Source organism: Podarcis melisellensis (genome assembly GCF_964234715.1).
Source record: "Podarcis melisellensis genome assembly, chromosome: Z".
NCBI classification, from domain to species: Eukaryota; Metazoa; Chordata; class Lepidosauria; order Squamata; family Lacertidae; genus Podarcis; species Podarcis melisellensis.
Genome location: NC_138547.1, coordinates 29,261,572 through 29,333,660, shown reverse-complemented (window position 1 = coordinate 29,333,660; position 72,089 = coordinate 29,261,572). Strand labels below are relative to the sequence as shown.

Here is a 72,089-nt window from a genome sequence, read left to right as displayed (position 1 = left end):
ATGTTTCTAACATAGAAATAAATAATTATAGTGAAGTTTACCCTTAACTCCTAAAACAGCATTTGTCCTACATGCTACTTCCTACACCTTTTTGAAGACAAAAGCCTAGAGAAACCTGAAGTATGGAAAGGAAGAGTCCACCCAGGCATGCTCATATCAGTGGGGACGCAGGTGGCGCTGTGGGTTAAACCACAAAGACTAGGACTTGCCAATCAGAAGGCTGGTGGTTCGAATGCCCGTGACCAGGTGAGCTCCCGTTGCTCGGTCCCAGCTCCTGCCAACCTAGCAGTTCGAAAGCACGTCAAGTGCAAGTAGATAAATAGGTACCGCTCCGACGAGAAGGTAAACGGCATTTCTATGCGCTGCTCTGGTTCGCCAGAAGCGGCTTAGTCATGCTGGCCACATGACCTGGAAGCTGTACGCCGGCTCCCTCGGCCAATAAAGCGAGATGAGCGCCGCAACCCCAGAGTTGTCCGTGACTAGACCTAATGGTCAGGGGTCCCTTTACCTATCAGTGGTGCAGTAGCATACCCTCCAACATTTCTCTGATGAAAATAGGGATGTCCCATTCCACAATGATAATTTTATTATTTATACCCCACACATCTTACTGGGCCACTCTGGAAAGCTTCCAACATATATAAAAACATAATAAAACATTAAACATTTTTAAAAGAAAACTTCTCTATACAATATTGCCTTCAGACGGCTTGGGGGGTGTGTGTCAGATAACTTCACACCATCCAACATTTCTCCAATGAAAATAGGGACATCCTAAGGAAAAGTGGCACATTCTGTGATCAAATCAGAAATTGGGGCAGCTTCTCTAAATCATGGATGTCCCTGGAAAATAGGGAAACTTGGAGGGTCTGCAGTAGTAACATCTGAAATGCAGGACTTATGATGACAGAGGCCCCCAACATATGCCCCTAAGCAGTGTCCCTGCTTATGGGGGTTCAGTGCAGGATCCAATTAAGAGACACTAACAAGGAGGGTTCTTGTAGGAATGAAAATCACGGGAGACGAGTTCATGTGGTCTGTTTACCACCCCAGTTTGCCATGCAGAATAGAACTATTACTATTTGAAATGGCATTCTTATGCATCTACATATTTTTAAAGCTTGGAGTCGGTATTTAACAAATGCATGGTAGGGATTGTGTGGCCAGTGAAATGAAGAATATTTTACTAATGCTCAAAGTAGGAATGGATTCACCTGTTAATTTCAGTTTCTCATTTTTCCAATCTAATATATGAATCTTTATAAACATTGTTGGCTGGAAAACTGCATCACAAGATTTGGAGAAGTAAGAATTTTGAAAGCTAGTCATGAATATTCACTAGCAGAGTCTGATCCAAACCTGGAAACATTATGGTTGAATAGAATTTTATTGCAACTGCTGTCAATATTTTACATCATAAAATATGCGTTCAGCTTTGGGGCACATTTCATGTTGTTTGCCATGTGTGTCAAAATAGTTGGTTCCTGCCCTGCAAAGGGATTAATAATGGACTGGAACTAGCAGTTATGAATATGTGACACACTTCTCAACAATGCTGTAGCTTAGATATGAAACTGGAGAAGAATAGCAATAACAGTTCCTTTTTGTGAAAGATAAAACATCCAGGCTTGCATGGATTCTGCTATATATATATTTTTAGAAAGGTGACATGGTTATTGCATTAGGAAAATAATGTGATAAGACATCATGAATACCTCAACTTTATAGCTGTTGCAAAGGTATTAATGTAATATCAGAAACTTACGTTCACGAGCAGAAATGTTTTACTACAATGAGCATCCAGCAATAGAAGTAGCAGGTTTTGATAAAGGGTGATATTTTGGCAAAGAGGTGTATGCACTATGTTGAGGGACTAAGAGCTGTCAACTAAAGAGGATGAGGGCCCGGAAACTGTCAGCTAAAGATAATATTCAATCGAGATCTATTTCCCGGTAACTTAAGCCTATTAGATCTTATTCCTCCCTCTGAGACAGCAGAGAACAAGTATTTGTCTTCTACATGATAGCCCTTCAAATGTTTGAAAAGGCTACCATGCCCCCTCTTTCCTTTGCTTCTCCAGGCTAAACATGCTTAATTCGCTCGTTCTATATCCCAGACTGCCTTTTCCCCTTCCTTGGAATCTCTTCCAATTTGTCTACATCCTTCTTAAAATATGGTGCCCAGGACGGAACTGGACACCATAGTCCAAATGGAGTCTAACTAGAGGAACTATTATGTCTTGTGACTTGGAAGCTATGGTTTGATTAATGGAACCTAAATTTGCATTCACCTCTTTTGCAGCTGCATCACACTGCTGACCCCCATTAATGTTTTGATCAACACCAATCCTGATATCCTTTTAATGTTTACTACTTTCATACTAAACATCCCTATCTGATGTCTGTGCATTTTTTAATTTACCCAAATGAATAACTTTGCATTTATGTTTTTTGAATTTTATTTTGATGGGATATTTAGTATTTAGTATACCAAATTTCTCTTCTACCAAGGACATTTTGAATATTATTCCTGTCTTCTGTTAGCATTCCCTCCCAATTTTATTTTTTGTCATCTGCAATTTTGATACAGAGCCCCATCACTCCTTAATCTAATCCGATTGGGCAAAGCTTTGTCCCTCCAGATGTTGCTGAACTACACTGGCTATTTACAATGGCCATTGCTGCCATGGCTGATGGCCAAATATCTGCAGAGCCAGAGGTTCCTGTCAACAGAACTAGATAATTGATAAAACTGTTGACATGCACCATGCCCAGAACAGAGACCTGCGACACCCCACACAAAGCCTCTCTACAGTTTGATGGGAAGCAGTTAGTGAGTTTTCTTTGAGAATGGTTTCTCAGACACACCACTAGAAATCCAATTAAAACAAACATTTTGGCAGGATTTATTCTTTACAAACACATGCTGGTTTCTACTAATTATTGCATTGTTATAAAAATGCTTACAAAGTGACTCGTTTATAATGATCGGTTTCAGTGTGTTCCCTGGTATCAAAGTCAGACAGACCAGTCTCTAAATTCCCGAGTCTTCCTTCTCTTCCCATGGTGAGCTTTAACTGGATATGTGTTTTATTTTAAAGTATATTTTGCTCACTTTTCCATTAATGCAATGGTCCAGAACTGGAGGTTCCAGGGCTGGCTCACCCATGAGGCAAGGTGAGGGGACTGCCTCAAGTGGCAGGATCCACTGAGACACCAAATCCCAGTGTCAATCTTTCTTCTCCCTTGTTCCTGATGTTCCTGATGTAGATCTTCTCTTTTGATTTACAATGTGATGGTAAAACATGTGTATTATTATTATCATTATTATTAAATTATAATGTAATGTATTGTTTGTTTGCTACATAAAGTCTCTAGAAAACATAAAATCGGAAAAAGTAACAATATGTTACGATAAAAACTACCCAATAGGACAGACCCAGTATAACAGCAGTCCCCTGAAATAAAAATAATTTTAAAATGGTGGCAAACCATATCATTCAGCAATACTCTAAAACCCAAAGAATGTGGAACCCAAAGGATATTTCACTTTTTCACTTTAAATATTTATATAACACGCAATAACAAAGGTTTTTGCCCTGTTTGCTAATAGCAATTGAAACCAAAAAAATGCAATATAAGTGAGAACATTAATGGAGCATAACTAGAGGAATTCACAGATGCCTCATTTGGGGAGTGGGCAGCTAAATATATGAAGAACTGTTCCCACAATGCACAGACAAAACAAGTTGGTTGTAGCTATTTTGGAACAATACAAAACAAGAAGGTATGTTGGTGATTTGGTTGTGCTAAGCTGCATTGAATAAATAGCGCCCTTATGTTATTCTGCAGCAGATATGATAGAACATAATCCAGCCGAAGTTTGTATTTAAGTATTTAAGTCCAACTGAACACAGTAGGAGAGATCCATACACACGCTTAACAGTGCAATGCAAATGGTATCCTCTCAGAAGTCATTGGTTTTTTTGTTTTGTTCACTGGTAACAGTACCAGGTAACTGTATTTTAGAATTTCAGACTCCCCCCCCCCCATATAAGTCAATGAGGCTTAAATGTGCTTAACACTGTAAATGATTTTAAATAAGAAATGTTTGCAATGTAAGTAAGATAAAGAAATGGACAAGTGAATAAAATGCAAAATTTAAATACTTGGTAGTGGCATTTTTACCAGCAGATGTCATCTTACTATATCAATATAAGATGTTTTAATTGTTCCATTGTATGTGTGTGTGTATATATATATATATATATATATATATATATATATATATATATGCTTTCGTAGATTTTCACGGGTACAGGAATGCAGGTTTTGGTGTCCTCGGGTGTCTTCCCGTGTAAAAGTTGGGGTGTCTAGGCGACGTTTCGACGAGGTCTCACTCGTCATCTTCAGGCTGGTGCTTTCGGCTTCTTGTTACTGGAACAGAGCAGGATCTCAGTGTTTGAGTTCCTATAAATACTGTTGAGGGGGTGTGGTGTATAGCCTCCAATGTTCTGGGCAGAGAGGAAGTTCCCAGGCTAGTGTGCCTTTTCTTCTTTTGTTCCTTAATTACTTGAGGGATGTCCTGAGTGATTTCTTGAGTGATATCCTGAGTACCACTTAGGTGGGTCATTAGGTGTGGATTAGTTGCTAAAGTCTTTGTGTCTTGACCTCTTGAACTTTGTGAAGAGTTTTTCTGAGAAGATGGCTGTACTGCACTTAGTTGTGCTCTGGCTTGGCTTCGTGTATAGGGGCGAGCTGTGGTTTTGTGGCTTGTGTCAGCCAGATCTGTGTAGGGATTGCAGGGGGGTGCAGCATCCGGAGGTGCCTCCATGGTTTGGCTACTGGATGGTGTCTGTAATTTATCTGTGGAGAGGGTCTGGGTTTGGGTCTGGTGTGGTTGATTGGTGATGGCGTTCTGTGTGCCTCTGGATCTGGTGTCAGTTTTTGTGGGGAGGGCTAATTTCCAGATGTCTGGCAAGCGGGATGTGTCGTCACGCTTGTTCATGTTGTGAGGGTGTTTCTCTATCTCGATGGCTTCCATGATTATTCTCTTGTGGTGATGTTCCATGTTAAAGAGCAATTTGGAATCTGCAAAATTAATTTCGTGTCCTGTTTCTTTCATGTGTTGGAAAAGAGAGGAAGTTTTTTCTTCTTTTTTGACGGCATTCTTGTGTTCTGCGATACGTGCATTTATTCGTCTGTTTGTTTGTCCAATGTACGTGGCTGGGCAGACTTTGCAGGGTATTTCATAGACCCCTTGGTTTTCCAACTGGATTTTATCCTTGGGGTTTCTGAGGATATTGGCTATTTTTTGGTTGGTGCAAAAGGCTGTTTTGATATTGTGTTTATGGAGGATTTTGCTAATTTTATCTGTAGTGCCCTTGATATAAGGAAGGAGGGCCATGCCATTGTTTTCTTCTGTGTCTTGGTTTTTGGGGGGTGTTTCTTTTTGGATTAGCTTCGTAACCCTGTTTTGCTGGTATCCATTGGCAATTAACACATTTGAGAGATTCTGTAACTCAGTTGTCAAGTGGTCTTTGTCAGCCAGGCGTTTGGTTCTGGAGATGAGAGTCTTGGCTACGGAGTTTATTTGTGCAGGGTGGTGGTGTGATTGTGCATGTAAGTAGCGGTTGGTGTGTGTTTTTTTCCGGTAGATAGTGTGTCCTATCAGACACCATCCAGTAGCCAAACCATGGAGGCACCTCCGGATGCTGCACCCCCCTGCAATCCCTACACAGATCTGGCTGACACAAGCCACAAAACCACAGCTCGCCCCTATACACGAAGCCAAGCCAGAGCACAACTAAGTGCAGTACAGCCATCTTCTCAGAAAAACTCTTCACAAAGTTCAAGAGGTCAAGACACAAAGACTTTAGCAACTAATCCACACCTAATGACCCACCTAAGTGGTACTCAGGATATCACTCAAGAAATCACTCAGGACATCCCTCAAGTAATTAAGGAACAAAAGAAGAAAAGGCACACTAGCCTGGGAACTTCCTCTCTGCCCAGAACATTGGAGGCTATACACCACACCCCCTCAACAGTATTTATAGGAACTCAAACACTGAGATCCTGCTCTGTTCCAGTAACAAGAAGCCGAAAGCACCAGCCTGAAGATGACGAGTGAGACCTCGTCGAAACGTCGCCTAGACACCCCAACTTTTACACGGGAAGACACCCGAGGACACCAAAACCTGCATATATATATATATATATACACACACGCACACACATTTATATCTGTAGGAGGAAACAGAATATTCTAAATGTTATTCTAATGTTTGTGAGGGGCACCATGACACCCTCAGACACACTCCAAGACCACCTACTACAGCATCCAATTTTTATTTTTAAAACGAGATTTCTATTTTGTCATTTGGCTGAGTTTATTTATTTATTTTTACCAGACATCTTTATTGAAAGTTAAAAAGTATATAATTATATGTGCACTCAACATGGTGAGATGTAAATAAAAGAAATAAAAAGAAGTAGAGAAACAGCACCCGTGTAGAAGGGAAAGTAAAGGGGGAAGGAGGGAAAAAAAACACCAAAATTGTATACTTTACAAAGTTATTATTGTACTTCACCAGATCTTAACCTATTACAGTATTTGTAAGAATGGATTCCAAATATCATTAAATTTGTCCATGGCAAGTCTGCATTTAATGCAAGGTTTTGAGTTTGTATAAGTCTTCAATCCAATCGTAGAAGGGAGCTGCATTTTCATTTTTCCAGTCATTTTGCTGTGGTAAAGGCACAGAGAGTCCACTCATATTGTCCTTTTGTAAGGTTCCATGTGCTGGACATATAATTCAAAAGGATATTTTGCACTGTAAATGTAAAATTATTCCGTACAGTTCTTTGATAGTTTCAATTACCTTCTGCCAAAAATCTTTCAATATAGGACAATAAAAAAGCATGTTTTAGAGAAGCATTATCCCTATTGCATCTCCAACAGTTAGATACCTTAGATAGCCCTTTTAAAAATAAACATAATGGGGTCCAGTGGAAATCAGATTGATTATATTCTCTGCAGCCAAAGATGGAGAAGTTCTATACAGTCAGCAAAAGCAAGACCTGGAGCTGACTGTGGCTCAGATCATCAGTTTCTTATAGCAAAATTCAAGCTTAAACTGAAGAAAGTAGGAAAAACCACTGGGCTGGTAAGATACAATCTAAATCAAATCCGTTATGAATACACAGTGGAAGTGAGGAACATGTTTAAAGATTCAGATTTGTTGAACAGAGTGCCTGAAGAACTATGGATGGAGGCTCGTAACATTACACAGGAGGCAGCAGCAAAAACCACCCTAATGAAAAGGAAATGCAAGAAAGCAAAGTGACTGTCCAATGAGGCCTTACAAATAGCGGGGGAGAGAAGGCAAGCAAAATGCCGGGGAGATAGTGAAAGATACGGAAACTTGAATTTCCAAAAAATAGCAAGGAGAGACAAGAGGGCCTTCTTAAATGAGCAATGCAAATAGAGGAAAACAACAAAATGAGAAAAATCAGAGATCTGTTCAAGAAAATTGGAGATATGAAAGGAACATTTTGTACAAAAATTACCATAATAAAGGACAAAAGTGGAAAGGACCTAACAGAAGCAGAAGACATCAAGAAGAGGTGGCAAGACTACACAGAGGAATTATACCAGAAAGATATGGATGGCTCGTACACCCCAGGCAGTGTGATTGCTGACCTTGAGCCAGAGTGAAATCAAATGGGCCTTGGAAAGCACTGTGAATAACAAGGCCAGGGGAAGTGATGATATTCCAGATAAACTATTAATTTTTTTTAAAGATGATGCTGTTAAGGTGCTACACTCAATATGCCAGCAAGTTTGGAAAACTCAGCAGTGGCCAGAGGATTGGAGAAGATCAGTATACATCCCAATCCCAAAGAAGGGCAGTGCCAAAGAATGCTCCAACTACCACACAACTGCAATCATTTCACACGCTAGCAAGGTTTTGCTTAAAATTCTACAAGGCAGGCATAAGCAGTATGTGGACCAAGAACACCCAGAAGTTCAAGCTGGATTTTGAAGCGGCAGAGGAACCAGAGACCAAATTGCAAACATGCGCTGGATTATGGAGAAAGCTAGAGAGTTCCAGAAAAACATCTACTTCTGCTTCATTGACTACGCAAAAGCATTTAACTGTGTTGACCACAGCAAACTATGGCAAGTTCTTAAAGAAATGGGAGTGCCTGATCACCTTATCTGCCTCCTGAGAAATCTCTATGTGGGACAAGAAGCTACAGTTAGAACTAGATATGGAACAACTGACTGGTTCAAAATTGGGATAGGAGTACGACAAAGCTGTATATTGTCTCCCTGCTTATTTAACTTATATGCAAAATTCATCATGCGAAATGCTGGACTGGATGAATCCCAAACCGGAATTAAGATTGCCAGCCTTAGATTTGCAGATGACGCAATCTTGATGGAGGCTGGAATTAAAGAACCTTTTAATGAGGGTGAAAGAAAAGAGTGCAAAATATAGTCTGAAGCTCAACATCAAAAAAACCCCAAGAATATGGCCACTGGTCCCATCACCTCCTGGCAAATAGAAGCGAAAGAAATGGAGGCAGTGAGAGATTTTACTTTTTTGGGTTCCATGATCACTGCAGATGGTGACAGGAGTCACGAAATTAAAAGACGCCTACTTCTTGGGAGAAAAGCAATGACAAACCTAGACAGCATCTTAAAAAGCAGAGATATCACCTTGCTTACAAAGGTCCGTATAGTTAAAGCTATGGTTTTCCCTGTAGTGATGTATGGAAGTGAGAGCTGGACCATAAAGAAGGCTGATCGCCGAAGAATTGATGCTTTTGAATTATGGTGCTGGAAGAGACTCTTGAGAGTCCCATGGACTGCAAGAAGATCAAACCTATCCATTCTGAAGAAAATCAGAAGGGGACGACAGAGGACAAGATAGTTGGACAGTGTTCTCGAAGCTACCAACATTAGTTTCACCAAACTGCGGGAGGCAGTGGAAGACAGGAGTGCCTGGTGTGCTCTGGTCCATGGGGTCACAAAGAGTTGGACACGACTAAACGACTAAATAACAACAAATGGGGTCCAGTATATTCTAAATATTTTTGTTGTTGTATGAGCCTAAGGTCCAGAGACACCCTTATTATAGCACTTAAAACAGTTTCTCACTGTATGGTCGAAATTGAGATCTCTAATTCTTTATTTCATTCTTGCCTCAGTACCTGTTTATCATATTGGTTTGCTAGTAAAAAAGTTTTATATACGTTAATGGCCAGTTTTTTTGTTGCGTAAGAATTAATCATCTGCTTCAATATCTCTGGGGTCTCTGAGACTGTAAAAGCTGTTGGTCCGTAGATGGTGGTTAGCAAATGTTTTATCTGGAGATACTGCCATTGAGCATTTGTATGTAATCTGTATTTGTCTCTTAAGACGGAATAAGTATAAAATTTATCCTCTTTGTTTATCAGCTGGTCTAATACACCCAAATTCATTGAATTTATTTATATGTTGCTTTTCCACAATAAGCTGTGCCCTAAACAGCTTACAGCAAACATTCAAAATATCGAAATACAAAGCATTAGAAATGCAAACATATAAAATACAGAACATGTAAGTAAATTTAAAAATGACAAAAGCCAACAATTTGGCAAACACAGAATAAATTCAGTATTACCCCCCCACCCCCAACTAATCTAGGTTTTCGTAGATAAATACAAACTAAAACAAGAGTTAACCAACCATTTCTGGTATGGGTCTCCAAGGAGCCTGGTTTTAATACAGTTCAGAACGGAGGAGGAGATTGCATACAACTGGCTCCTTACTCCAGAGAAGGCTGATAGGAGCAAAAAGCATATATTAGTTGCAAGTACCAACTGCTTGTACTCATTGCAATTGGGAGGTATTGCCTTTTGGTGGGGCTGTTTTGGTCTCTGTTTCCTTTGTCTTGGCGTGTAAGCATTTTGCCCGTTTTGGATGGTGGGAGGAATCTGAGCACTGATTAGTTTTCTTCTGTGATATGGCTATTTTGTGGTGCTGATTACTTTTTTAAAAAAAAAATTAAAAATGCTTTTCAAGTGTGCCCCTGGACTCCTAAATGTTTGTGGCTCCTATACCATTGCCATGCTTGATTTCTTAAAATATCTTGCACTTAAGCTTAGTAATTTTACCGTGGTGGGTGAATTAAACTGTTAAAGCAACACACAGTAAATAGATGGTAACAGAACAAGCATTGCAGCAATTTACAATAAATAAAACGTAGCAGTGCTATTTCTAGATCACAATTCCCTGTAATTGTGGAAGTGTCTCCCCTAAGCAAAGCTCTTTATGTTTTAGGGAATTATTATCATGTGCTCAGCTCAGGCCATCTAGAATGTTGAGTACTGATTATGGACTATTACAGCTCTTTGAAATTTTATTAAAATAATAAGCTCATTGCCAGCTAAAGGTATGTAATTATATACTTGAAAATAACTATCATTTAGGCTCTGCAGTAAAAAGCACCATGTAGCCTCTATAAATTCCCACTTGTGCTGTTCAAAAATGACCCCCTTCTCAATTATTCTGATAAACTCATGCAGACTAGGAGTTAACTTTGGATTGTGGGGCTGTATCTAGTGGAGAAGCATTTATTCAATTGAAGGCACCATTATAGTCAGTATCTGCTAAATAATGTAGACATGCTGACCCTTCGAGCTTTGAGTTTTCCCTTTTAAAGAGAGGGATTGATTTATGCAGTTTGTAACTGGTGAGTGTAGCGTTTAGGAAGAAAGCATGAATTTGGCTAGTTTGTTCAAATCAATATCTCAAATCCAGCTTTTCTATTTATTTGTTTATTTATTTGGCTTTGTTGGTACCCAGACCCACACATACCCCTTGCCTGTCCTCACCTGCCACACCTCTTGTCCCTAGTTTTTCACCATCCATACATTGATTCCTTTCTTCAATTACTGTATATGCTTCTTTCACTCACTGTTCCCTCAGGTCCGAACTTACCAACTCTGTAGTTGCTCCACTAACATGGTTACACCCCACCCCCAAATACAATTAAATCACAGGGACTGTAGCTTACCCATCACAGAGCTACAATTCCCAGCATGTTTAACAAACTATAGTTTCCAGGATTCTTTTGAGGGAAGACCTGTGCTTTAAATATATGGTGTATTTGCAGCCTAAGACTCTAGACTGGGTTTGCCCAACAGGATGCCCAGGGTCAATCAGAGGGGGGGTTGGGAGGGCCATTTAAGCTCAAATGCATGGGTGTAGCCGGGAGGAGGGGACAGCTGCCCCTCTAAATTAAATAAAACAATAGAAATTCTTAACTAACTAACTGACCAATCACATCAGTTCCGCTCCCCTAACAAAAGTCCTGCCCCCCCCCAAAAAAATCCTGGCTACGCCCATGCAAAGGGTATCTCAAATTTAACACACTGTTTTTAAGCACATGGCATCAAATTGTGAAACACTCTAACAGCTTGGAGCTACAGATTCAAGCGAGCAAGAGATATGATTTGGTAAAAGACAGTATGTTTTTTGGTAACAGATGCATATTTTGCCATTCGCTCAATGTTAAAAGTGAATGGCATCAAGATTTTCCCTCAATAATTAGTGCATTTGCACATATAACGGCTAGAAAAGCATTTGTTAAATTAGGCATTTATTAACCCCCCTGCTAAAAAAAACCACTTGACATCTCTGCTTATTTGCCTGATCTGGAGGCTGTGGACCTCGCTGATGTTGCTTAAAGGGGGGCCCAGGCATAAAAGAGTAAAGAATGAGGGAAAGCCTTCCTAAGTTTGTCTATTTTTCTTGTTGTGCCTGTACTCTCCTAGGATAGGGCCCACAAAGGGGAGCTACTCTTTTCTTATGTAACTTTATTATGCTATTGGACAAAAGGGTCTTTTGTGGCTGTATATTAAAATATTGGAATAAATAATATATTTGGACCTAATGGTGTGGATATTGGGGGACCTGCTTGGATCTAGTATTTCACCCATCTACCTATGTGGGAGTACCCACGTGGTGCCTCATTTCTTGGATACAGGGCAAATATTGGCCCACCTAGAAATCTCTAGTAAAAGATGACAGCCCTCCCATGACACCGAGACATAGGAATTGTGGCAGCATTTATTTGTCTCTGTGTGTGCAAAGTTTAGCAGTGCTTTTTTTTCTAGAAAAAAAGGTGTCAGGACTCACTGTCCAAAAATGGCCAGAGGAGGGACAGCCAAGTGGACAAAAGGGAGAAGCACTTTGCACATGCTCATGGAAGGAGGCAGCAGGGCTGCTCCCCAAAGCAGGGCAGGCAGGAGGCAATGATGCTCTGGTTGGAGAGCCCTGCCCTTCCTCAGTGGGAGAGGAAGGGACTGTGGTACTGTGGAAGGAGGCAGGGAAGCCTTGGGCAAAAATGAGGTTCGTACCCCCTCAAAAAAAGCACTGAAGTTTAGTATTATTATTTCATTTTATAATGTATGTAAAACAGAGAGAACAATTAACAGAAGATAAAAATGAAAAGATGAAAAGCAAAACTATAAAATAGGCACAAAGAATGAGTATGCGCACATGAGTTTAAAAAACCAAGTCCAATTAAATACTATAAATGCTATCAGATTGTCAAAGATAGTTCCAGATTTGCCAGGCTTGTGATTGGGGTTGTTATGAAAATGATGGTTCCAATGTTTATGTCATTAAAAATTGCCAACTCAAATAAAAAGTGTCTGGAGGTTCTAGACCTTGTCAAAATCTCAAATTGTGTGTGATTTTCTTCATTATTACAGTACTTTTCCGTGTATAAGACAAGGTTTTTTTTACTTTAAAATAAGGTTAAAAATCTGGGGGCATCTTATAAATGGATAGTGCATATGGCCATTTTCTAAACTTGGAGTCCTCAAAAGTAGGGGGAGTCTTATACATGGGGGCGTCTTACACACCGAAATATATGGCAATTCCAGAGTGGTACCAAGTATATAGTGTAAGATTGTGGACCATTTCCCATTGAGTTGCAATTACTATTCATGCGGCCAATATCATACTGTATATAAAACCAAGTCTTTTGGCAATATATTTACATTAAATTTTTAAAAAAATATTCAGCAACAGTAATTTTGGACTGCAGGCAGAAGTTTCTTTAGTAATATTTATCATTTCTCTCCAAATTAAATTCCAAAAATCTTGCACCAACCGCCATTCCCACCATAAATGATAGTAAGTACCAAGTTCATATCAATCCTTCCCATGATTAGGAGATATAGAAGAAAACATTTTTGACATTTGCAAAGTAGTGTGATACCACCTGTGTAATATATTTAAGGGGTTTTCCCTAAGAAAACTGGAAAAAGATTTTAAGGGTTGCAATTCCCAAATCTGATTCCAATCCTTGAGAAGAGTTTGTGTGCCAGCATCTAGTCCCCATACCCTTTTTTAAGGGGTTCCATACAACCCTATGTTATGTTAAGCAATTTAGTGTACAATTTACAAACTATCGTATTTTTCGCCCTATAGGACACACTTTTTCCCCTCCAAAAATGAAGGGGAAATCTGTGTGCGTCCTATGGGGCGAATACAGGCTTTCGCTGAAGCTTGGAGAGCGAGAGGGGTCCAGGCTTCAGGAAGCTATCAGCAAGCCTGGGGAGCCCGCGGGAGTTCCCACAGGGCTCCCTAGGCTGTGGATAGCAGCCTGAAGCAGAGCACCCCACGCGCCGGGCAGACATCCGCAGCGTGGAGAGCCCTGGGGAGTTCCCGCAGGGCTCCCCACGCTGCGGATAGCAGCCTGCCGCCCGGCGTGCAGGGCGCCCTGAAGCAGAGCACCCCGCATGCCGGGCAGACATCGGCCAGCCCCACAAGCTCGGGGGACAGCGACCTGGTTTTTTTTGGGGGGGAGGGAATAAAGGAAAAACTTTTTTCCTTTATTTCCCCCCCAAACAACTAGGTGCGTCCTATGGGATGAAAAATACGGTAATCCTTTTCCTCCGCTAGCATGTGTACTTAATTAATTTTCAGAATGTGTTAAGGGTCTCAAGAGCTCTTTTTTTTACATATTATTTTATAATTAATCTATGACTTTTATTAAAATAAATGCAGTTTGTGTTAAGATTAGATAAAATTCATTCAATCAATCAATCTCCTTTATCGGCATAGAAAAAGTGCATCGTATACATGGATCAGAATACAACACAGTTAACGAAACATAGTAGGAAATACTTTAGGATAAAACTGTCCAAAAAGGATAAAAAGGAAAATGATTGTTTTAATCATGCATTTTCTGTTTTTTTAATTCTATTTTTATGCTGTGAACTGCCCCGAGATCTACGGATGAAGTGTGGTATACAAAATTAATAAAATATAAAAATGTAACTTATCATCTTCAGCTATTGCCCATGCTTGCTAGGATGGGAGGATTCCATTGCTGAATTAGCTAGGCAAGTTACACTTCTTTTCCTCCTTCTGGTTTATGTTTTTATTTAGATTCTTTTTTTCTTCTTCGATGAAAAGATATCAGATATCTGATATTAACCTTTGTATATTTTCTTTCTAACCTTAATAAACTTTATTGGGAAAAGCATAACAAAGGACATTGCTCTGTAACACAGTGCAAATAGGTGGACCCCCTTCCTCACCTGGCAAGTAGTAAGAAAGACAAAAGCCAAAGTGTGTGTAAGCTAGGCTGGAAGCAAGCAGAAGCCAGAGAATGTGAGCCATGCTTGATTGCTTCTGGAATCCAAAGCTGTGACTTTGGGAGAAGCAAGACCTTCCAGGGGGTGGATGCTGTGAGCCCCTCCATCATAGGCTCAGGTTGTACATATGTGTAAGTAAACCATATATCTTAAAGACAACATAGTCTCTGCTGTCCCTCATTCCAAGGAAATCAAACCCATGTTAAGTGCCTGGAACTGCAACAATATTTTAGCGTTTCAAACATCTCCCATGCTGAATAGCAGTGACTTCAGCACCTGCACTGAATGAAGAGCTCAGGATTCACACTCAGTAGGGACAGCTCCAGGGGATGGCAGATGCTGTATCTCACCTTCTCTCAATGCATATGTTACTTATGAAAATGCGTTGAGACCATAATGGTTCAGGAAATATAGACTTTTATATTTTATATTACAGAAGGAATGTGCTTTGTTTATGGCTAGCTTGGCTTCCTTATTGCTTTTTAACAATGAAGTCCTGTGCTGCTTAGAAGCATGCATGCTCTTTCTCTTGACAGAAGGGACACAGCAAGCCCAGTCAGCTATTCTGGGAATCCGATCCTTATCCACAGGGTTTAGGATCCAGCAGATCACAAGTCTCAGCTCTTGCTCCCAAATGCCTCCCTGGGTTTTTGTTTTTTTGCTGGTTAGTGCTGATGATAGCTTAGTGCTTGTTTGGGCAGAGCTAGGACCTCCACTGAAGAGAGCCTCTCCAACAATCAGCATTTAGGTGGATAGATTAGAATTGCAGCCTGAAAAAGACAACAACCATTTAACCATTTAAACATGAATAGAACACAAGAGGTGCCTGGCATTCTCTGGTCCATGGGGTCACGAAGAGTCGGACACGACTAAACGACTAAACAACAACAAAGAACACAACTATCAAAGTGAATAGCACTTCAGTAACTTATGTGAGGGTTACATTCCGAGGATCATGCCTAAAGTCAAAACCCATTGAGTTGTAGTCAAGATGCTGATGAAATTCTAATGAATATATTTTCTTTTAAAAAAATAAATAAATAGCGAATTGCTGCAGAAATGTGGAGCTAACAAAACTGCAATTGATAAGACTTGCCCATCGCTACATCGGAATCAGGCTACAAACCAAAACCCATATATGAAGCTAAGTTCCATTGAATTCAACAGGATTTACTCAGAGTAGATATGGCTTAAGTTTGCTGCTGTAGGCACAGTACCATGAGAAAATATTTCAAATTTTGCCTAGGATGGCAGTCTTAATCGTATTAGCTGCTTTGGGAACAGCATTTGGGGTTGAAGGTGTGGGATACAAATCTGAGAAATGTGATTGTGCTTACTTCTGAGTAGAGCTGGCCCATCCATGAGGCAAAGTGAGGCAACTGCCTCAGGAGGCAGGATCCACAGAGGCAACAGATCCTGGGGTAGATCTCTATTCCCCCCTTGTTCCTGGTGTAGATCTACTCACCCCTTCTTCCTTGGAAGGTTGCCTCAGGCGTCAAAATTTCTTAGGTCCGGCCCTGGAGGCCGTGCTGTTAATTAGCCATTATGATGTGTAGAGAAGTTACCACAACTTGATGTCACTGTCAATAGCAGCGGTGTTCCAGATCTGCTACTCTTGAGAGCACCAGTGCCTGTCTTTAAATCTGATTTATTTATTCACCAAAAAACAGCTTTTAAAGCCATGGTTGAAAAGTGCCTCACAACTATTGCAAACTATGTTACAGCAACTTTTGTCACATTTTAGATCGTTTTGAGATGCAATGGCAATTCAGAATTTTGTAGTTCATTTCAGTTATGTGTGTATAATGAAAAAGTGAGGTCTTTTTAGCAAACAAAACCTAACAGGCGGGTGTTTGGTGTTCTATGCTTGTGGTGACTTCAAATCTTGACCAGGGAAGCAGGAATCACTATCCTCTGCGTTTTGTCCCCTCAGGTGTTGTGTTTGTCTGAACGCTTGACACGCGGGCAGCGCCGCCTACTACCTCAGCCCCCGCCCGCTCCCGTTTTCCAGGTCTTTCTCCCATCAGACAGAATCCCGGTGAATATCTCTTCAATCTCAAACGCCGCCGTTCCCCGAACCGGCCAGCCCTCCCTCCGTCCCTTGGGCAAGCTGGTTCATCAAGAGAATCGCCACGGACGCTCCTCCTCTCCGTTATCCCCCATACACGGCCGCCCTCCACTCTCCCGCCTTCCAAGCGGGGGCTGTTCCTTAGATCAGGCTCTACCCCCCCGGGGGGGAGATTGAGAGGCGGGGGCACAGAGACTGTCCCGGCCAGCGCTGATCTCGAGCTCCGATTGGCCGCTGTCTACGCTGACGTCACGATCATGATGAGAATTAATGATCGGAGGCGCTGATTTCATTGTGTGACGCCGGGACCGACCCAGCCGAAACCGGCTGAATTCGGAGCCCTGGGCCCCCCCGGACCAGCCCCGCCTGCCCCACAGAGCACGGTGGGTTCGGCGGCAGGGGATCGGGCGCAGGGAGGGGGGAGGGGCGCGATCGGCGCGCGGACCCTGAGGGGGGGCCGAGTGAGGAAGATCGTGGGGAGGGGGAGAAGGGCGGCGGTGAGAGGACTTGACGGGCGGCCTCTTCGATGGCCTGTGGGGGCTGCGATCGAGGAAGACGCTGCCCCCTCCCCCGCGCTATCACTTCTTGGCTGAAGGCTTTGAGGTGAGGGGGGAGGAGCCGGGGAATCGAGATCGAGGGAAGGGAAGGAAATGAACGGGGGGGGGGGACACACACAAAAAAAACTCCCGAGCCTCGGCTTCAACCTGGAGCTCGCGGACCATAACTCGGGGGCGCATGCGCACCTGAGCATTCGGTTGATCTGCGGCAGGAGACGTCAGCGTGATCAGCCCCCTTGCGCGAACTTGGAGGCGCTTACGCGCTGTGCGCGAGTATAAAACGAGGCGCTTGTGCGCATGCCCTTGGGCGGAGAGCGAGGCGGGACTGAGAAGACGAAGTCGTGCCAGCGGTAGCCCAGGGTTTGGGAAAGCAGCGTCTTGGGCGGTGCTGTTTCTGCCGCCAAAGGGCAGCACTGCTCAGCTTTTAGCACGCTGCTTGCTGTTGGGGTTTGCGGCGCACCTCGAGAATGTCTCGGGTTTCTCAATCCAAAAACGGGAGGGGGCGTCGCGCCTCGAGATTGACTCGAATTTGTGAATCCATAGCGGTCGACGGAGTTATCGATTTCTACAGCCCCAATCCTCCAATATTTGAAAAAGTACGCATGCGTAGTGGCAGGTTTAGTTGCTAAAACTACGAGTTACAGAAGTTGCACAAGGAGTAGGCAGAGAAGCAAAGTTTGTGCAAGTTGTAGGGAAAAGGAATAGGCGTTTATGCCTGCTTGGCTTGCCTGTGCGTCTGCCGTTTAAAAAGTCGAACCTGGCGGTGGTGTATAATTGGTGGTGGTGTGCCTCCTGTAACGCTAGTCTAACTTTTTTGTTGGTAAGAATGCGAGTTTTCATCTTCATTAATATGTATATGTGTTTTGAAAATTGCAACTTATGGGGGAGAGTGCAGGACAATAGTTGCATTTGGCAGGTGTTGGCAACGAAGAAAAGAAAATGGGGAGTTGCTAATGGTTTGTCTGTGAACACAGTCAAGTGCTCTTATGTCACGTGTGTCCGGCATTTCCCAAAGTAAATGTTCATGAAGGCAAATGTAATGGGTTAAGAACTGAATTTGTTCTGGAGGTCCGTTCTTAACCTGAAACTGTTCTTAACCTGAAGCACCACTTTAGCAAATGGGGCCTCCTGCTGCCGCCGCACCGCTGCTGCACGATTTCTGTTCTCATCCTGAAGCAAAGTTCTTAACCCGAGGTACTATTTCTGGGTTAGCGGAGTCTGTAACCTGAAGCGGCTGTAACCTGAAGTGGCTTTAACCCGAGGTACCACTATATTTGCTTCATAATGTGGTATACAGTGGTACCTCTAGTTACCGTATTTTTTGCTCTATCGGACGCACATTTCCCCCTCCAAAAATGAAGGGGAAATGTGTGTGCGTCCTATGGAGTGAATGCAGGCTCCTTGGCTTCAGCGCTAGGAACTCGAAGCCTCCGAAGCGCAGAGGGAGAGCTCCCCCTGCGCTCCGGAGGCTTCACATTGTTCTTACTGAAGCCGCCTGAAACCCCCCCCCCCCGGAGCGCAGGGAATTCCCGCTGTGCTCCGGGGGCTTCAGGCAGCTATCCGCAAGCCTTCGGAGCGCAGCAAGAGTTCCCGCTGCGCTCCGAAGGCTTGCGGATAGCCGTCTGAATCCTGGAGAGCAAGTTTTCCCTCTCTGTGCAGCGCCCCTTCAGTGAAGCGGGAGGAGAAATGGAAGGGGCTCCGTTTCTCCTGCCGCTTCGCTGAAGGAGCGCTGAGCAGAGAGGGGGAGATTTCCCCCCCCCTGTTCTCCCCCTCCTGTGATCCTGTGCGTCCTATAGAGCGAAAAATACGGTACATACGCTTCAGGTTACAGACTACGCTAACCCAGAAATAGTACCTCGGGTTAAGAACTTTGCTTTAGGTTGAGAACAGAAATTGTGCAGTGGCAGCGCAGCGGCAGTGGGAGACCCCATTAGCTAAAGTTGTGCTTCAGGTTAAGAACAGTTTCAGGTTAAGAACGGACCTCCAGAACGAATTAAGTACATAACCAGAGGTACCACTGTATAGTGATCTTTGTGGTGGTGAGGTGGTATTTTTGCAAAAAAGGTTATCAGTTGTGATATTGAGACAGGTGCATCTTAGGGCTGATGAGATAAATGCCTAGGAATATTCTTCATGCAGTGTCTAAGGGAGCATATTGTTGCTTGTCAGGAAAAAACAAAATGTACATGGTGGTGTGGTATGTTATGAGTATCTACATTGCATTCACCATCTGTGTTGGCTTCTGGTCTTCAGTGGCATCAGCATAGCAGTAATAGAAAGCACCCAGTTTATTATTTATTTATCGTATTTATAGCTTACCTCTTTTTTTTTCCAGGAGAAAAAGCAATTTGGTTCCAGAAATTCATTCAGATAGTGCATATAAAATATAACTGATAGAATTCTACAGGACGCGGCATTATTGTGCGACAACAGTCCAAATCCAGTGATCTCCAGGTGGTGGAGATGTTAGATGTCTAGGCATTTTCACTTGGTTGCAAGGGGTCGAAAGCCAGGCGCAAAGTGCCCCTGGCTAATTTTGAATACTGCTCACCACTCCTTTCATCTTCACAACAACCCTGCGAAGTAGGTTGGTTAGGATGACTGTCCCAAGGTCACCCAGTGAGCTTTATTACTGAGTGGGGATTTCAATCCTGGTCTCCCTAGTCCAACATTTAACCACCAGACTCTGTTTTTGTCCCATGGAAATTGCAAGTGGATATTCAATTTCCCAGTTAAACCAGAACTTCAGATATGGAAGGACTTCTGTATGGCCATACCTGGTGTTAAGGTGTGACGGTTAAGAAAATCCCCCAGCACTGTTCATGCAAGGTCAGGTATTTTGTGTGATCATGCGTTTGGTATTCCTATTCTCAGTGCTGGATAAGAAGTACCAGAGTTTGATCAAACACATATATCTGCTGTAACATCATACAGTCTTTGTTGTTGTTGTTTAGTCGTGTCCGACTCTTTGTGACCCCATGGACCAGAGCATGCCAGGCACTCCTGTCTTCCACTGCCTCCCACAGTTTGGTCAAACTCATGTTGGTAGCTTCGAGAACACCGTCCAACCATCTCATCCTCTGTCCTTCTTGTCTTTACCCATTTATAATGGCATTAAGTTTTGTGCACCAGATTTAATCTTTTCAGGTGCAGTAAGTAGTATCTGAAATTCATATCCATATATCATTTCAATCATAGGTGACTAACCTCCAGACACTGAATTTCGACTCCCAATATTTATTAGTAAAAATAGCTACATGTAGCAATTTCATTAGAAATGCAAATATGTTGCACAACAAATATATAAATTCTAGAAACCAAATCACAGATCACTAACCATAATAGTTCCCCTCCCTTTCTCTTTTATTGTCTACATAAGCCTAGTGATATACAAAAAAAAATAAAAATCAGTAAACTGATGGTGTCTACTGCATTCCACAAGACTGGGCTGATGACACTGAAAGCTTGTGTTGACATCAGATGAGTCTTACCTACTTGCAGTGCAACCATAGACACTCTTGGCAGATGATTTCAGTAGTCAAGTTGCAATTAATATAAGAGCCACAAACCTGGTAGCAGGTGGCAAGCAGTGCAGATGTTTTCATTATGTCATCTATTGTCAGCTTTCTACCACATTCTGTACCAGCTAGAGCTTTTGGACCAAACCCAAGGGTAGCCCCACATAGAACGCAATGCAGTAATCCAGCCTCTGGGTTAACCATGCCTCTGGCTTAGCCATTCTGACTGGTGCTGATGAGAATTGTTGAGTCCAATAACACCTTGAGGTCCATAGGTTAGTCACCCCTTGATTCTAAGCTGTGCATTTAAAGAAAATGATGGTCTCTAAAGAATCCTGGGGACTATAGTGTTTGAATGGTGCTAAGGTGTTCTAGTTGTGAGTGGTAAACTACAGTTCCCAGGATTATTTGGTCATGCACTTTAAATGTGTGTTGCGTATTTAGGTGATGTAAGCAACCAGCTTTTCTGAAAAAGAAAAGCACACACTAATCTGAGGATCTGCAACATGCACATCTTTGCAAATGACAATGGTCCTTTTTCAGCAATAGTAGCCATACAAATAGCTATTGCTGATATCCTTCTTTGAGCCTCCAAATAATTTGTGGACTTGCATCCACTGATGAATTATATCTTGCATCCCATATTAGAGAGATAAGCCAACTAGCATTCTTCTGGGGTCTTTATCAGCAAGGTGGCATTTTTTTGTTATTGATTTTTCCCTGCATTACTTTGTTCTCTGGCTGTAGTTGGAAGTCTCTTTAATGAGTGTTCACTTCATATGCAGTTATTGACTTTTCATTCAAAAGTAGTACATTTCTCTATGGGGAAAAATGGAGCCAACAAGTACTTCCAATGTCCAGGTTGATGGTACCAATGGATTGATAAAGGCTTCTAAAAAGGAACTTGCCATTCTTTTGGGCTTACAAGTATAGGTTTTGCTAACCCATTAATTGTTAGAAAATGTACACGTTACCATGGAGGTAGCTACGAAGATGGCAGCAACCACTGCTCAAAGTTACGTCTGCTGTAGGCCTAAATACCATTGAAACAAATGAGATTTACTCTGGTGCATATTTGATTAGACTTTGTTTGCTGGTCCCTCTGCCTTTTCCAAGTCAACTGTTTTGGTATGAAACGTGTAGCACAATTGCTTTTAACTCATTTCTGTAGCCAACATTACTCTTGCTATCAGGTTAAATCTAAGCTGTTGTATATGTTGTTAAATCTAACACATAATGAAGTATTGTCTCAAGTTAGACTGCTGTGTCCATTTATTTGGAAATAACCTTGTTGAAGGCCTTTAGTTCAGTGGTAGAGCACAGGATTCACTTGCAAAAGGTCCAAGGTTCAATCCCTGGCGACCTGCATTTAAAAGGACCAGGTTGGACAGGTGTGGGAAACATTTGGTCCTACACATTTTGCTGAACAACTCCACCCATCTGACCAATCACCAGAGATGATGGGAGTTGTTGTTCAGTAGCATCTGAAAGGACAGAGGTTCCCCAGACCTGAAGTAGGAGGTGGTAAGAAACATCTCTGCCCAAAACTTTGGAGAGTTGATGCCAGACAGAGTACACAATGTTAGGGATGATAGAATCCTGCTTCCTATATTTCTGTTTAGGAAAGTGAGTAGACCTGTTAAGAACGCTTTAGTTTTAGATCTATGCTTACTGCGGGCTAGGAGCTGTTATAGTGTGTGTGAGGATACAGTTTATGGTTAAATATGTGGCAGTTTTTCCTCTTTGGTATTTAATTTTAATTTTTAATTTTTTTGCATTTGAGCCACATATAAATGGTTTGTGAGAAATAATAATTCACCTAGCAATCATTTTTTAAAAAAATAATATTTATTAAGTTTTCCATTTTAATAATCCAATAAAAACACATTAAAACATTCTAAATTACAATACAATAAAAAAGCCAAATATAAATGCCAAATTATGTATCTTTGGGTGTCTTCCCATGCTCTGAATTTCACGAAATGCTGATCATCTAAATATCACATAGCATTTCTTTCTTAGTCAATAAACCATTCCGATTTTAATCCTTCATTTAATTTTCATTTATTTTTGCAACCACTGGTCTGTTCAACTTTTGCCTTCGTAATTCTGGATGAAATATTTTCCCTGTTGTTATCCCCACTCCAGCAGTTTCAGTTTCTGCTCACAGGAGCCATAATATTCCACATCCCAAACCCTGGGCAGAAATCTGAAATTCCCCTCTGTAATCTCGCTCCATCTCCCAACATGCTGGTACCTCTGCAGAAACACATTAACTCCAGTCCAGAATTCTTTCCATCTTCCACTGAGGGTAGCTGCCAGAATCTTCACCCAGTCAGTATTACAGTGGAACCTCGGGTTGCGAAAGTGATCTGTGTGGGAGGCACATTCGCAACCCGCAGCACCGCGTCTGCGTACGCGTGGATCACGATTTGGCGCTTCTGCGCATGCACGAGCGCCAAAACCCGGAAGTAACCCGTTCTGGTACTTCCGGGTTTGGCGCGGTGCGCAACCCAAAATCATATAACCTGAAGCATCTGTAACCCGAGCTACCACTGTATATTTAAACCACAACGGCAGCAAAATGCTCTTTCAGGCCCGCTTGCGTATTTCAAACAGTTGCCCTTCGGGGGAGGTTTATCAGGTAAAACTTGTATAGTCCCCCTGGGGCTATACAAAAATTGTATAGTCCCCCTGGGGCTATACAATTAATCCATCAGTTAATTCAACAAGCGGGTTAGTCCTTTGTGATGTTATTCTTGCTCCTCATTGGCGCTACTTTCGTTTTCTGCTCACAGGGATAATTTTAACTGTGTCACAGACCACCATTAGTCCTGGGCAGATATCTAGAATTCTCCTCTTTGGTCTCCTGCTAATGAGATGGTGCCTCCCCGCTAACTCATTCACCATGGCAGCCAAACAGGAAGTCCAATAATTCACCTACCAATCTTATTTCCTAACACATAGTAGCCTTCATATCCTTTTCTATGTTTGAATAGATTAGCACTATTATAGCAGATGTGGTTGTTAAAGTAAATGTTCTATCCATGGAGCAGAAGGTTTGGGCAATATTTCGTTTTTAGCTAAATATTCTTATATATCAATATATCACAATGTCTGAAATGGGAATGTAACTATGTAGAGGTGAACGGAGCAATGTCCTGGCAACTGCTATTAATTAGGAGTCTAAAACTGGTAATTTTTTACTTACCTTTAACATACTGTTACTTTACAGTATAGATATTTTTTTTATTAGCATATTTTCTCTAAAATTAGAGGTATAGAAGTACAGCAAGAAGCAGTTAGAAACTCAGGTATACATCTTTCATACAAGATACTATTTCCATTTGAGTATCCATTTTAGACACTCTGTACAGAGCCCAGAACAGACTCTTCCTGCAGGAACTTCACATGACTTAATCTGCTTTTCTTGAGCTGGATGATATACATTAATTTCAACAACCTTAATATGCTCCATGCTTTTTCAGAGCCATTATTTTTACTGTTTGGGTAACTCATTCTTGCATTTATATGACCATAAAATGTGATCTGTATATCAGTTCTACTTGTGCTGTAAGTTGTTATACAGTGGTACCTCTGGTTGCGAATGGGATCCGTTCGGGAGGCTCGTTTGCAACATGAAAAGAGTGCAACCCGCAGTGGTGTGTCTGCACATGCACGGGTTGCGATTCGCCACTTCTGCACATGCTCATGACGTCATTTTGCGCTTCTGTGCATGCGCGAGTGGCGAAACCTGGAAGTAACCTTTTCTGGTACTTCCAGGTTGCCGTGGGACGTAACCTGAAAGAAAGTAACATGAAGCGGACGTAACATGAGGTATGACTGTACAAGCTTTGTAATATATGCACCACTTTAGTAGAAACTTTGGGTTTAGCTTTTTCTATGTTTGCTTAAATTTGCACAAAAATAATAGTTTCTGAGGAACCTCTTGTAGTTTTTCCTGCACTTTGTTAGATTTATGTGGGATTCCCAAGCAGTCACCCATCCAGATACTTTGCAGAATCAGAACTGCTCGGCTTCAGAAATGGCAAGTTTTTAGTCACTTTCAGGTGTTGGAAAGGGAAATCAAGATACCTCCACAGTGCTGCTTTATAACTAGGCAAGTCCATGTGACTGAAGAGAAGGCTGAAACATTTGAGAAGGGTCCTTATGCTTCTGGTCCTGGGCTCTGAGGACAACATTTTTTGCCCTTACACATACATAGATGTGTATAGAAGGACTGTAGCTCAGTGATAAAGCACCTGCTCTTCGTGCAAAATATCCCAGGTTCAATCCCTGGCATCTCCAGGTAGATCTAGAAAAGCACCCTAGGGCCACCGCTGTCCAGAGTTGTTCCTGGTGTAGCATAATGTGGCTTTGTACATTCTCATATACTTACAAGTTCAGTGATAGCAAGCCAGCTATATCATATCAGATAAGCTGTGGCTCTTTCATTGAAGTATATTACAGAGATCCCTTGCTGCAATGTCTGCAAGATGGAACAAATCTCCCCCCTGTTCCCAGTCTGTGCAGTCAAGTATGCCCCAGATTGTAAGCAATCCCCCCCCCCCCCCGCAATAGAACTCAGTGGAAGCTATTAAGAACCAAGACCGCCTCAGCTTCATAGCCTTGTTTGGTGTCCCACTTCTTGGACATTCTTGAATGTGGCTGAGAGACAGAATCCATTCCTGAATGCCTACAAACATGATTCTATCAACAACCCTCCTAGTTATTTAAAAAATGTGGCAGTTCTCTGATTCTTGTATGTATTAATATTTTTGTATGATTAAGAAAACTGATAGCAGATAAACCAGAATATAATAGAGCTCAGTCCACTGTAGTTTTCTATTTGCTTGGATAAGTGAGCACCTGCTTTAAAAAATAATAATAATCTGCAAGTCTTAAATTATTCCAATTTTCATAGTATCTTCTTTTATTTTTAGATGAATCTGCGTTCTGTATTTACTGCAGAACAACAAAGGATATTGCAGCGTTATTATGAAAATGGAATGACAAATCAGAGTAAAAATTGCTTTCAGCTCATATTACAATGTGCACAAGAAACTAAGCTGGACTTCAGTGTAGTCAGGGTAAGTACTCAGGTCTTCCATGCTAAAATTTGCATAACAGTTTATCAAATGCACTTGTTTTGCTTCTTTATCTGCAGGGGACATGGAGCTATTAAGAAACCAAAAAGCTTCTTTCCCCAACATAACTTGTGCTTTGTCCCACCCCACCCCCCCATGACAGCTCGTTATAGTCTTGCCTGTTGTTTGAGATAGTGCTATGAAGTGCTTTCATCTTGTCCAAACAACTTAAGTCTCTTTAGCATCTGAAGTTAGGGCTTTTGTTGAAATTCTGGCTTTTGTAGATGTTTGAAAATTTTCTTTCATCTTTTTAACTTGGATGTTTGATTATTATTATTTCAAAGAAGATTGTGTGAAGTATGTAAGGGACACTTCACACATTACATTGGGGTGCAGTTACATTGATGCTTTGTAGATTTATGCCTACAAATTAAGTGTAACAAATATGCCTTTGTAAGCACCTGTATCATACAGCTATGCTTGTCAGGAGATCATTATTGGCTACAGTTCCCTGTTGAGTGTATGCTTGGTGGCTTTGCCTCCTCCTAATGGGTGCCTTGGTAGAAAGATGGTATATAAATGCAGTAAATAAAAGAAATAAAGGCTCTGAAACAGTGTGAAATGAATCTGAAAGTAGTTTAATTGCATTAGTTTGCACTACATTAGTAAAATGTTGTGGTTTAATTTAGTTTCTGCTAAAACAGGAGTGGGTGGGCAATTAAGTTCATTCTATGGTAAGACAACACCCCCCCCCCAACTGATGAGGAAGACGCTGGGGACATTTTAGCCATTTTATGAAATTCTTGATCTGATTTGGATATTAGGAAGATTCCTGGTATATGTGTTGTTGCTCTTACAATTTGTGATTCCTGGTATATGTGTTGTTGCTCTTACAATTTGTGATAATCTTCTTTAAGAATTTATTTTGAGTTGACCTCACTTGTTCTTATGAGTGGTGGGGTAAATGCTAAGTCCTTGTAGTTCTAGGTGAAGACAGTACCAGGAAAGTACTAGCTGCCTTGGAATATTTTTTTCAGCCATGTACATTGCAGTGCGTTGTTCAGGGGCCTTGCTTGGAACTATTATGTATCTATTATGCTGAAGAAATGATAGAATATACTCTGATAGCAGGACCAGCATGTTCTTCACGCCCCAACTGTTCAATAGCAAAAGTTCGATCTTCAGAAATGGGTAGGTGGAGATCTTTGCAGCATAGTTGTAAACATTAGGAGGTGGTGATGTGTGCACATCAAGCTGCTATTAAAGGTCCAGTCACATAGGACAGTTCAAAGGTTTACTGCTCAGTGTCCAGAAATATTAGAGTTCGGTATTGATCCTTCCTCCTCCTTGGAGAAGGAAAAGATAAAGAGACAGAAAGTTATGGTGGAAAGGGCCTCGGTGCGGGAAGATGAATCTTGCACTCTGGTGGCTTGTTTATGGGCAAGGGCATGTGGTATATAAGCAACAGCTGGAAAATTGCAAGTGGTAGTTAATAGTAAAGTCACTCGTGTCTCATTCATTCACTTTTTTAGTCTTTGTACTGTGATACTCTGGACTGAATGAAATGAATTTGAGTTGGATCCTTTGCTGATGAACCCTTTTGTGTTTGCAGACCTGGGTTGGCAACAAAAGAAGAAAGATGAGCAGCAAGAATGTTGTGGATTCTGGAGGCACCCCATCAGGGACTGTTGCCAGCACATTGAACGTACCTACAGTAACGAATGTCCGAAGCCTAGCCAACCTTCCTTCCCCCCAAACCCAACAGGCATCTTGGACGTCCTCCAACAACGATGTCATGGTAACCGGTGTATACACCCCAGCCAGATCTTCTCACAGGCTGGTGTCCACTAAGCAGTCCAGTGCATCGGTGAGTGATCTGCATAAAAATTCTCTTCCAAGGCCTCAAACAAAAAGTGAACCTGAGTTTCAGCGGCAGCAGATTGCAGTGGCGCAGCAAGCCCCCCACTGTAAAAATGCTTCTCTGTTCCTGGGAGAAAAGACTATTATCCTGTCAAGGCAAACAAGTGTGTTAAATGCAGCAAATTCTATTTATGACCATGCTAAGAAAAGCTATGGTGGTTCTTCGGTTCAGACTGCAGAGTTGGTTTTACCTCAGAAGCCCATGTTGTGCCACAGACCAAGCAAAGTGGAACAGATGGGATGTCAAAGGTTACCGAAACCGGAGCATCCGATCCTAGCCTCACATGTGCCATCTGGACAAAGGGCCAGCATTAGAGATCCTTCCTGCAGCACGCACAATGTGGAAATTCGAGAGGTTTTTTCCTTGGCTGTTACCGATCAACCTCAGAGAATCCTGGGAGGAAATGCTCAGAAGCCATCGTCCTCTTCTTCTGCAGATGGCAGTTATTTGTCCATTGCCATGGAAACGGGGGATGTCGACGATGAGTATGCTAGAGAGGAAGAATTGGCATCAATGGGTGCCCAGATACAGAATAACCCCCGACTAAGGGGCACATCCCTCATGGTGGAGAACCCAGGCACAGGCCTACCAGGGTCAGGCAGAAGTGTTGGCTGCAGTTCACACTTGGTTAATTCCAGGGACTTGCACAACAGTACCCCGTATCATAACAGAGACTACCACTTGCCTCCACGTACCTCCTTGCATACTATGTCCAGCACACTATATAGCAGTTCTTATCCATCAAGAGGTAATCTGTCTTCTCATTCTGCAGCTTCCAATCAACGAAGGCTGTCTCAAAACCAAAATAATTACCAGGTAATTGGAGTTCCTCCTACGTTTTAATGCTTGTGCTTTGACATCGTCTTCTGTTTTGTTGATGTTGTTGTAAACCGGGAGTTCCAGCAAGTTAACTTCTGTGCAGTGAATTGCAGCTGCTTTATGCATTTCTTGCCAAGAAAACACCTTGAATCATTACGCATTCTATTCCATGATTTTGGACACCTTATCCTCTGCACCAATACATGAAGCTGCAGAGTCTTGCTGTATAGTGGAGCCATAGGTGTGACGGCCATAATGTTCTCCTGCATGTGCGAATCACATCTGCCTTTTGTTTCCTTTTCATTGCTACTTGGGCCTAAAGCCTCTATCCATGAATGGTAAAGGTAACTCCAGTGTGCCTTTGCTGAGTCTGTCTCACCATTCCTGCGCTCTTCATTTGCCTTGAAAGAGGTATCATGCCTGGACTTTTCACTCATTCAGTGTTCAAAACTCCCATTTTTCTATGTGCATTTTGTGAATTTCATTAGCACAAGCAGTTTCTGAGCTCTGGGTGCAGTACTGTGCTGAAGATTTCAGACTTCAGAGTGGAACAAAAGGAGGAGTTTTTTCTGCCTCCCCACTTCCAGCTACTCTCTGAAGAATATTAGGGAGATGGGCAGGGAAAGGACTAGACCATGTGAAAAATGAACATAATGTTTTAGCTGCAGTTCATTCATTTTCAGCTTTGTATTCTTGTTATTAAAAAGATTGCCTAGACATTCTGTTGTTGCACCCATAACCTAGGCTTTCATATCTCAATTTCTAACCCTGCTCATATTTACAGAGGCAGTGAAACATGAGTCTTAGTTTTCCTGCGTTGGCACTTGCTGCAGTTGCCTAAGCCACAAGGATGCTGGTACCAGGCCTAGAGAGGTTCTGGTTAAACCTGCCCAGGATTTGTGACCAGTTACGTTAACCTGATGGCTAAATTGCTATCCAAATTATCTGCCATCCTGAGAGTGACAGCTTTTTTAACCTGAGAGTGGCTGCTAAATTCATGGAAGTTTTTTTCAGTGTATGAAAGGTTTGACTGATGATGTTTTTGCTCTCGTGCAGGGGTCAGCAAACTTTCAGCAGGGGGGCCAGTCCACTATCCCTCAGACCTTGTGGGGGGCTGGACTGTATTTTTTGGGGGGAAATGAACGAGTTCCTATGCCTCACAAATTCCCAGAGATGAATTTAAATAAAAGGACACATTCTACTCATGTAAAAAAACCCTGATTCCTGGACCGTCCATGGGCCAGATATACAAAGCGATTGGGCCGAATCCGGCCCCTAGGCCTTAATTTGTCTACCCATGCTCTAGTGTGTAGTTTTACTACAAATACTAAACCAAAGATTGTGAAACTTTGTGCTTTTTACTGTGAATGTTGCTTAATCAGATTTCAGCTGCTGCTGAAAATGCTTTTAAATGTTTTAAAATAGTTTTAAAATACAGTGGTGCCCCGCAAGACTAACGCCTCGCAAGACGAAAAACCCGCTAGACGAAAGGGTTTTCCGTTTTGGAGGCGCTTCGTAAAACAAATTCCCCTATGGGGTTGCTTCGCAAGACGAAAAAAATCTTGCATCCCCCCCGCGGGTTTTTTCCGCTTTTTCCGCCCTTTTCTTAAGCCGCTAAGCTGCTTATCAGCTGTTCCGCTGATAAGCCGCTTAACAGCTGATCGCTGGAAGCCGCTTGACAGCTGTAGCGCTAATCCGCTAAACTGTCAATGGGCTTGCTTCGCAAGACGAAAAAACCGCTATACGAAGAGCCTCACGGAACGGATTAATTTCGTCTTGCGAGGCACCACTGTAGTTTTTAATCTGTGACGTTTTAAATGTTGGGTTTTGTGGGGTTTTTGCTCTGTTGGGGTGGGATAAACGTTTAGTTGGGGCTGGGGATTAGTTTAATTTTAGTAGAAATGTAGTATTGGTTTCTACTGTTTGATTGTATAGTTTGTATTTTGTTTAGAACGGCAGAGGGTCACGGCTGTTTGGGAGTGAGCCCCAGCTAACAGAATGGCTGGGGTTCCATGGGAAGGGGTGTACTGGGACAACTGATCTCAGTGACCAATCTCAGGAGGAGGAGGAGTTATGCTAAGACCAGACCATATCATTACTGAGGAGGCAGGTTTAGTAGTTGGTTGAAGACTATCCTTGCCCCCGGGTCTGGTCTTGACCGGAAGGATACTGAAATTGACAAGGGAGACCCACATGACCTTAAGGTGCTGCTTGCAATGCCAGGTCAATGATTCACAAGACCACTGTCATCCATGACTTGATCATGGATGGACGACTTGATCTGGCATGTGTAACAGAGACTTGGTTGGATGAAGCAGATGGGCCTGTCCTTGCCACTGCTTGTCCACCAGGCAACCCAGGTCAGCGATGGGGGTGGAGATGCTCCTTCAGGAATACTGTTGATGGCCTTTCAGCTGATGCCCTGGTGGCCCGCTGCAGTGTGGAGTTAACCTGGGCTATTGACTGTCTGGCTCTGAAGTGCCCTCACCGATTGCATTGAGCTCAGACAGCCCCATGGTTTTACCCAGAGCAGAGGGCGATGAAATAATCTCTGAAACAGCTAGAGAGCCGGTGGCAGAAAACTCATTCTGAATCGGACTGGACACAGGTTAGAGCTCAGTGTTGAGCCTACCAAGTGGTAATAGCGACAGCAAAGAGGATCTTCTTTGCATCTGCAGAAAACAGCAGTAGAGACTCTTTTCAGGTGGTTCACAATTCAAGAGAACCACCTTTGCCATTGGGGCCTGGTAAGGACCCCAAGATCTCCTGCAAATTTTTTTTTGCAGATAAAGTCGCTCAGATTCGGAAAGAGGTAGGGCAGGAGAGTGCTAGAGTCCTGTCTAGTCAAGTTGCATGGGATCAATTCCAATCTGTTACCTCCATGGATGTGGACAGGCTGGTTGGACAAGTGAAACCGACCACCTGTCTCCTTGATCCTTGCCCATCCTGGCTCATAAAAGCAAGCTGGGAAGGGCTGGGCAATGGTCTCTGTGGGGTGGTGAATGCTTTCCTCTGTGAGGGAGCCTTCCCAGACCTGCTGAAAGAATTGGTTATTAAAACATCTTTGGACCCAGCCAATATGGCCAACTATCACCCAGTCTCAAATCTTCTATTCTTCAGCAAAGTGATTGAGCAGGTGGTTGCTGAACTGTTCCAGGCATGCCTGGAGGATGCGGACCATTTGGATCCTTTCCAGCCAGGATTCAGGCCACTTCATGAAACTGAAACTGCCTTGGTCGCACTGGTTGATGATCTCCGGTAGGCTAGGGACAAAGGTGAAAGCTGTTTCCTGGTTCTGCTGGATCTCTCAGCGGCTTTTGATACCATCAATCATGACATCCTTCTGAACGTCTAGTGGGACTGGCAGCTGGGGGCACTGTTACACAGTGGTTCTGCTCCTTCTTCCTGGGCCGTGTTCAGAAAGTGGGGAGGATGAGTGTTCAGACCCCTGGGCTCTCACTTGTGGGGTGCCTCAGGGTTCTGTCCTCTCTCCCATGCTATTCAACATCTACATGCAGCCGCTGGGAGAGATCATCAGGGGGTTTGGGCTGGGTGTTCATCAGTATGCGGGTGATACCCAGCTCTACCTCTCTTTCAAATCAGAACCACTGAAGGTGGTGAAGGTCCTGTGTGAGTGTCTGGAGGCGGTTGGAGGATGGATGGCGGCTAACAGATTGAGGCTGAATCCTGACAAGACAGAAGTACTGTTTTGGGGGGGTCAAGAGGCAGGCAGGTGTGGAGGACTCCCTGGTCGTGAATGGGATAACTGTGCCCCTGAAGGACCAGGTACACATTCTGGAAGTCATTTTGGACTTACAGCTGTCCATGGAGGCACATGTCAATTCTGTGTCCAGGGCAGCTGTCTACCAGCTCCATCTTGTACATAGGCTGAGACCCTACCTGCCTGCACACTGTCTCACCAGAGTGGTACATGCTCTAGTTATCTCCTGCTTAGACTACTGCAATGTGCTCTACATGGGGCTACCTTTGAAGGTGACTCGGAAACTACAATTAATCCAGAATGCGGCAGCTAGACTGGTGACTGAGAGTGGCTGCCGAGACCATATAACTTGGGTCCTGAAAGACCTACATTGGCTCCCAGTACATTTCCGAGCCAAATTCAAAGTGTTAGTGCTTTAAAGCCCTAAATGGCCTCGGCCCAGTATACCTGAAGGAGCGTCCCCACCCCCATCATTCAGCCCAGACACTGAGGTCCAGCTCCAAGGGCCTTCTGGCGGTTCCCTCACTGTGAGAAGTGAGGTCACAAGAAACCAGGCACAGGGCCTGGTGCCCGCCCTGTGAAATGCCCTCCCATCATATATCAGAGAAATAAACAACTACTGTATCAGACTGTTAGAAGACATCTAAAGGCAGCCCTGGTTAGGGAAGTTTTTTATGTTTCATGTTTTATCATGTTTTTAATATTATGTTGGGAGCCAGAGTGGCTGGGGGAATGCAGCCAGATGGGCAGGGTATAAATAAATTATTATTATTATTATTATTATTATTATTATTATTATTATTATTATTTATTTTATTTAGTAGTGAATGGTAAAATGACCCTTTTATAGTGAAAGAGTGAAATTCTATGGCTGGATTAGCAGTTAAAAAAATATTGTTTCCGAATTTCTTTATTAATGTGGAGAGGAAATTGTACATGGATTTGGCTCTGAAAAAGTTGGCTCTGAAAAAGTTTGCAAGCCTTTAATGTGCAATGTTTCTGTTTGGGAAGGGCCCCCAATCTGGATCCAGGACCATGGTGAATGGATTATTTCCTTGTGCACTAAGTTTGTATCAAGTTTCCATTCCTTACAAAGCTTGCATTGGGAAATCAGTGGAAGCTTTCTTATGGGGCTAAAAACCACCTTTGGGTGGGTTTTCTGTGAGATCATGCGACTTAGATCTCATATTTGAAGAACATAGATTGTGGGCTTTTGGACTAGCATTTATCAGTTACAGAGACAACTGTCTTAATGTTTTTGGTTTTATTTTGTTTGTTTAAAAAAAACACTAAGCAAAAATGCTTTCTATTTAGATGTTACAGGTGAGTGTTGTGGTTATCTCCTGCCATTCCAAATCCTGCTTGTTAATTTGCATTTCACAGTAGAGTTTAGATTTCTTTGGGTAATAAAAGAATAAAAACCTGTGGGGTATGTTTCATGGAAAAGGTTGATAGGCTAATTACGGGTTATTTTTCCAGTTTGAAAACCAGAACAATTGTGATCTTTTGCTTGATTATGAAAAGCCATTGACTGGGGACAGAGCGCATTTTATCTTGGCAATTTCAATGTAACAAAATCTGATTATAGAGGAACAAATTGCTAATGGCTTTCACTGCATGCAAATTTTTGCCAGCAGAAATAGTATTGCATTATATTCAGCAATGTGATACTTCTAGATATTGAAATGTACTTTTCCTTTGGGATGAAATGTTTGTCTTGAGATGTAGTACTTTTGATATTTTAAAATACTTTAAAATAGTGTGTTCTTAATAGAAATTCTATTAGTATTTTTTATTAGAGTACACTTGAAAAGTAGTCATTCACTTTCAGAAGCGAACCTTGCTCCTATAGCGTGGCATGCATAGAAAACACTGGTAGTGTGCAGGGCTACAGCTGTGTCACGTCAAAGTAGCCTTGGCTTGGAAGCTTCCAAACTGTTTGCTGTACTAGGAATGGGACAAGCCACAGCAGACTCTCTTGGTGATAATGATGATGGTGATGATAATAAATTATTTATACCCTGCCCATCTGGCTGGGTTTCCCCAGCCACTCTGGGCAGCTTCCAACAAAAGATTAAAAATACATTAAAACATCGGTCATTAAAAACTTTCCTAAACAGGGTTGCCTTCAGATGTCTTCTAAAAGTCAGATAGTTTATTTCTTTGACATCTGATGAGAGGGCGTTCCACAGGGTGGGTGCCACTGCCGAGAAGGCCCTCTGCCTGGTTACCTGTAACTTCGCTTCTCGCATGAATGGAACTGCCAGAAGGCCCTCGGAGCTGGACCTCTTTGTCTGGGCTGAATGATGTGGCTGGAGACACTCCTTCAGGTATACTGGGCCGAGGCTTGTGCCCAACTGTGTACAAGCTACTAGGCTATAACAGCACTTTACCAGACACCTGTCCGCATCTGTTGCAGTGTGTCTTTAATAGTAGGCCTGGCAAATTATGTGTCCAGCTTCCTAAAAAGGAATAATTGTTCACTTTTGATGAGTAGTTAACTTCACAGCTCCTTAGGTTGATAAGACAGATCCTGCCAGATCAGATCAACAGTAAAACAGCCAGTGGGTTTCCAGCCTGATGTCATGGTCATGGTGGTCGAGCTCTTCTGCCCTCCAGGGCAGTGGAGCTGTCCGAGCAGGGGAGAGCAATAATTTATGAGGAAAAATTCCTGGCAAAGCTCCTCAGGGGATTCTGGGGAGTGCACAGTATCCCACAGTGTCCCTTAAGCCTGTATCTGCCAGCTTGAAAGGGAGAACAGGTGCGACCTGGGAAGTGTGTCTCTGCCATGGATGAACCTCCGTCTTTGGCATGATCTGTGATCAGTTCCTCAAGAATTTGGAATATTGGCTTTACTTAAGGGGCACTCCTGAAATGGCCTCCCCTGCAAAACGAAAGAATCGTGTGCAGTTGTTATGATGTTATTTTGTCTGATACTGAGGAAAAGAAAGGGACCACTGATTTATGCTCAACAAAGGGTTTTTACAGTGTTTTTCTATACCCTCCCCTCCTGACCAAGGTAAAGGGACCCCTGACCATTAGGTCCAGTCGTGGCCGACTCTCGGGTTGCGGCGCTCATCTCGCTTTATTGGCCGAGGGAGCCGGCGTACAGCTTCCAGGTCATGTGGCCAGCATGACTAAGCCGCTTCTGGCGAACCAGAGCAGCGCACAGAAACGCCATTTGCCTTCCCACCGGAGCGGTACCTATTTATCTACTTGCACATTGACGTCCTTTCGAACTACTAGGTTGGCAGGAGCAGGGACCGAACAACGGGAGCTCACTCCATTGCGGGGATTTGAACCGCCGACCTTCTGATCGGCAAATCCTAGGCTCTGTGGTTTAACCCACAGCGCCACCCGTGTCCCATGTTCCTGACCAAGGTAATGGACCCTATTTAAATTAGCTTTGGACTGAACCAGGAGTGGAGGAGAGAGTAATTTGGCAAGACAAAGGACTGGTAATTACATCTGACAGGACTTTATATATGTGACTTTATTCTTTAACTGGCGGGCTGAGGAAAATTATCCCCAGAGTTTTAATGATGGAGCAGGCATCTTGTCGGGGCATTATTTATAGCTCTGTAAGGCCTTGAACAACGGAAGGAATGTTTTCAAAGGAGTGGAATGTGAATGGACAAAGGACGATGGCATAAATTATCACTGCACACCAGGTCTGGGAACAGAGTTCTGGAAGAACTACACATGTGAAGTGGACTTTTATCTGTTTGAGAAACAACCAAGGTTGCATATTATGAACAACCTCCATCTGAGGATCTTGTTTCCAATCTAAGTGTGAAGATTTTATTGGATAGCCTTCTCCAGGTCAGCTGAAACAGATTCTCATTCAGGTGCCTAGCTATGTGATTCAGACTACAGATGACATTTGGACTCATTGTAGGGGAACATGGACTTAAGGACGATGGCACCCAGATTAATGTGAGAGTAGTTGGTTTGTTTGGGCTTAATATTACCAGGATGGACTTCAAGACACTGCTGGCAACATAAGATAATCAAGACAACACAAGAGCCAAGCTCAGTATCGGAGATGGAAAAATCTCTGACTCCTGAGGCCCACCTGCTCCCACACTTGACATCTTATAATGTCTGGGGGAGAGTGGGTAGAGCCACAGCTTTAGAATGTGCTCCCAGTTGTTCCTCTGCATATATGGCTTGTATTTGGCACCTTTTAAATTTGGCACCAAATGCAAATCCATGACTAGAAAGGAAGATGATGATTCACCCTTTAAATTTGAATCACTTGACTCCAGGTGACTGGCTGGGGGGTGGGCGGGGCGGGGGTGGACCAGTTCCAGATGCAGTCCACTGACCAGGTCCAGTTTCCTTGGCCTGTGACAACAATTGTGTATCTTCCCAAATCCATTTTGAAGAATATTCTTTTTCTTTCCTCAGATTTCAGGAAATCTTCCTGCACCTTGGACTATGGGGAGTTCACGAAAAAGAGCTGTAAGTACTTCTCACTGAAGCAGTAAGTGAACAAAGTGCAGACTTAGATTAGGTATTTTAAGCTTAGAACTTTTAAACTAATACGAGTAGGGTTTTAAATAAAGTTTGTCTTGAAACGAAATCTTTCCTCCCCACCCACAGCCCCCTTCCTGCTTCCTCAGCATCTCCTGTCAAAGTGCAGAGATGACATTGTTAGATATGTGTAACCCACAGTCAGAAGTATGCACTGTCTTTCCAAGCAACTTTGAATATTCACATTGCCTTTGCCATTGATAGTAATTCCGATTTATGTTACACTTAACTTGCAACCTTGTAAAATGCTCGAAGCATGTCTGTCAACACTGACAGTAGTGAATGAGAAAGGGTGAAGATTATCATCTGCATTCATGGAGATCCTAAAAGTTTCCCCATTGACAGTAATGTTTCCTATATTTTATTAATAGCTAGCAGTATCAACACGGATTTCTCACTGTTGGCTTAAATAATGACAAAAGCAATAAAACTTCAAAATTAAACCTGCTGTTAGGAATCCTCCTTTTGTAAGATGGACTGCAATGTATTTCCAGTTGTCAAATAATTCTAGTGATGGATTGGTGTCACTAAAATCAACTGGGAAAGCTCAGTGGAGTGAAAAATAGCATGGCATAGCCCTTTGGAAATGCAGAATAAGACTTAAAAGGAGATGAGCATTGCTAATGGCAAGAGTAACAAAGACGTCTCTAATGGATGGCTCTCAAAGTAAAACCTTCATATTTAGAATTTATAGTCCATTTCAACTAACTATTGAAAGCTCTCCTCTTACATTCTGTGTGCCTCTAAATAGTTTTGCCTTCTCCTTTTCTGTCTCATTTAATTAATTTAGAGAGAATGAAACCCAGGCTGTCTGGCACATAGCGAAAGGAAAATGCAATGACAGAGAACTATAAATCTTTCAGTTCAGCAATAACTCTAAATCTACCATGGAAAAACAACAGTGCACAGACTCTGCTTTTAGTGTTGTTGGTTAACTATCTAACTATTAATTTGTGGTGGCATTGAATAGCCTCAATCTCTGCAATTGAATATGCTTTTAAAGCAATTTTAAACCTGTTTGTAGATGCTGTAGTCTTAACAAATGACACAATTTCTAGACTTTCATATAATCTCTCTATTTGCACAAGAAAATTGTATTCAAATGAGATTTGCTAAAAGGGTAAAGTATGTTATAAGTGTCTCCAGTTGTGCTAGGACAACAAAATAGCTCCATTGGTTTTGTGACCTAGGACAATCTTGAATGCCATTCTTAAATGAGCTGCAGATAAATGTTGACCCAAAGCCGAAGAAGTGAGCATGCACACAAAAGCTCATACCAATAACAAACTTATTTGGCCTCTAAGATGCTACTGGAAGGATTTTTTAAATTTTGTTTCAACACTGTATAAGAGATTCATCTTCTTGATACTTTCAGCATCACATTCCCCCAAATATCAATGACAGCTAGGAAAGGGGCAAATACCTCTAGTACAGCTAAATTATATGTGTGTTGAATGTGTTGGAGCATGTACTGACCCACCTTGTTCTCATTTGTGCTGTCAAAATGTTTCTTTCAGCTGAGCTTCTTTTCCATTTCCCATTGACTCTTTGTGGGAGTGGGGCAGTGCAATCCTATTTTTCAGAACATAAGAATCCTCCTGAATTAGATGAAGAGCTCGTCTGTTCCAGCATCTTGTTTCTAACAAAGACCAACTAAATGATTTTGGGAAGTTTGCAGGAGATCTGGAAAACCTTCTCTTGTTTCCCCCAGTTTATAACACCCAAGTATTTAGTATCCTGAAATTTATTGCTTCTAAAGAGTTACATTTTATTATCTAGGGCCTTATCCATAAGTTACTGCTTTCCTGACCCTCATTTGAAATCATCTATGTAAATCTTTCAAAGTTTGTTAGTTTGAATACACAGTATATTAATTTTGTTAAATCAATAAATTTCAGCAAAACCCTCACATACTGGTGGAACATACACAGACACTTACTGTTCCCTCTAAAGACAACTATTACCAAGAGGATTCAGTCCACTTCTTAATGTAATATTGGAAGGAGGATGTGTAGTATTCTAATCCCATGGAAGCACCCTTGTATGTGCCACTGTGCATGTGTAGGATCTCATACAGTGTTACTTCGGGTTAGAGGTGCTTCAGGTTACAGACTCTGCTAACCCAAAAATAATACCTTGGGTTAAGAACTTTGCTTCAGGATGAGAACAGAAATCGCACGGTGGTGGCGCTGTGGCAGCGGGAGGCTCCATTAGTTAAAGTGGTACCTCAGGTTAAGAACAGTTGCAGGTTAAGAACGGACCTCCAGAAACAATTAAGTTCTTAACCCAAGGTTCCACTGTATTTGGTTTGTTTGATAGGTTATTATTGCAGTTGTACCTCAGGTTAAGTACTTAATTCGTTCCGGAGGTCCGTGCTTAACCTGAAACTGAAACTGTTCTTAACTGAAGCACCACTTTAGCTAATAGGGCCTCCTGCTGCCACCACGCCGCCAGAGCACAATTTCTGTTCTCATCCTGAAGCAAAGTTCTTAACCCGAGGTACTATTTCTGGGTTAGCAGAGTCTGTAACCTGAAGTGTCTGTAACCTGAAGCGTATGTAACCCGAGGTACCACTGTACATTTGTTTTAATGCATTTTTAAAATTTATACTTCATGCTCTTCAAATTTTGTAAACTGCTTATGTGTAAAGGGATTAATAAATTGAGTAAGTGCACAATAGTAGTTCCTGGATGGGGAAGCTTTGTGGGTTAGTGGTTCCCAACCCCTGCTTTTGATATGGTGCCTTACTATAGATCAGAGAATCTAAAAATTGAAGCTTTTCTTATATATAGTCAGGCACAGTCTTTAAGTATTTGCAGTTGTGCTAGATGCTGTCCCAGGGGTTTCAGTCTTTGTATAATTGAGACAGGAACCCCAGAGAGGTGTGAGGTTGCCTACTCTGGAAAAACTGCTCAGGAATCTTCACCTTAACTCCTTTCTTGGTGGAATGCCACAGGCATGAAAGCAGTTTTGAGATTTTAGCTGTTCAAGTGAACATGGTCTTAATTAGCTGAAGAATATAATGCCAGATAGTTAAAAGAAAGGATAATTTTAAGGCCAATAGGTATCTTAAGGCATTGATAAACACCTCTTTATCCCATACCTCTGTTTTCTCCTAGTTGCGATGCAAGTGAACTTAGGTTAAAGAATCTTTAAAGGGACCCCTGACCATTAGGTCTAGTCGTGACCGACTCTGGGGTTGCGGCGCTCATCTCGCTTTATTGGCCAAGGGAGCCAGCCTACAGCTTCCGGGTAATGTGGCCAGCATGACTAAGCCGCTTCTGGCGAACCAGAGCAGCACACGGAAACGCCGTTTACCTTCCCGCCGGAGCGGTACCTATTTATCTACTTGCACTTTGACGTGCTTTCGAACTGCTAGGTTGGCAGGAGCAGGGACCAAGCAACGGGAGCTCACCCCATCGCGGGGATTTGAACCGCCGACCTTCTGATTGGCAAGTCCTCGGCTCTGTGGTTTAACCCACAGCGCCACCCGCGTCCCAAAGAACCTTTAGCTTTGGTTAAAGATTGTGAGCGTTACCTTCAGCACAACATTGCCTATGCTGTGGCATAAGAGATATTTTTGCATGGTGGTTAGAAGGGGTATTTATTATTTATTTCAGATATTTATATGCTGCTTAGTATTCAGGGTATGGGGACAGGGAAAGGAAGCCCTTCAAAAGAGTCAGTGCTGTTTGCAGGCCATCCCTTACCCAGTGTTGAAAAGAAACAAATGTTGACCTTCACACATGAGAAACCATATGTAATCTTGAGCATGACAGAGAGGCAGCCTCTACTTAGCCACAAGGGCTGCTTTTTATAGTGTATTAATTGAAGTTCTTTGCCAGAAAACCGTCTGACAACCTGTCCTTCAGAATCTGTATAACATGACTGATGAATTTAAGGCCAGGCAAGATGTGAATGATTTAGCAGACAGTGGTGCTTTAAAGGGCAAAGTGAAATCTTCAGTCAAAGAGCTTGTTTACATGGATTTCTTTTTTTAACCACCTGCTTCCTAATTCTTGGTTAGTGACAATCACCATGTCACTTTAAAAATCCCTTTGCTTAGCGAGGTGCCCTGCTGGCTGTCCTCCAGTTTTGGAGTCTTCTTCCTTCTCATGTTTGCCAAAGGCCAGCCCTGAGCCACTTGGGTGGCTTCTTATTTGGGGCTGGTGTTTAGTGACCAGAGATTAACGCCTCCGCCCCCGCAAAGTTCATTTTTTAATAGTACATTTTATATCCAGATTGGGGAACCTGTAACCCTTTAGGTAGACTCCATTTCCAATCAGCCCCAGCTGACATGTCCAGTAGTTAGGGATGATGGGAGTTGTAGTCCAGCAGCATATGGAGGGCCTCAGGCTCCTCACCCCTGTTTTATATTGTGCAAGTTGGCTTTGCAGCCAATAACCAATGGAGTTATTATGCTTCCCTCTTAACTTGCATGGTGAGGAGGAGAGGCATGCTTTTCCACATAAATGCAGCCATATTTATCCCCCGCAAGTGACCAGGCATGTGCTTTATCACCAGCCTAATCTACATGGTAACTTCTCATTTCATTCAAAGGTTAGGAGTTAGGAACTGGGCTTTCATTTTTGACTTTGCAACACCATGTGGAACACCTTCATTTTCCATTGTTGTCTCCTTTCTAGTACTTAAAACAATAAAGTGTGTGCTTGATTTACAGCTACAAGACCGTACACAATTCAGTGACCGGGATTTAGCTACCCTTAAGAGATACTGGGACAGGGGCATGACGAGCCTTGGTGCAATTTGCAGAGAGAAAATTGAAGCAGTCGCTGCGGAGTTAAATGTTGACTGTGAAATAGTACGGGTAAGAACTTCCAGTCCTCCCGTTTCTGGTTGCAGAAAATAGCCTAGATGAAAGCTTTTTAAAAAAATTACATGAGGTAGACTGAAATAGACTGCACGTGTTACATAATGAATGGCCACGTTAGGAAGTGCTCTCTTGCTCTGTTTCCTGTCTATTTATAGTTAAAATCCCTCAGGTGAGACTTTTATCAATTGGCAGCATGAGCTGCATGTTTGACAGTCCAGTTGGACTGGGATTTTAAAACAAGCAAAGGCTTTCTGCGGAACTGAAAAGGAATAACTTGTGCAGTTAGTCAAAATATAAAAGCTCCTTGTGAAGGAGAAGGGAGCTGAGTTTTATTTTTATTTTTTTGCAAGGGAGCAATACAGTTCTGTGTTGGGAGCTGAGTATGTTATGTTATATTATGTTATTTTGCTAAGGGAGCAACACAGTTCTGTGTTGGGAGTAACCCTTTGCATGTTTCTGGTCCTATGTTCATTGTCACTCACCTTGGGAGTTGTGAAAGACCTCTGCTTGGTACCCTGACTGGTCCAACAGTGAGCTTAATGGCTGAGTAGAAATCAGAATCAAAATCTTCCCCAGTTCTACTTCAACACCCTAACCACTTTAACTTGTTGTCTCACAGTGATGATGATGATGATGATACTCACCATTATCTTTAAAATAACAAATTGGTGAAAATTACCTAAAGCAGGTAGAAGCATTTCCCCTGAAATATGTATGTTTGTAAATATATTTCCAAACAACATTAATATTCAGGAATTTATGTATTCTGTGTCCTTTCTCTGCCTGCCCCCTCTTCCCCCAATACTAAAGCAGGAAACCCCAGATTTTGTTTCCAAAATTAAGTATTCAGAGCAGGTAAACATGTTTTGCAGTGTTTCATTCTGCGTTGTTCAAATTTCAAAAGAGGGAAAATACTTTGGGAAATATTAGCATATCCTAAAGGTTTGTGGGGAGGAGCATACAGTGGTACCTCAAGTTATATACGCTTCAGGTTACAGACTCCGCTAACCCAGAAATAGTTCCTCGGGTTAAGAACTTTGTTTCAGGATGAGAACAGAAATCGTGCTCCGGCGGCGCAGCAACAGCAGGAGACCCCATTAGCTAAAGTGGTGCTTCAGGTTAAGAACAGCTTCAGGTTGAGAACGGACCTCCGGAACGAATTAAGTACTTCACCCAAGGTACCACTGTATTAGGTAACAGCCTGGTCTAACTCAGTGAAGTAGAGATAACTGATATCCAGGCCTACATAGCCCACTGCACTCAGTGGGACTTAAATGTCAGTGTTTATTTTAGAAATTTCTGCCCTTCTTTCCTTCCACTAGGGGAACTCAGAGCACACAAGAGGATGGAGATACAGGCAAGCAACGTTTTAGGCGCAACAGATATGTGCGCGATTGCGCACACACGCACAGTGCCGAACCTGGAAGTGACCTGGAAACATAAGACGTCACTAAAGGGCGGAACGGGAGTGGGGTAGGGGCAGGTTGTGGGCTGAATGAGGTGAGAGCGGGATGGAATGGGGTGTTTCAATTGCACACGATTTCATGCAAGTGCACAATGACCCAGAACCCAGAATGCCTGTACATGTAATCCATGCAATATTAAGCAGCATGATAAAGTGTTACAAGAAAATCAGCAGGCAGAACAGATGTTCAGTAGCTTCTCTCAAAAGGCCTGTAAAGAGCCAGGTTTTCACCAGGTGCCGGAAGGCATGGAGTGACAGCCTCCATAGGGCAGGCAGTGCCACAACTGAAAATGTGTTGCTTCTCTTTCTCAACTGATGAACCTCAGTTGGAGGAGAGACGTGAAGTAGGACCTCAGATGTTGAACCGAGTTTAGGAGAGGCACCTGTGGGCGAAGGTGGTTCTTAGGATACTTTAAACTGTGTAACTTCAATGTAATTGGTCTACAGGTGGCTAGATGTGGAAAAAAAGGAGTGGTAGATAGTGTTGAAATTCGATCTCCTGACCACTGGGAAACTTAGTTTCTCTTTGGTTAGTCATTCCTTATGCAGAACTATTAACCCCAAATTTGACTGTCTTCTGAACCTCCAAAAATGATAGCAAAGACCCGCACACCCCTTAATCAGTGATTATGTTTCAGCTAGCGATTTGCATGTGTGAAACAACTGACGCAGGTCAAACACTGCAAAAGTGATTTTTGGTCTTGTAACACTTGCAGTCTCTACAGTGAGTTGGAAGTTGTCGAATCAGCACTTTGGAAAATGTTGCAGATTCTAGGTACTAACCAATGTGCTAATGATTAGCAAGAAGATGGTGCCTAGCTGGGAATAGTGGTTAACAGAAATTGAGGACAGAAAATTGGCAAAGGCTAAGGTGGTAGCTCCTGGCCTGTGAACCTAGTTAGACTCACCTTCTGGCTTACGAGGCCATTTCAGCTAAGGTTCACCTGCCTACCATGTGGGTGTGGGGCAAATAAAGATACGTTGGCTTGGGGTGGTGTGGGAGACATAAGGCCCATTTAACCATTAAGAAACTTTTCGGGGGGGAAATAAATTGCTGTTCTGCTGCAAAGTTGATTATGTTGCCAGAGCAGCAGTTGTCAAAAGATGTTGTCTGCTGACCACTTTAACTAGTGTCCTTACAGGGCAAGGTGTAGGGGGTCCTTGGCAAAGTGTCTGGCTGGCAGACTTAGCTGCTAGTGCCTGGCAGCAGCATACCAGGGAATGCTGGGTGGCTCCTGCTGATATCTGGGAGCTGCTGCTGTTAATTCCCCGCAGTATTTCAAAGTGACATTATGCTAAACTTCAGACCTTCACTGTCAAGCACCCAGTATTTTTCAGGAAAGGGTAGAAAGAGCATGCATCAGTGGTAGGGCCTGCCAGGGGCTGGCAGCTCATCAGCTAACATAATAGAATCATAGGATTGTAGATTTGGAATGGATCCCAAAGGCCATCTAGTCCAAGCCCCTGCAATGCAGGAATCTCAACTAGATCATACATGACAGATGGACATCCAACTTTTGCTTAAACACATCAAAAGAAATACAGCCCACCACTTCTTGTGGAAGTCTGTTCTAGTGTCTTAACAGCTCCTACTGCCAGAAAGTTCTTCCTGATGTTTAGTTGGGATCTCCTCTTTCATAACTTGAAGCTACTGGTTAAGGTCTTACCCTCCAGAGCAGAAGAAAACAAGCTGGCTCCATCCTCCATGCAGAAGTCCTTGAGATATTATAAGATGGCTATCATGTCTCCTCTTGGTCTCTTCTTTACCAGGCTAAACACATGCAGTCCTCTCAGTCGTTCCTCATAAGGTTTAGTTTCCAGACCCTTGATCATCTTGGTTGCCCTCCTCTGCACACATACCCTCTTGTCAATATCCTTCTTAAACTGTGGTGCTCAAGACTGGACACAGGACTCCAGATGTGATCTGGACACTATACTTTTTTTTAATGCAGCCGCCTTTTTAGCTGCTACATCTTTTGATTCATTAAGCATGTGGTCTACCCTATATCGTTTTCACATGTACTACTGGCAATCCAGGTGGTTCTCATCTTATATTTCTGCAGCTGGTTCTTCCTGCCTAAGTGTAGAACCTGAAATTTCCTCCATTGAAATTCTCTCTCTCTTTAGTTTTTTAAGTTTTTAGCCGTTATTCCAATCTGTTGAGGTCATCTGGAATCTCAATTCTGTCTTCCACAGCATAGGCTACCTCTCCCAGTTTTGTGTCATTTGCACATTTGATGAGCATCCCCTCAATTACTTCATCCAAGTCTTTTATAAAGATGTCGAACAACGGACCCAGAACAGAACCCCACAGCACCCCTCTTGTCACTTTTTTCCAGGATCACAAGGAACCGTTAGTGAGCACTCTTTGGGTTTGGTTAGTCAGCCAATTACAAATCCATCTAACTGTTATGTCATCCAGTCCATATTTTACCATCTTTTCTTCAAAAATATCATGGGGGACTTTGTCAAAAGCCTTACTGAAATCCAGATACACTATGTCCACAGAATTCCCCTGATCCACCAAGCTTGTAACTATCAAAAAAAAAAGAAATGTGATTCATCTTCCAAGGTACCCCTTGCAGACCTGGAAGGTTACTTCAGCTTCATGGAAACTGCTATAATAACTAATGTGCTTTAGAGGGCTGAGGACGGTGACCTGAAAAGCAACTATGATGTAGGAATGTGGTAGCCAACATACAGGAGCCTTGTGTGATCTGGCCAGATTCTCAGCTGACTTGCAGAAGCATCACATGGATAGATCTAGGGTCTAGGCAGGGTGATGAGGATGGTAGAAAGGAGAAAGTAGTTAATGAGCCATTTGGCCCCAACAAGAGCTCCAGAGTTAGGCTAGGGTGGAAATACCAGTGCAGTTACTAGGCTCCCATTCTGAAGCCCTTTGCTGCACAGCTATCTAGGAAGGAGGCAAAAATTTTCTGGACAGAGAATTTCTAACCAACTGTTTCAGCCATAGTGAATTTGTGAGAAGAGACACAATGTCAGTTCTCTTTTTCTGCCTCTTGATACCTAAATTCTACATACTTTCCTCCCCAGGACTAAGATGCTTCTTTAGCAATGTTTTATTTGTAGTTCACCACCCCCACCACTTCCTTTTCATTCTTCAAGAGCTCAATTAAACATTGCCATAATGGAAATACTATCTTTTCAAAAAGACTAAGTAGGTCTCTGGCCAGTTCAGTTTAATGTAATCAACAATTAATTCAACCATATTGGGTTTTGTTCTGTTTTGTTTTAAAAACATACAAAACAACTTTGATTTGTTGAAGCTGTTGACTTTCCAGCTAAAGGAGCAATTCATGAGCCCTTGTGTTTTTTACTTAGTATTTCACTAATCTGTTGAGGGTGCAGTAATGCCTCACCATAGTCCACCATTTCTAAAAGTGGAAACACCACTAAATAAAGCATAGCTTTTAAGTTGTTGGTCTACTGAGGTTAAATATTTAAAAGAGAGCAGGTGCTATATATTTTTATTAGTGCCATTCTGTCATGCAAGAAAAGAGCAAGGAGATTGTGAGAGGAAGAACTTTTAGACATACAACTCCCCCACTTGCAGTGCCCCGGTTCTGTACCATGAGATGCAGCTGTGTATGTTGATTGGCTGTAACCATGCAGAGGATTGGCCATCTCATGGAAACATTTTTATGAGGTTTATATCAGTGACCATCTAAGTGGCTGGCAAGCAACCAACAAGGACACAATAGTATTGTGATGCTATATACGACCCAAAAGCCCCCCAAGAGGGGTCTTTATAAGAGATGGGGTGAAGGACAAAGCAAGCACCCAGGGAAAGAGAGTTCCAAAGCCTAAATGTGATTTTCAGAAAGACCTTATCCCACATACTCGCCAGCCCTACTTTATAAGAACATAAGAAGAGCCTATTGTATCAAGCTAATGGCCGATATAGTCCAGCATCATCTTCTCATAGTGGCCAACCGATGCCTATGGACCAACCCAGTCCTCAAGCAGGACCTGAGCACAAGATTACTTTCTCCTACCATGGTTTCCAGCAACTGATATTCAGAAGCATTACTACCTCCAACTGTGGAGAAAGATAATAGCCATCATAGCCAGTAGCCATTGATTGCCATGAATTTGTCAAATTATTTTGTAAAGCCGTATAGGTTGGTGGCTGTCACTGTGGAAGTGAGTTCCATACTTTATATGTATCTTGTGAAGAAGTACTTTATCTTTCACAAATCTTCCGTTTAGCTTCATTGGATGTCCATAAGTTCTAATGTTACAAGTGATGGAGAAAAAGCTTTTCTCTGTCCTCTCTCTCCATGCCAGGCATTATTTTATAAACTTCTATCACTTGCCTCTCTTACTTGCCTTTTCTCCAAAAGGTCCCAACTCTGCAGCCTTTCCTCATAGGGGAGTTGCTCCATCTCCTTGATTATTTTGGTTGCCCTTTTCTGAATTTTTTCCATCTCTGCATTATCATTTTTGAGCATAACAGATAACAGGGGCATGGATCCAGGACCTCAGCTGAAGATCTATCAGAGCATGTAGGCTCCTGTGGAAGGAGGCAGTCCTTAAGACGAATGTGGAATTTGAGGTCCTCTAGATTATGTTGGCTTGAAATGCCATCAGTCCCAGGCAGCATAGCCAATGGTCAGGGATGATGGAAATTGTATCCCACCAACCGGAAGACTATCAGTTCCCCACTCCTGTTAAAATATCCTATTTCCAGGCTGCTTAGGGCTTTAAAGGTCAATATCTGCACTTCGAATTGGGCCCAGAAGTAAATGGGGAGCCAGTAGAGTTGACACCACACTAGGGTCATATGCTCCAATTCGGACTCTTGCTGCTGCTTGTATCTTTGGGGAACCTCTGCCTGTTCTTTAGCGCCAGGAAAACAATAGGCAGACTGTTTCCAGTTGCTTTATGCAGGGAAAATGTGGTCTCCTAGACTTGGAGATCTCAGGGCTTTCCTCCTTTACATTCCAACTTCTGAATCAATTATAACTTCTTTTAGTATAATTTTTAATGATTTTTTTATTTAAAAAAGCTACAAAGAAATACAGTAGCGTGCATACAGAAGTAACATTTCCATTAACACAAAGTTATACTATTATACAGAATTAGTTACAACTTCTGATGTTCTCCATGTCTGCTTCTCATTACAAGACTTGGATTGGGAATCGAAGACGAAAATATCGTCTAATGGGAATTGAAGTCCTCCCTCCTCTAGGTGGCCCTGCTCTTTTCCCAAATCAATCTGATTCCAGCAGTAGATCAATAACCATTCCAGAAGATGATGCTTCGACAGATGTTGGAGATGATAATGACAGGAATGATGAAGTTTCAATATGTTTATCAGAAGGAAGCTCACAAGGTATTCAAACTTGTCACTAGTATTATATTGTTATTTCTGTTCAATCTTAACCTAATAGTCTGAATGTTGCCTGAATGTTGCCTCCCTTTATTCCAAAGCTACTCCCAGGAAGTAACTAGCATTTGGATCCTAAATGCATTTACTTGGGGCTAAATCTAAATATGTTCAGGATTACAAAGTTTTCCTTTAGCCCTGGGAAATCCCCAAAAGATAAGGAAGCAGCCTTATAAAATGTCAGACCATTGGCCCCCCACCTACCTCATTGGCTATGTTTACTGGCAGCAGCTCTCCAGAGTTTCAGATAGGGTCTTTCCCAGTCCCACCTGGAGATGCCCGGGATTGAACTTGGGACCTTTTGCACACAAAGCAAACGGCATACCTTGTAGCAGTCAGTTGGGCAGTGAAGGCAGGGTGGTGTTGCGTACCTGACTTGCAGTTAGCAGCACTGCTGCTGCTTGCTGTGTGGGGGATGGATGAGGCATAGAGAGCCTGTTGTTCGGTGGGGATGATGGCAGAAGTGTTGGATTGACTTCACTGCTTGCATGTGCTGCATTCAGCTCCCCTTGCCATGCTCCTGCCTCAGTGATGCTTGCCATTCGGAAGCCAAGTGCAAAATGGCTCCTCGCCTTTGCTTACACCTCTGACTGCTACTGGGCATACCACTGAGCTATAACACTTTGCCAACTGAAGACACAGCTGAAAGTTAGAAGTGGAGAAAGCAGGATTTGCTAGAAGAAAGCATGTGCTCAGTTGAAATGAGGCTCATATTGCATGTGGAAGTGCCATTGTACACATTTACAAAAAACACATGTCAGGGAGTGAGAGCTGGATCTTCGAGTCACAGTGAATGTGGTTTGTCCCTCAGGGCCAGAGAGGATTGTTCAGCCACCTCTCTGGATTGAATACATTGTTGTTGCCATGAGGATGTAGGATAAAGCTAGCTGCTTGGTAGCTTCTGTACATCCTCAGTAGTTTGTTCCAGATTTTTGAGGGTGTGATTAAGAATGGTAACTGCCAGTGCTTTTTTCCTGGGGTTACTCAAGGGTACACAATACTGGAACCTTTTTTTCTAGAAGAAAAGCACTGGTAACTGCAGCGTGGTTTGTGTAGGTGGCTTTCCCCCATCCCACCTCAAGATATTAGTTCTACTCAATGAAGAGGCATCAAAGTGCCTGCCACATGGGAAGATGTCTAGAAAATGTCTGCCTCTTCAAGCCCCATCCTTAGTGTGGAAACCAGTCCCAGTCAGGGTGGTGATCAGTATCAGTATTTTTGAACATCTCCCATTAATCAGTTGAGCAACAGGCAGGGCCAGCTGTGTAATAGGGTGGCTGGCCTTTCAGGAGGAAATGGGTATGACAGTGACCCCTTAACAAAAAGCCAGTTCCTTGCCCAAGTGAAATAGCAACTGTAATTCAAACTTGACTACATAGCAGGTGGTAGAGCCACAACAGCATTGATTTTGATGCAGTGTTACAAAACGGAAGAACCAACAACTTACTTACTTAGGAGTGAACTTGCAGTTGCACATTTCACTAGCTTTACAAGTTCAGCTAATTGCTCCTGGTGTTTCTGACTAGAGCAAACCCAACAAAGACTTTGGCTTCTGAACTTCAAAAAAAAATTAGACACATTTGCAGATTTGTATGCCAGGCTTGATCTTATCATTTTGTTTGAACAACTTGCTGAGAAAGTGGCTGAAGAACCCGAGAACTGTTGGGAGCAAACTTGTGATGGGTTTGTCAGAATTTCAATTATAAAAAGAGTAAGATAACATAGAATTGGTTGAAGATGACTGAAAGCCAAGTAAGTTAACAAAGTCTGCAGATCTTCTCTGCCTTGGGGTGAAGGAATCAACTCCTCCAACAGGACAGTAGAGAAATAGTCAGAACACACTGCAATTCAAGTGAAAAGCTGCCTTAATATTAATTGGGTCTGGCACTCTGACACTTATGAGATGGAACTGCCAGGGAGAGGCAGGAAGAAGATGATTGTAATCAATACCCCACACAGCTGCAGGATAAATACAGAATTTCTTAGGAGCAGAATAAAAAGAGGCTTGGTTATTATCCACACACACACACACACACACACACACAGCTCAAAACTTGTTCAATCAGAGGAGAACCGCTGGCCCATGGGCCAAATGCGGACTTCCAGACCTTACTGTCAGGCCCTTGGAGCTCTCTCTAGGCCACAACCTTGCCATCCCTGCACAAAGCTCAAGTATTCTTATCTTGCCTTAACGTGTCCTTTAATATGCCTGAAATATGTGTATGTATAGAAATCTTCGTGTGACTGGAGTGTAGCGCACTGTAAATATGTCCATTGCCCTGCCCTTTTTACCTCTGACCCCACCCATACCTGGCACACAGCCCTGGAAGGTTGTCCATGGCAGAATACAGCCCTTGAGTTGAAAAAATTCCCCACCCCTAACTTAAAGAGACACCAATGGGACTCTAGGACATACAATGGATCTGCCATTCAGTATTCAGTTTTAGCTGTCTTGTGTACTTGAATTTTGGTGGAACTTGGCTACTGTTTTGGATAGAGTAATGTGCTTTGATGCAGATAATCCTCAAAAAGAAATTCCTTTACCATCCCATGATGATGGCATAGTGATCCTTATAGCTGGACTATAGATTGTAAGATTATTACGGTTTCTAACAATGTTAGCTTCAGAATATGACTACTTAATAGTCCAGAATCTCTATGTTAAAACTAAAGGTTATTTCTTCTGATTGTGTAAATTAATAGGCAGCAGAGGTTGTATTTGGAGAATGGATCATTACTATAAGCTTCCAGGTTTAATTCAGTGCTGGAAAAAAGTATGGTGTGTATGAAATGGGCAGCATTTTTTTTTTCTCTGTAAGGTGTGAATTGCATAACACCTTATGAATTCAGGAACTTATTCTAGAAACACATATTTTGTTTCATTTCTGTAGAAGAACAAAGTGAAGTTCTTCAGAATGAAGACACTGGCCACGGAAGAGAAGACCAGGCTACTCTAACTGACACTAATGGGGTACGGATGTTTCCTAAAACTTAATAGTTTGATTAAATCCAGTTACTTGGATGGGCTGATGTATGAAGGGCCACAGTTTTTTCCATTGTTTTTCTGGTAGGTTCTATATTCAAGGCTCTTTTATGCAAATACAGAAACTATGATGTGCACAGAGTCACACATCCTGAAAACCTCTCAATTGGTTAAAAACAACCAAAAAGATGCAGGGGCATCTGATGTTCTAATCGTATGTCAGTACCTTTTTGATTTCAAAATGAAAAGCACCATTTGCCTTTTCAGACAATACAAATCATAGACGATGAAGAAGATGGTATGATAAGTGAAATAGAACAATTGAATTGTCTTCTGGAATTCAAAGTAAGTAACTCCTGTAGAAAACAGCTAACATTTGTATACAAATAGAAAGGTGATTAATCAGCTTAAACCCAAAGTGCAGGCTTTGTTCAAGGAATCGAAATAGGAGCCTGAAAGGACAGAATTAGTTTGGAAGAAATTCAAAAGAAGCAATGAAAGACACAAGACATCAAATGTTACCTTAAAAAAGCAAACTCTTAAATGATAACAGTTTGTTTTTTTTTTACAAAATATTGAAAGCCCAACATTCTTCAGTCGAAGGCAGCTTTCTTTGGGGTAACTGAAAAAAACTAACATAGGAACTGATGAGCCAACTAAAATACAGTTGATTATAAACTTATATAAAGTTTAAAATAAGTTTATAATATATCATAAACTTAGGCACTATATGGAACAACCTATTTTTAATGTATCCAATGTCAGAGTAGACCCATTGGAATTAATGGACATGACTAACTTAACATTTACTCTGAGTAGGACACAACCCATTATACATGGGACATTCTGCAAAATGAAAACTAATCTATTTTCATTTTTGCCTTAACACTGGTGAGCTGGTAACGGAAGGGAGAGAGATAAGGAATTTATTTCAGTCACACAATACAACAATTCTGCTGTTCCGTTATTGCCAAACTGTGTGACCCATTAACCTTTTGAGGCAACCCATTTCTGCTTAATGTCTCTATCCTAAAACGTACAGTGTGCAGGAACTTGAGGGTGGGTGAGTGGTGAGGAAGGGGAATATTGCCAACTAAAACAGTTCAATGTCATGAGGATGCATTGAAGTTTGTGGGGATATTATTGCATGCTCGCAGGCAGATGGCGCAAGACCCAATGTTTAGGAAGAAGCTGCTGATTGCTTTGAAGACAGACGGCTGTTCCAATTTCAGCAGCTTGCAGATTACAGCTGAACATTTGCTTTTGATGCTATATGAGCAAAAGCAGTTGGAAACCGTGACAACTGTTTTTTGCCAAAATTGCGAAAGGTTACATGTGTACATAAGAATTGGGGGTGGCTTACTTTCAATTCAGACGCCCTCAAAACAAATTTCAGTTGGTGTTAGAATAAAATATGTATTTTTTAACTAGAACTTTACCTACAGTGAAATGAGTAATGTCTTTAAAGTACGCACAACGTGTGCATAATTGATGTCCATGCATTAATTTCTGGACTCTGCCTTCAGGATAAGAGCAGTGCTGAATGAATGTGTGTGTGTGTGTGTGTGGAAATGACCTTTTCTTAATGTCACTTGTCACAAAACTGAATGTCTTGTTGTGACAGTATGTCCTACAAAACCCTGTTTGTTGATTTTTTGAATTATGTTTTGACATGTGGGCTTCTTGGTCACATAGTCCATTTGCATAAATATACATGTTTGCTTACATAGGTTCCCAACAAGCTTTTATAGCCAGTAAGAAAATTGGATAAGCTTTTTAGCACCCCCAAGCTTTCTGTGGACTCCACGACAGCTGTTTTGAAAGCCACTTTGTACTGCCTGTTTTCCTCAGTTAAGGGGCCAGTTGTCCAGTGGTGGTTTATCGCTGCCCCCAGCCCACCCTTCTCTTTTTTAAACAAAAACAAAAAACAAAATATATTTAACTTGTGAAGCTATTGCTGTTTGCTTTACTGCTAAATGAAAACTAGCAAACACCTGTGCTAAGCGGAGTCTGTTTGATCTCTAGCAGCTTCTTAAACTAGGGTAAGGAAAACAATTTGCCTTTCCCCCAACTTTTTTGTGGTTATACCATTTCAAGAGCTCTGGAGTAGGGTTTTCTGGTTTTGTAAAATAAAAATAAAATTAAAAAATCAGCATATTCACTACAAAGCTCTGTAGGGGTTAAAACTGCAACACTGATTCATTATTTGATGTTTTTGTTTTTAAAATGTGTTAATACTATTAGGGTACACTGGACCCCCTCCCATTATTTAGGGTGAGCTCAGTATTTCATTAGGGCATTTTTTGCTTTCTGATTTGTCTTTTTTTTTGTCTTTGTCTCTCCCCCCCCCCCCCCCAGGCTTCCTCATAGCCCAGAGAGAAATTTCAGTTAGCGTTATCAGGTCTAATGAACCCTATTAGCTTTTTAAAATCCAATGCCAATATTTTAAAATTTCTAATCTGGAGTCACTTTGAAATTGATGATTAACTTTATTTCCAGTTAGGACTTCAAAAAGAATTCATTGGAACCCCTACAGCAGATACAGTTTTTTAAAAAGTTGTTTGACAGTTTAAATGGCTTTCATTCAATTTTGATTCTTGAAATAAGTATAAATAAATATTTTATTACAGTAGAATAACTTTTATTGTAATAAAAGTTATGGACAGCAGCATCCCTCAGGCCTTCAAAGGTGCCTTACAGTGCTTAGGAGTTATGGGGAAACCTCTAATAGTTAAAGGCCATGAGCTGAAATAGCTCTTTCAATTCAGAGCAATATGTTTCCAGTGGTTTCCCCACCGGAATGAACTCAGCATATCAAGTAAAACTTAAGCGTGTTTCAGAATTTGTTTTGCCCATTCCTGTTGTCTGCCCTGCAAGGCAACTACCAAATGGGATCTGGTGTTGCAGCCTTGCATTTCTGTGATGTTAGAAGTCATACTGTGGTTACGCTTTGCATGAATCAGATGTGCCCTGGAATAGGATGAGTGTTTTTATTTGTTGTTGAAAAGGCTAGTGTAATGGCTACAATGAAGGACTTAAGACGTTTCTATCCGTTTCATTTAGGACTGTGAACCACCACTGTTTTTTGCACAAGTTCAGTGTTGCTGCATTGTGTAGTTAATCAGAAATGAAAGTGCTAAGTTCATAAGGGATAGCTTAGTTGATAGAGCATGAGACTCTTAATCTCAGAGTTTGGGGGTTCGAGCCCCACATTGGGCGAAATATTCCTGCATTGCAGGGGGTTAGACTATAGATGACCCTTGTGGTCCTTTCTGACGCTACAGTTCTGTGATTCTGAAGTCCTCAACTCAGAGCAAACCACAGTATGCCAATTCAGGATGCTGACTTGCTTGGCATCACTAGTTAAAAGGTGGCTGAGGTAACAGCCTTTTGCAGGCATCCGTAGGACTGGGCTATAAGGGTAGTTAGCACCATCCTTTATTTGAACTTGAAAAAGTCATTGCCTTTCAAACATAAGGATAACAAGCATCAGGCTTGTAACCTTCAGAATATTCTTAACACAATGCAAAATTAACACATGAAATCCACCGCTACATTGATGGCCACTCATGTAGGTGGCTTTAAAAGGAGAGTAGACAAATTCATAGAGACTAGGTCTGTCACCAGGTATTTGTTCTGGTGTCTTAAACAAAGTTTTATCGAATTTTTTGTCAAAGACAAAGCAGTGCATAATTGTGGAATAAAATAACAACAGCAAACCAATCTACCAAATTACAGTCTTTCTTCACTGAATATCGTATGGTATTTAAATACTCCATAGCAAAGAATGGGAAGCTGGAGGGATGTGGGAAGATCCCTCCCTGTCAATATATCATGTGATGTCTGTATGGAACCCCCATATTCATGGGATGTTTGCCACTGAATCAGAATGCTGTACAGAAACCTGTCCTCCAGCTTGACGAAAGTTTTCATCCCCTGTGATAGGGACTCCTATTTTTCTGCCTCTTGGGAAATTTAGGATTTCTTTATAATTTCAGTATATACAGCATTGAACTTACTTTATTGCTGCAAGGTGGTCGTGGATAGTATACGTGTATTTTTCCCTTTCATTAAATATTTCTGCAGCCTCTCCAGTTGCCTGAAAAAGCCCTGTGGGAGAAGTTAACCTCATGACATATTTACATTGCAGTATGGGACGCCAAGAAGGCATCCACTGCTTTCATTTTTAAGGGAAGTTCTTCCTTTTGGTATTAAAAACCTAACTCCACACTGATTTCTTTAAAAAGTAAAAAGACTTCATTTAAAAACAGTGAACAGCTGTCAGGTAGACGGTAGGCAGCCTCCCCAGCTTCATGTACTTACAGGAAAGCAAACTGAGAACATTATGGGACTGTCATAAAATGCAGTCACCCAGGAAAGTTGAAGAATGCATACAGATCATCAAAGAGATGACCCATAGATGGGAAGAAGGGAACTCAGACCACCACTTGGACACCATAAAAGTAAAGACAACAAAAACCCTCCACCTGACACATAAAAAAATTTCGCTGACATTTTCAGGCCCCTTTAATAATATTCAAATGCAATTTCATCAATCATTAGTTGATAGATTATTGTCAAAAAAGCGCAGGAGACATTTTTTGGCATGATACCACTGAATGCCATTTGCTTGGTGTGTGTGTGTGTGTGTGTGTGTGTGTTTCAGGTCCTGATTATGGACATCTTACTAGCCACTGTGGAAAACCTTTGGTGAGAATGTTCTTAAGGGTATTAATCAGATGTCCTGCAACTACTTGGCTGTATGTGTAAACAAGACAAATGTATGCTCTTGACATACTTTACTTGTCCAAATTTGATCTGTTCTTTGTTTTAAAATGTTCCCTTTTTATATTTCCCCCCTGTTGTTGTATTAAATGAGGAATGTAACAATCAATCCTTTCATAGCCCAGTGCTGAACTTCCCCCTGTCACACGACTGCTCTGCCCTCAAAATATATTTGCTCAGAAAGTACACTGTGGAGTTCTAATTTGCAAGTCATCCTCACAAATGAGGAAAGGGAAATCATTCATGCTTGCTGAAATGTTTTTCTGCGTGCTGTCTTTCTTCACACCTTTTATTTAGGAAAGCTCACATCTTTTAAAGGGGGGAGGGGGGAGCCCTGATCAAGCCCTCTTTAGAGGAATCGCAGTGGATACCTGTGCAATATTTCTAGTGTTGTACTCACAGCAGTGTTTGTTGAATGAGCCTTGTGGAATGTCCTCCTTGTATCACTCCCCTGTGATAAGAGAACTGGAGGTGGAAGGTGGTGGAAGCACTGCAGGCTAATCTGTTTTCAGGCTAATGAAGAGGGGAAATGGAAATTTGCAGGGAGCAAAAAGGGGCCATCAACTTAGCTTCTCCTCACTCCTCTGGACTTGCTGGAGCTCTCATCACCGTTCCCTAGTGTGAGGCCATTCACACTTCCAGTTGTAAAAGTTGCAGTTATCATGGAGTGCAGGGCAGTGTCTGACCTGGTGGTGACTTTACCCCCACAGTCTCCATTCTAGTTGGTTCTTGCTGGCTTGAGGCTCTGAATGCTGCTGCCCCTCAATCACTAGTCTTCTCCTTGAGTGGGCTGTATCTGCTCCTTGCCAGTCTTGCTGCTCTTGCCTCTCCTCCAGGGCCTGATTGGTGCCATCTATCCATAGAGACAGAGATGGGCTCCTTCTCTGTTGTTGCTCATGCATTCAGAGAGGGCAGGTGGACAAGCAGCAATCACAAGAAGGAGCCGCAAAGACAGAAAGCTCCACTGATTGGCAGTGGTGCCTTGGTAGGTGCCCAGTGATGCTGGCCCTTGCTCCAAATTAAGCGCTCTGCAATAAACAACTGGGGCTGTAGTTTGACTTGGAGCCTTGGTTGAAGCAGGCTGGAAGTACAGCTCTGTTCACTAGGCAGAAGATACTTGGTACCAATCCCGAGGGATCTTTCTCCTCTACACACATGGGTGGTAACCTGTTCCCAACTTACCTGTACAGGGTTTTGGAACCTGAACACAAGCAGACCTGATTAGACTAGACACTTTGGTAGCCTCAGGTAGAGAATATCTGTTAAGCATTCTCTCTCTAGATTTTGCCCATTGTTGATACTGTTCCTTGCATACTTTCAGATTTTCAAGTAGAACTTCGTTCAGTTATTACCATGTATTTGCAACATAATCTCTTTTTTAAAAAAAAACCAAAGAAACAGCTAGGGGTTTTATTCATATCAATCTGACTTGGAACTGAATAGCCTGAGTTAGTCCTTTAATTTCAGTGAGTCTGCTCTGCATATGATTAACAAAGGGAACAATTTGGTTCATTGTACTCCCGAGGATGATCTTTGGAGTTGTGCATATATATGTAATTCCCCCCCCCCCTCTCCACTTAGACCCAAGAAGTAAGGTTCGTTGAAGAAGACCTGGAACATGAAAAAAAGAAATATGTTGAGCTACAGGCTTTCACTCGGCGTTTGATACTTGCTGTCAAAATGGATGATAAAGAACAGCAGCAGGTAAGACGAAAGTGTAAACAGCCGCGAAGATCTTATTTTATAGAGGTGTGCAGCGACCACAAATTTTGCCTTGAATCTCTAGCACTTGGAAGCAGTCCAGTCTGCTTCAGATCCACTCTGTGCCATTCTGATTTAATTTTTTGTTTGAGTCTGAATCTGATCTGTAAATATGAAGCTCATTTTTGTTCCCATTGACTAACTGAGAACCTACAAGCCTCTATACTGTTTTTTCCTTTTCACATAGATGGATGAAATTTGCAGACAAGAGAGCACATCCAGAGTGAATTATGCTTGCAAAATTTCAGGCAGATCCATGCCAGGCTTTTTATGCAAGGAATTGTTGAACTCACTTTCTTTTTTCTTTCCTGCCAGAATTGGGTAAAAGTTTCAGGCATGATCACCCCTGCTGAGTAAATGAAGCCTGCCAAATATCAGAAAGATAGGTGCAGTGGTTCTCCCACATGGGCAAACTTTATTGGTTGGGGTAGGAAATAGAAATTGTTATAAAAAGCTATAAATGTAACTCTCTTTCTCACTGCTCCTCCCTAGCTGAATACTCTCAGGGAAGAAAAGAGAGAGAGAGCAATAATTTTTAATTGTTTGTTAAGAAAAATATTTTAGTCAGGCAGGCTAAACCTAAGCATTCTGATAAGGGTTCATTTCAAAGGAACTATGGTACCTATGCAGTCTGCTCCTCTGTACAGTCATACCTTGGTTTTCGAAAAGCTTAGTTCTCGAACATTTTGGCTTCCGGATGCCGCAAACCTGGAAGTGACTGTTCCGGTTTGCCAACTATTTTAGGAAGCCGAACATCCGACAGGGCTTCCACAGTCAATCAGAAGCTCCTGCAGCCAATCAGAAGCCGCATTTTGGTTTCCGAATGTTTTGGAAGTCGAACAGACTTCCGGAACTGATTCCTTTCAACTTCCAAGGTACAACTGTATACGGTTATTTAGAAATAAGCTCCACCAACAAAACTAAATTATTTTCAAATAAGCATGCCATGAGCATGTTTAAGGCAAGGCTCTTTGTCGCCTTTGCTGCAAACAGGACTTGCCGGAACTCACCAGAACTCAGTTCCAGCACCTCTCTGGTGAGAGCCATTGTCATTCTAAGAGAACAAGGGAGCTGTTTGACACCTCTTTTTCTAGAAAAATAGAAATAGAAAAATGGCTGCAGGAGATTAGTACATCTACCCCTCTGAAAACATTTTTAGATAGTAAAGCCTGCATGATCTAATTGAATTATATTTCTAACACAAATAAAGTACCTAATTGTTAAGAGGCTTATTTAATAAATTTATACCACAGTATTTGGGCAGCTTACATTAGCCATTGAGAACAACTAATGAGGCCCTGCAAAAAAACTTAGCAGTGTGCAGTTCTCTTGTTTAGGGTTTCATCCAGCAGTTGCTCTGTAGAATGGTAGCACTATGAAGCAGTTGCTGAGATCTCCTTTCTCTTTGCCAAGGAGTGTTGCTTTCCTTGTTTGCCCTCCAAGGAGTTGGGTCAAATACGAACTACGGTGCAGGAAAGTAACCAGGACTGCTACTCCACCAGAAGCTGTTGCAGCTTCTCATTTATTTATATTTTGTATTCTAATTCAGGCACTTCTGGCAGACTTGCCTCCAGAATTAGAAGAGATGGATTTCAATCATTCATTTCCGGAACCTGATGATACCTCGTTCAGCTTGTCGTCTTCATCGGAGAAAAACACCTCGGACAGTTTGTGATCTTTGATGCAATGCAATGTACTTGCCTAATCTGTATGTTTTGAACAAATTGCATTTTGTTGGCCAGTACCCTTGAATATGAAGGTGGGGGGTAGGGGTGGAGGTGGGGAGACTAGCAGCCTCGTTAACTGGGGGAGGTAGGTGGTAGCCACAAATTCTGAATTTTGTTTTTGTTTTTTTATTTTGGTGAATGTGAAAGCTACTTGAGAAAAATACACTATGGTTCTAGCATCTATTCCTTGGTTATTGTACCTTTTTATTCATTACTGACCTGCTTCGGTAACAAAGCCCTCCTCTGAGCAGGGCAATAAGTAAAATGGAGAAAAAGTTGTGAATTATGCTAACAATTCAACCATACTTTCCTAATCTAGCCCACTAGTTCTGTTCAATGCCTTTGCTCCCTTGCCCCTCCTCAGGTAGGTTAGCAGATCACTGGAAATTAAGGCTTTCAGGAGATCAGTGAATAAAAGTTGGGCCCTCACTAAAACGGCGATGGTGATTCCAAACAAGGGATCAAGCTAAAGAAGCTTGCAATTGTACCTAACAGCAAATCATTGCTTCTTCTCTCTTCTCCACCTTTCTCCAATGCCTGAAAAATTATTGGAAGAGTAAAGCTAGCTATCTTAATTGATTTCAGTAAATTATATTGTGCATAGTGGCAGATAGAAATCCTGAACAAAAATAGTTGGCTTTTTTTAAAAAAAAAATAATGCCCAAATGCTGGGAAAAGCAATAATTTCCAGTAGCCCCAAGACTCTCTTCCATTGTACATAGTGAGAGTGTGTGGCAATAACACAGGAGAAGTCACAAAGGAACAGCATGTACACAGATCCAAAACTTGCATTTGACTTCTGTAGCTTATTTATATGACCAAGCCTCAGCTGAAGGCTGCCCAGAAGATGCTTTTGTAGTTCACAGGGGAGCCTTCTCCTTGGCTGAGACTGAGAATCAACAGACAGAGCTTGGGAACCTGAGGACTGAGAGAACTGTTGATAAATGATGTTCCCAATGGAAGTACTTACTCCCTGGCATTGCTATTTGGAACAGCTGCTCAATTCAAATATGAATTAGCCTAGATTCCCCCCCCCCCAATACCAACAACAACAACACTCACTTGTGAATTGGCTGTGGCATACAGACCAGTAACTTAAAAACACTTTTAATATGTTCCTGACTTGGAAGTCATTTATTTCAACTTGTTAGGCAAATACGAGCGCATGCAGAACTGAGCTCGATGACAAATGCATTTTAGTCACCCGTATCTGTTGCGTGGGTCGAAATCTTGATGTGCATCAAGTGTTCAAAATAATGAGTTTTGAGATACCCAACACACACACGTCACTATTTCCCTAAGCTCTTAGGACTGAGTCTGTTTAACCACTTCAAGAATTTTTATCTACAGTTGCATATGTTAGATCTTTAATTGGATGTTGAAAGTGTTAGATACTCTCTCTCCCCCCCCCCCCATTGCCAAGAAAGATGTATGGTTTGCTCTTTGGGATGCCATTTCTCTTTTTAAAAGACACGTTTTATTATTTCTCTGATTCAGTATCAAAACTTGGTGTGAAAGAGCTGTTATCCTACTCCCAAAGTAACCTTGCACATCATTGCTAGCCTCCTTCACTCTGTCCATCACAGCCTCAATGTGTAGCTCTGCTCCCTCCCTCCCTCCCTCCCTTTCAACTGCTTTGGTCCTTGCTTGAAATGGCAAAGGGAAACAGCTTCAGTAGAAAAACAACTCTCTCCCCCCCCCCCCATCTCAAGAAGACAATTTTAGTGGCAAAGAGAGAAGAGGTGTTACAACTTGACTTTTTATCCAAGGGCAATTGCTCCGTGTCCCAAGGTGGGGAGGCAAATGACGAATTGCCTCTCTGTATGATAGTTCTAATCGACTTGGCTATGATCACAGATGTTTTTACTGCGCACTATAAATATATAGGATACTGTTCTGCACCCAAGAATTCAAAATTCCTTGCCAAAAAAGGATGTATTCCTTGGACCTGTACGATATATCCTGATTTCTCTTATTTGACACAGTTCTGTTATTTTTGCTATTTTTCTGCATCACTCGTGATTTGCTTCATTCTGAGGAGGGGCAGGGAAGTATTCAGGACATTGAAGCCCCTACCCCCACTTCCCCATGTCCATTGGAAACCTCATTCAGCCATCCCTCCGGGTTCTGTAATTTCAGGAGGTATTACCCACAGAGCAATAAGGGCTAGAAACCTGCTGCTTAAAAATGAAAGTTGAGATTCTCAGGAAGCTTTTAAATCTCTTCCCAAGGCCATGTTGTATATCTCCCCACCCCCACCCTTTGCATCCTCCTGTAATCATGTCGCAGGCATAACTTACGCTGTGAGGAGTAAAATCCACCAGAAAAGTACTTTCAATTAAAAAAGAAATGAAGAGAGTGGGAGTGATAGGGAAGAGGCAGAAGTGTAGTGGGTAGCAATGTGGAAGAGGGAGGCAGTTAGAGAAAGGAGGATGTTTGGACAATAATGGGGGAAAGGAAATGGGAGAAGCAGTACAGCAGGCACATATTGCCGAACCCTGCGGTTATTTTGTGTCATGCAAGTCAAAGTCCTTTCAGAGAGCACAGATTTTGATTGTGTGCCATTAGATATTGTGGAAAGGATCTATACAAGACCTAATGGACCTGCACAGTACCTTGATGCTGGAAACCTTTTTCTTCCACTTACTTCAGTTTAGCACAAATGCACTGCTCGCTATAGCTATTGGGTTGTATCTGACTAAGTCATACTTGGAACGGAGCCATTGCCATTAATGGCTCTCAAAAGCCATTTATTTCAATGGGTCTGCTCTGAGTATGGATAACATTGGTTTACAACCTGTTGAGTGTTGGCAGTTAATTGCTTTTTTCTGCCCTGAGCTTTCTATTGGTCATCGTAGAATGCAAGTGAATGGATGTGAGTAGAAAGGCAAGGCATATCTCTGAAGAACCCATAATTTGCTAACCTTTCAATGAAAAATTTAGTTTTCTGTACTTTTGACTACCTCCCACTTAGGTGCCCAGGTTTCCCCAAGCGGACTCACATTTTACTTGGCTAGAAGTAAAATGTGAGAACTTGAATACTGCTTAGGCACGTCCCTTATGATTGTCCTGGAAAGTCCTGCATCAATTTTTATTGTTTTATCAATCATTTATTGATGCACTTCCCTTGTGCCAGGGAACTCTATTCCTTCCCTCAAGAACCCTTGACAGTAAAACATTTTTCCAGTTTTACACGCACAACACAGCCAGTGTGTTTAAGGGCTTGGGTGGGATTTGAATATAACTCTGCAAGACTTTAATTTTAACATCTCGGGGGCCTTGTTTGCATATTCTTGTGCACTTCTTGATGTCATGGAATCTTAGAGTTGGAAGGTACCCAAGGGTCATCTGGTCCAACCCCCTGCAATGCAGGAATTTCAGCAGCTGAAATGTATGACCTGACTTAGCCCAAAAATGTATTTTATATGGATGTGACTGAGCCGCAATAGCTGTTTGATAGAGTCTTGCAATCTTCAAGTGATGCAAATGTGCATTTTTATTTATTTCTATTTATTTTATTTATTTAACTGTCTGTGCCAGCCTTCTACACTCAGGTTAGTTTGCAGCGGATCATAAGCCTGTTTGAATTTGTTAGCCTGTATATTCGGTACAGCAGGCATTATGGGGAGAGCCTGTGGCCCTCTGGATGCTGCTAGACTCCAGCTCTCATCCACCCCACCTTGCCGCTGCCAATGGTCCAAGGGGCAGGATGGGAGTTGAAGTCCAGTTAGCTCTTGGAGGGCTGTAAGTTCCCTGCACCACACCCATCAGGTTCTATTCGGGACTTGTCTTTTTACTAGAACCTTTAACATGAACCCAGGTGATCAGACACAAGGGAAGTCAGGACTCCCTTTTAACAATTCTATAAAATGGAATTTTGGTGGAATCGTCTTGTGTAGGGGATAAGGGCACTTGCAGCTGCTGTAATTTTCTTTTCTGTACAGCTGCAGGAGTGGCTGGCACACTCTCTCAATCCCTCTCTCTCAATCAACCCAGAATGGTAACATTCTGGCTGTGCCACCTGCATCCTATTTTGATCTGAGTTTGGCCCACTTTTTAGATCCTTGCGTTATGTGAAAACTAATCCACAAAGACATGCTATTCTGTACCCACTTAACCTGGGAGTAAGTTGGGGAACTAACTTCTGTGTACGGTACCTTTTCTACCTTGGTGATGTCCCCCATGTGCAAGAACCCAGTGACTTTACCACACTAACCAACGTATTTCATCCAGATGGTATTTATATGAGGGTTGAGTTGCGTAACTATTACAACTACTGGAATGGTCTTTGATATTTGGCATTGTATTATGTGCGTTCACAGAGAAGGTATTAATGTTTGGTTTTCATTGGAGAACCGTTGGGAAAATCCTCCCCTGCTCATGAATTAATGTTAACTATGGATGGATGGGGTATAAATTTAAATCCTGATTTATTCAGATGACTATAGCAAGAATAGCTTGGACAAATCATCACATTCTAGTTTAATGCCTCCTAGCTGCACCTGGAATGTGGAACAGTTTAATGCATTAAAACAACAACCACCCAGTACATGCTACCTCTGCAAGATGACATCGCTTAGAGGCCATGCCAGACTATAATGTGACATTTCCCATCCTGTGGCAATAAGTGACTTGCAGCCAATAGTCATTTCCTAACACACACCAGCCTTTTTTTTTTTTTGAACATTGCCTATATCTGGGGTGGCTCACCTGAGACTCCCAACTCCCTCCATCCTCAGCCAGCATGTTCAAGGATTAGGGGTGGTGGGAGGTGGAATCCAGCAACATTTGGAGGGCCACAGGTTGGCCAACTGGCCAGATAACTGCTGTTACAGATTTGAACTATTTTTTCTTTTGGTAATATGGTTAGTACTATGACGGTAATTGATGGCTGATTTGATAGGCAGGTTTCTGTGTGTGTGTGTGTGTGTGTGTGTGTGTGTGTGTGTGTTTTAACCACCGTGAAATATTACTGTATTGTTAAGGCAAAACACTGCTGGGAATGTTTCCATTGAGGTGAACATAATTGTACAAGCTCCCCACAGCATTGTGCCTCAAAGCTGCAACAGATATGCTAAATAAGCTGGTAGCTGCAGGTATTTCTCAAACCTCCATCTTTCTCTTGGAGTAGCTGTTCCAGTGTTTGTTGCAGTGGCTGGAGTTAATTCCGATGAGACCAAACTCTACCTTTTGTAATTATCCAGCTCTTCCTGCTACTTTCCGCATAGAAACCTCTTAGCTGGAGATGCCAATTGGTTTGGAAACAGGTAAAAAGCAACTTCTTCCTCCCTAGTCGCCTCCCTTGCCATACAGAGGAGTTTTCTTCAGTTGAAGAGTCTTTCCTCTTGTTAAATGCTCCCCTTTTCTAGCCTGTACAATAGGCTCCGCCTACCTCTTGGGCCCAAACCAGCCCACCCTCAGCACTGGCTGTGCCTCACCCAACATTCCTGTAGCTTTTTTTAAAAAAAGCCAAGAGGGCACAGAATAGTTTAAAATCCAGTGTGGTTCTACCAGAACTCACTGACGCTTTATGAAGAACACAGAAAGCCACTGCCCACCCATGTCAATGTGTAGGTTGGAGCTTAATTTGTTGTCAAAGGTAGCATATGTGATATAAAAGTGACTTGTTAAAAAAGAAAAAAAGGGGGGGTTGCAATTTTTTAAATGACTCTCATCTATTTTTCCTCTGCATAAAATTCATAGGTATTCATAGAGCAGCCTCCTAAAATAGTGCATTTAGTTCTCTTCCCCACCTAGAACATTTGTAGGAGTTAGATCAGGTGTTTAAAAAGAACTGACCAGCTGAATGAATTAATGATATTTTCTAAGCAAGAGAGGGAGCGTGATGTGCCCTCCATTTGCTGGACTGTATTATGGTTTTGGCCTTTTATCTGGCTGCACTTGAAAATGAAGTGCTTGCGATCAGCTATGATCAGAGTCAGAGTCACCAAGACAATTGAGAAAAAGGTGGGTGTGCTTCGGGCCTGTTGAAATCAACGAGACATGCCACGGTGAGGTCCTTAAGACTTCGGTCTTAAGTTGATTTCATTGGGACTCGGACATTGCAAAGGTTGTCTTTTAATTATAGCAGGAAACTAATGACCTAATGCCAAGGTTTGTGGTTGGTTTTAAAGGAGCAAAATTCAGACACGCCTATATCCAACATCCTGTAACACAACAAAATTGGGGGGGCACATGTGTTGGCAAATGTGTCACTGTGTCTCTTGCAGAGAGTGCGTGGAATCTGCTGACTGAACATTTGCTTGGAAGAGACACATCTGTGCAGAAATGAAAGTCTGCTCTGCCCTCCTCACCGCTGCCCCCAGCATGGAAGGCAGGCAGCAAAGCTTTGAGTAACTAAAGGAGCAGGAGTCAGCAATTCGCTGTGCTTCCCAGCTGTTGAAAATGCTTTTTTCCTGGGGTAAGGAGATCAAGGGAAAGAGATTCAAGTATTAGCTCCTTGCCCTTTCAGCTCCTTGTGTTGTTGTAATCTTGCCGCCAGAGGACTATCTCCTGCTTATGCGTACAGTACATGGAAAGCAGGAGACTGCAGCTGAAAGAAAGATAATGTCATTTTTATATGAGTTGGTGAATATTCAAATGCAAAAGCTCTCACGTCCTTTCCCTACCCCGCTGTCTGTTATTAACTGGTTCACTCCGTATCTAGTTATATGCAAAACAAATTTGGGATTTTTTAAATAAAAAAATGAGCATACTGTATAACTGTTTAGAGCGAACAATCTTCACTCTGTTCATTGTTAAGCTGCTAGCAGCTGTGGAGGTGGTCCCAGCACAAAATGGTCAATGCATTCTCAGTACGTAAGCTACCCTTGTAAAGCTCCCAATTTCTTTTTCTTTTGTTTGCTGTAATAACACTTGACTTCAATTTATCTTGAAAGCTTCTGATGGTTTTCCTGTATTTTGTGTTGTGCAAATACATACATACATACACATATATATATATATATATATATATATATATATATATATATATTACTATTAAAATGTGCCAACGAAGTTGAAGTGAATATATCTTTAACATAACGTCCGTTGGACCAGTTTGGGTAAGTTTTGTAAATTTAGTGTGATTTCAAAACTGAATTTCTCTTATGAAAGTCAGTATTTGTATTGCAATTTTATGACATGTAAATGGTATGTGTAGCAAGAAGAATTATGACAGATATTTAACTTGAGTACCTCCACTGCAACCCAGGACATAAGATCTTGGTTTATTGAAAAATGGATTCCATCCATTTGTATTGATCTTGTTTTTGCGTGTGTGTATATATATATAAGGATATTTATAATCTTGTATTAACAAAATCCATCACACAACAAAGGTTATTTCATTCATTAGAAACCTACTCAGCTATTTTTATATAAACTGTTGGTTGCTGCCTTAACTTTTTTGTGAAAATTTGTGCCATAGAATTTTTAACTTATCAACAGATAGTTTACCAAGTTTGATTTGGTCCACACTTTAAAATAAAATATGAATATTGTATTTCAGTTATTGAATAGTTTTTAAGTCACCTATTTTGGTTAAAGATTGTTTTTCTAATGTATCCATTTTGTATAACTGCATCTCTTTTTTTCCTTTTTATTACTATGTTTTTTCCTTTTTAAAGTTAATGCATCCACACTGAAATGCACGCTTTTTAATAATTCCAGAAATGGTCACTGTTTTTTTGTTTCCTAAGTTTTCTGGATATAGTTTCACAAAACTTTAATTAATAAATTGAATTCGTTTGTTACAAACTTGTATCTATTAAGTCAAATTGGTTAGCATAAAGGGCTAACTGTCTTTGCTACCTTTTGTCTATTACACTTAAGGATATTTTTCTATATCTACCAAGTATGAAAGACCGAAGAAATTCAATAAAGGCTAAGTGATTCGTTTTCCTACATGAAGTTTTCAGTTTCTATATTCTCAATCATTGGCCTTGTATGAGTTCATCACAAAGTAAAATCTGAATCTCACATTTTTGAAGTCTGTCATCATAGGAGTAGGAGGAATAGTGATAAATTGTGAAGATGGTGATATTTATAGAAAGTACTACTCACCAAGTAGTGAACTTATGTGTTGAAATAGTGGTGCAGGGTTTTCACCTCTTATGTTAATGTTCATTCTTGACCATATATTCCAGGGGGCTTACCACAATCTTAGTGAGGTCAAGATTGGTTTTGTTTTGTTTTGTGGGGGATGGAGGAGTTTGATGTTGGAAACAAACTAATCACTTCTTTAAATCAGATATCCCCCATTGTAGTTACTAGGAGGAAGGTGTTGGGTGGTTTTTTTTGTTTTTTAGCATTCTGGCCCAAGTCAAAGATTGAAAGTTCCCCAAAAATACTTCTTTCCCCCTTCTGCCTATTCATTTTTCAGTGGTACATATCAGCCCAGAAGAGAAAGTTGCATTAAACAGACTTGCGGAGAAGTGGGATATAATGAGGACAAAAAGACATCTAAATAAATAATAAGAGCTCCTTTCCTTCTGTTCAGACCACCTTCTCACTCAGGCCTTCCCTCTGTTTTGCTTTCAGCAAGCTGAGACACGCAGTCTCGGGCCACTGATCCTCTATTGCTCTCTGCAGCTCTGTTGCTGTTCCTGCTTCACGGCCATGTTTCTTGCCTTCCCAGATGGTTGCAGGAGGACACAGATCCTGCTGCTCTCCTGTGAGTCAAGAAAAGTCAAATGTGAAGCCCCATTGAAGGTTCTTTAGCTCCTGGAAGCTCTTTGGTAATGCTTTTCTCAGGTTCATTATTACCTTATAGGAGCAGCTTACAGATGTTTCCTTTCCCTGTTCCTGCACCTTGCCAATTTAGACTGGCTAGACAAGATTGTAGGAAGATACCACTCAAGTCAGAAGCCTTACTGGACAGTGTTCTTACTGGAGTGGTGCAATGAAGCAGGAAGCAAGCACCATGGCTGTAGATCTGCTACCCAATTTCATAGGCACTGCACCTCAATAGGCCAGGAAAGTCTTAGAAAGTCATATCCTAGGCCATCCGGGGTTATGCCTCCACCTATCCTCACTCAAGGACAAAGAATCTCTGAGATAACGTTTGTAGCTGGTTTTTATGTGTAATGATTATTTTAGTACACAAGAGGTTTTCCAGATTACTATTGGCCTTTAATTTAATAGCCTATGGTGTAAACTGCTTAGAGATCTGTTAACATAAGCGGTATATAAATTGCCGAAATAAATAAAACCCACCCTGGAGGCTTATAATATGGGATAAAGCCTTGAGATGACGGAAAGAGGAAGAATCACCCATGCCCTATGCTTTGCAGCTGTCTAGTACACCAGTTGTTGCTGCTCCCACCCCCTCCAGCACACCCCGTCACTACAAATTGAGCATGGCCAGTTCAGGGGTGCATGTATAGTGCTGGGGGACGGGCTCCAATCCTAGCATGAACTGATGGGAAATACTATATATCAGTGGTCTTCAACTAGTGCCATGGCACCTGGGGTGCCAGGCACTAGCCTCTGTCCCTCTTTCCTTCCCTTCCTCCTCTGATGCTATCTCATGTCTCTGCCTCCCAAAAGCTTGCACAGCAGTTTGTTGCAGCAGCCCTGGCCCTAAGCTCTGCTGGCTAATGGTGCCACTTGAAGGCACCTCTTTTAGGGGTGGGGTGGGGATGCAGCTCAGAGATTAGGGGTGGCAGCTGTCCGGAGGACTCACAAGGAGAGGAGGCTGAGGGAACACTCCACAAGGGAGTGTGTTCGGAAAAGGGTGAGAGGCTGCTAGCTCTGCAGACAAGGGGTGACCTTACTGGGCTCCTGAGCCCCACAGGAGTGCCACAGAAAGAATGACGTTCAAGGGAGCCATGGACTCAAAAAGGTTGAAAAGTCTGCTATCCATGTTCACAAGCCCAGCAGGTTTTCTTCCCAAGTGGGGATCTAGGTCAGCCTTCCTCAACCTTGGCCCTCCAGATGTTTTGAGACTACAATTCCCATCATCCCTGACCACTGGTCCTGCTAGCTAGGGATCATGGGAGTTGTAGGCCAAAAACATCTGGAGGGCCGAGGTTGAGGAAGCCTGATCTAGGTGTTGATCCACATGTTCTTGTGAGTCTCAATTCCATGACTACAGTTCATGTTGGATCCTGTTTGCAACTGTACCGCACAGCAGGTTCTGGTCATAACAGATTCTCACGAACAGGATCTATCCTCTCGATCTAACTAGGAGTTCCTCATTCTGTAGCACCTGGCTGCCCAGAATTAATAGGAGGATGTTTATTAAAAGTCATATGTCTCATTCAGTCCAAGAAGCCCAACTATAAGCATAAATAGACCTTCCTCTGGATGATGGAGGGGATGATGTTACTTTTCTTGGAAGGAGACAACGCAGTACAGGTGAGACCATCCAAAGTTCCCAGAAACTGTGAAAAGCAGCCTTCCTCTTGATTTCTGCCTACCCTGAAGTATATGCGGCCTTGTCCCCAAGAAGATTAATTATTCACTAAAGAGAGACTAGATCTGTACCAAAGACAGGCCATGAGAGTGCCGCATCTCAAGAAGAGTAAATAGGGATGAAGGAAGATCCGAATACTTTACCTCTTTGCCCTTTACCTCTTTACACAGATTATTCATTTCCAGGTCATTCAGTGGAGGGAGTCTAGGTGAGGAAGAAGTGGGTTTTGCCACATCAGATTCCAAGGATTACATTTTAATAGATCTTGCTGACTGGTTCTCACATCTGGCTCTGACATGTACCTTGCACTTTGTGGAATTAGAAACATTTGTCTGCACTTACCTTCTTTGGATCCTTGAATTCTTAGTCCACATATGCCCACCACAAATCTGCCTTTAGCATGCAGAGTTTCTTTGTCACAGAGGAAAGTTATATGTGATTTTCTCATGTGTATAAATGTGTGTCCTTATGCTGGCTGATTTTATTTTGTAGTGGAAGCAGCTGTAGGTTCCTGATCCAGAGCTTGCTTCCAATATGGATCACGGCCTTCTGCCGGCTTTCCACTGGAAATCTTTCTACGTCTGTGTCTTCCTCCCAAAGCACTGTTTTCTATAAACAGCATGTCTGGAGGCAGGCAAGAGGGAATTATCAGCACACACAGACAGTGAGAAAAAAACCTGGCTAATGAATCCACTCTGGAATGGTAGCATATCCCGCCTTGCAGCCCTGCAGCTGATTTCTCTCCAATATAAAACCAGCCAGGTTAAGCACATTCATTTAAAGCTTAAGAGTAACATCACGTATAGTTTGGCCCTGTAATATTTTGCAAGACACGGAGTGCAATTTTGTAAGGTCTCTACTTAACGGGCATTGTAGTGATACCTATAAAATGTCTTTGGCCGGCCCAAAACAACTCCTTATTGGATGAATAATTTTTGTAATGGTTTTCATTACAGTGTAGCGCAGTTCTTACTTCCCCTTCCTCACCACAAACTCTCCTGAATGTACCATTAAATTCCACACTGTGTTGAGGATTAGAACTCAAATCTCCCACGTCCATGCTGAGTTGTCATTTAAAAGACTGTAACGGCAAAAAGCCCAAACACCCACTCATTAGGTTCATCTGCACGGCAATTGCTATATAGGATTCAACGATAAGAGGCTTATTTCCCCACCTGTTGAACATTATGCTTTATTATCATTGCCCATTTATTTATTGAACGCTTCCCCAGTATACAGTGCTATTACTATTATCCATCCATCCATCATCTACCCCCACAGCTGCAGGTAATGAAAGGTAGCCAGGCCAGGAGCTGCACTTTACAGCAAAACACTAAATGTGAAATTGCTTCTCTTTGCTCTGTAAGCTGGTACAAAAATCCTGGTTAAAGCGGTTTACTTCCAAATGTTTATATATGGGACAACTGATCTCAATGATCACGGGTAGGAGGAGGAGTTACGCTAAGACCAGACCATGTCATTACCGAGGAGGCAGGTTTAGTCGTTATTTGAGGACTATCCCTGCCTCCAGGTCCGGTCTTGTCTGGATGGATACTGGAATTGGCAAGGGTAGCAATGAGACTAAGGAAGAGCAAGCTGAAAGGCAGTACCACCTTCTGGTCTAGCTCTAAGGAAGGTAGGGTAGTGCCCTATCTGCTCCAGTGATAAGCCTTCATTGGGGAGGCATGACTGGTTGTGCCTTCCTAGATGCTAGCAATCTACTGTCTCTACAAGTGGAGGTCACTATTATTATTATTAGCCACTGGTGCTATCAGTTCATCTCTGCTTCACTGCTTTGTGTCTGACACTAGTTC

At 42.1% G+C, this 72,089-nt stretch overlaps 1 protein-coding gene and 1 long non-coding RNA gene across 8 annotated transcripts; one reads left to right on the top strand and one right to left on the bottom strand.

Annotated features, from left to right (window-relative positions):
- Positions 1 to 14,099: 14,099 nt before the first annotated feature.
- Positions 14,100 to 16,780, bottom strand: LOC309362054. The gene is made up of 2 exons (XR_014164749.1): positions 16,649 to 16,780; positions 14,100 to 15,436 (listed from the first exon to the last, which is right to left on the bottom strand). It is a non-coding gene; the product is annotated as an uncharacterized lncRNA (long non-coding RNA).
- Positions 16,419 to 61,385, top strand: HDX (highly divergent homeobox). 7 transcript variants are annotated; one of them, XM_081897371.1, is made up of 10 exons: positions 16,446 to 17,117; positions 25,753 to 25,899; positions 27,509 to 28,633; positions 36,768 to 36,821; positions 41,575 to 41,721; positions 48,341 to 48,548; positions 51,494 to 51,573; positions 51,853 to 51,930; positions 57,952 to 58,074; positions 59,681 to 61,385. In XM_081897371.1, the coding sequence occupies exons 2-10, from the start codon at positions 25,753 to 25,755 to the stop codon at positions 59,804 to 59,806; spliced, it is 2,088 nt and encodes a 695-aa protein (XP_081753497.1). In that variant the 5' UTR covers positions 16,446 to 17,117; the 3' UTR covers positions 59,807 to 61,385. The 7 variants fall into 7 exon arrangements, with proteins under 7 accessions (XP_081753501.1, XP_081753497.1, XP_081753499.1 ...); XM_081897373.1 differs by lacking the exon at positions 16,446 to 17,117 and adding an exon at positions 17,138 to 17,337; XM_081897370.1 differs by lacking the exon at positions 16,446 to 17,117 and adding an exon at positions 17,614 to 17,887.
- Positions 61,386 to 72,089: the final 10,704 nt, after the last annotated feature.

Excerpts from the sequence above, each read along its gene's own strand:
- HDX (XM_081897370.1), top strand. The coding sequence starts at position 17,759 with ATGTCTCGGGTTTCTCAATCCAAAAACGGGAGGGGGCGTCGCGCCTCG. Across the intron at positions 17,888-25,752 it reads ATCCTCCAATATTTGAAAAA|ATGAATCTGCGTTCTGTATT; the intron begins GTACGCATGCGT and ends TTTTATTTTTAG. Across the intron at positions 41,722-48,340 it reads TTGACTGTGAAATAGTACGG|ACTTGGATTGGGAATCGAAG; the intron begins GTAAGAACTTCC and ends TCTCATTACAAG.